The 70858-nt window shown below is 40.6% G+C and overlaps 7 protein-coding genes across 7 annotated transcripts in view; 2 read left to right on the top strand and 5 right to left on the bottom strand.

Moving 5' to 3' along the window:
• Positions 1 to 367, top strand: part of LOC143029133 (electron transfer flavoprotein regulatory factor 1-like) — a 9193-nt gene extending 8826 nt beyond the window's left edge. The window contains exon 3 of the mRNA XM_076191578.1: positions 54 to 367. Within this exon, the coding sequence (XP_076047693.1) occupies positions 54 to 260 (207 nt within the window). The 3' untranslated portion in view covers positions 261 to 367. The remainder of the gene's footprint in view (positions 1 to 53) is intronic.
• Positions 368 to 945: 578 nt separating this feature from the next.
• Positions 946 to 15416, bottom strand: LOC143029132 (ubiquitin-like protein 7). Its single transcript, XM_076191577.1, has 8 exons — positions 15206 to 15416; positions 12486 to 12581; positions 10384 to 10493; positions 8543 to 8676; positions 7923 to 8061; positions 7617 to 7713; positions 5510 to 5673; positions 946 to 2074 (listed from the first exon to the last, which is right to left on the bottom strand). Exons 1-8 carry the CDS (start codon positions 15357 to 15359, stop codon positions 1850 to 1852), a joined length of 1119 nt encoding a protein of 372 aa, XP_076047692.1. The 5' UTR covers positions 15360 to 15416; the 3' UTR covers positions 946 to 1849.
• Positions 15417 to 33531: 18115 nt separating this feature from the next.
• On the top strand, positions 33532 to 52558 carry LOC143029129 (inositol monophosphatase 3). The gene is made up of 6 exons (XM_076191575.1): positions 33532 to 34052; positions 38513 to 38659; positions 42017 to 42185; positions 45919 to 46070; positions 46261 to 46381; positions 50311 to 52558. The coding sequence occupies exons 1-6, from the start codon at positions 33780 to 33782 to the stop codon at positions 50553 to 50555; spliced, it is 1107 nt and encodes a 368-aa protein (XP_076047690.1). The 5' UTR covers positions 33532 to 33779; the 3' UTR covers positions 50556 to 52558.
• Positions 52559 to 52726: 168 nt separating this feature from the next.
• On the bottom strand, positions 52727 to 58509 carry LOC143029131 (crustacean hyperglycemic hormone 6-like). Its single transcript, XM_076191576.1, has 4 exons — positions 58395 to 58509; positions 57893 to 57949; positions 57244 to 57404; positions 52727 to 56337 (listed from the first exon to the last, which is right to left on the bottom strand). Exons 1-4 carry the CDS (start codon positions 58407 to 58409, stop codon positions 56223 to 56225), a joined length of 348 nt encoding a protein of 115 aa, XP_076047691.1. The 5' UTR covers positions 58410 to 58509; the 3' UTR covers positions 52727 to 56222.
• A 1392-nt stretch (positions 58510 to 59901) lies between these two features.
• Positions 59902 to 61870, bottom strand: LOC143028739 (uncharacterized). The gene is made up of 3 exons (XM_076191109.1): positions 61586 to 61870; positions 60713 to 61230; positions 59902 to 60561 (listed from the first exon to the last, which is right to left on the bottom strand). Exons 1-3 carry the CDS (start codon positions 61868 to 61870, stop codon positions 59970 to 59972), a joined length of 1395 nt encoding a protein of 464 aa, XP_076047224.1. The 3' UTR covers positions 59902 to 59969.
• LOC143028990 (uncharacterized) lies at positions 61833 to 62883 on the bottom strand. The gene is made up of 2 exons (XM_076191335.1): positions 62130 to 62883; positions 61833 to 61996 (listed from the first exon to the last, which is right to left on the bottom strand). The coding sequence occupies exons 1-2, from the start codon at positions 62687 to 62689 to the stop codon at positions 61966 to 61968; spliced, it is 591 nt and encodes a 196-aa protein (XP_076047450.1). The 5' UTR covers positions 62690 to 62883; the 3' UTR covers positions 61833 to 61965.
• Positions 62884 to 65945: 3062 nt separating this feature from the next.
• On the bottom strand, positions 65946 to 68995 carry LOC143028989 (crustacean hyperglycemic hormone 6-like). Its single transcript, XM_076191334.1, has 4 exons — positions 68888 to 68995; positions 68385 to 68441; positions 67738 to 67898; positions 65946 to 66835 (listed from the first exon to the last, which is right to left on the bottom strand). The coding sequence occupies exons 1-4, from the start codon at positions 68900 to 68902 to the stop codon at positions 66721 to 66723; spliced, it is 348 nt and encodes a 115-aa protein (XP_076047449.1). The 5' UTR covers positions 68903 to 68995; the 3' UTR covers positions 65946 to 66720.
• Between the last annotated feature and the right edge of the window lie 1863 nt (positions 68996 to 70858).

Below are 70858 nucleotides of genomic sequence, written 5' to 3'. Positions count from 1 at the left end.
ATCTTCAGTACTTTCTTTGAAGAATCTATACCTCCTTATTTGATTTATTTCAGTTGCTGTACCTGGGCCGCGAGTATCCACTTGGCTACGATTACTTCCGGGAACGATTGAAAAGAGCTTTCCTTAAGAATCGTGATGCAACAGACCCAGAACAGATCTCCCAGATGGTTGCACGGGGAGAATTCGTCATCAAAGAGATTGAAGCATTATACATGTTAAGAAAATATAGAACATTAAAGAAGAGGTATTATGAAGATTAGATAACCATTGTAACCAAATTAGATTAAGCAGACATGTCAATACATAAATATCATTAAAACTTTTTACTTTAAGGAAATTAGGCTGTAAATTAAAGTTTATTTTGTGATTTTTTTTTTTATTAACCTTTCTTCTGTAGCTGCTGCATATAATATTCCTGAACAAGATGTTGAATGCTTTGTCATGTAAAAACTATATAAAAAATAAGGATAACTGTATTACAAATAATTAGAAGTTTAGCACACTGAAAACTGGCATTCCATCCTCAGCATTTGAATATTAAAATTGCACGGAACACTATCGAGACAGGCGAGAATGCAGGCTCACCTGTCCACCGCCCAGAAATGAGGCTGAACAGGATGAAACCTCAACCACTGAAGGATCACATGCACACAAGCACCACTAAAACATATTTCTAATACAATAAGAAATTATTCTAAATGACAGTTCAATGCAAGAATACCATCCACGTATTCCGTGTGTCATGATTAGTGCTTTGCTAAGAGAAAGGCATGTGGGATGAACCAAGGGAGTACCATTCTGATAACCTGGTTACCAAGAGGTCCTTGATTCTAACTATTTAACCTTAACATGGAGGGAGTGATGAAAGAAACAAGAGAAAAACTTAGAAGTAGTGGAGTGAAGCTGAAGAAAAATGAGGTGACAATGGATGATAAACAGAAGTAGTTTACAAGGTTTGTTGGAGGGAAAACTCTGACAGTTCATGTATCACTTTGAAAAGTAACCATGGTATCCAAAAATGGTCATGAGGCTGATTGAGAGTTGCTACATGGAGCAGGAAGAAAATTCCTTTACTGACAACTGGGAACTGCTACATTACTTTTGACCCAGCCCAAGGCTCGGGGGTGGGGGTGGGGATCATCCTCAAGGAGCAATATAAATGGATGAGGTGGATGCATGCCTTGGCTGGTTAACTCTCTTAAGGGGGAAGACTCCTTTTTGGTATATAGACAGGAACTGAAGGAGATTGTTCATGAGTTGTCAGAAGGTAAGAAAGTGCACATTGGTATACAGAAGATAAAAAGTATATAGGAAACGATAGCTGTGCCGGTTGTGTCTGGGAGTGATGTTTTCTCCTATACCTAGCCACTTTGCTATGAAGGTAACGGTGTATAAGTAGGGGTAGATATGTATATATATACATATGTGTGCTAATAAGAACATGGGTATGTGTGTTCACTTATGCAAAGTAGACCACTTGGAGAAAGAAACATCTTCAGTGCAAAAAGTGAAGATGTAATATACGAAAGCACTCTGCTTCATTAGTTTCTTTTTCCAAGTGGTCTACTTTGCATATATGTATGTATGTGTGTGTGAGTGTGTGCATTTATGGGTGTGTCATGTGTTTAGGGGAAGGGTATCATACCAAAATGGACATTCAAGACCTGGTAAGGAACAAAACTTCTTAGAAAACAAGATCCAGTAACATATTAACTATGTCATCTCCAATATTCATCTATCTTAAATCACAACAAAAACATCTTGAGAAAAGCAAAGAGTATTTATTATTCAATATGTAATCCTTTACACAAAAGGACTGCCCTTTTAATTTTAAATGTAAATGAGAGGCCTACATATTATCATCATCTGCCATCCATTGTGCAAAAATAAGATTGACTGCAGCCTGCACATCTCCGTTTGTTGCCTGCAGGGCCTGCTTACTCAGTTCCTCATCTGGGATGCCCATTTCTCGCATCAGTTGGAGGGATTCGTCCAAGTTTGGAATTGAAGCAGCCGTTGCTCCTGAGCCGCCACTTGCTTGTGAAGTTCCCATAAATGGTGTTGAACTGGCAGTCTGGAAATGAATAGTAATCCATTTATTATGAAACATCAAGATTAGTAAAAGAATTGTGGAAGGTAGAGGTGGACAGAGTGAGCAGGAAGGGGCAGCTGAGGATGAGAGGGATACTTACATATACCAAGGCTTTTTCCCCCTTACAAGTGAGGCAGCCAAAAAGGGAAAGGCATAAAAACATTTCCACCCATTCCATCCCTGAATACACTCCACACCCCTCCACCCTCCCTCTTATCTGAGCACCTCCTGGATGACGGGTCATCCCTGAACCTTGTCCACTGCCCTGGGTCAGAAGCAGTGTCGCAAGACACAGCACACATTCACACTTGTCCCCTTTTCCCTTGTAAAGAGGAACTATACAGGCACTCCTCCAGCAAACATTAAATAACCTCACCAGCCAGTCCACCATCACTGTACCTCCCTTTTTCAGACATTCTGCATGGCATCCATCCAGACCACGTGCCTTACCTGCTTTCATCATCTTAACAACTGCCTTCACCTCATCCTTCCTTATTTCTCCTCCATTCTCCTCACTCATCACTCTCATTTTCTTCACATTCCCCACTGCAGCTATCTTTCCCTCCCTATCCTCCTTCACATTTAGCAACTCCCTAAACTATTCTGCCCATCTTCCCCTTACTGCCTTCTCTTCCATTATCATCTCTCCATCTGCACCTTTGACCTTTTCTTCTCTACTTGATTCGCCTCCTCTTCCTCTCTTAATTTCTTTCCAAAACATCTTTTTATTACTTTCAAAATTTTCTGTCATACTCTTACCCCATTTCACATCTGCTCTCCTCTTTGCCTCCTTTACCTTTTGCTTTACTTCTCTTTTTTTTTTTGTACCTTTCATATGACTCCCTCGTCCTATTTTGTAACCAATCTGTGAAAGCTCGCTTCTTCTCTTCTACAACCTTCTTTGTTTCCTCATCCCACCATTCACTACCCTTTCTTCTATTTCCCCCTGTCCTTCTTGTTCCACACACCATCCTTGCACACTTTATGACTCCCTTCTTGAACCATCCCCATTCCTCCTCCACACCCAGCTCTACTCTATCCTTTACTCCCTCCCACTCCTCCTTCAGCTTCTTTCCGTACTCCTCCTCCTTTTCATTCAAAGAGTTCACTCTAAGAACCTCCCTACCTTTTGTCCCTTTCCTCTTTCTCCATCTATCCTCCACTCTCAACTTACCTTCCACCAAAAAATGATCTGATATTCCCCCACCCTCTCCCCTTAGCATATGTACATCCTTAACTCTTCCTATTTACCACTACATAATCCATTAGCGCTCTATCTACCACCCTTCCCTCCACCACCCTCTCCCATGTGTACTTATGCTTGACTTTATTCCGAAACACTGTATTTGCTATCATCAACTCTTTCTAGACACATTTCCACCATCAACTCTCCACTATGATTCTTTCCTGGAACTCCACATTTCCCAACCACTCCATCGATTGGACCATTTCCTACCCTAGCATTAACCACTTCAGTACGGGACTTAAATCTCGCAGGCAGCAGCCAATGCCAGCCGTACGACGTGTTGTAATAATACTCGCATCATAAAATATAGTCACCGCTTATATTGATCGTTCTCTCTTTCACCCGCAAATTTTGAAAACCACAGAGAATGGGATTCAGGGCACATTTGAAAGAATGTAAAAACACAGGGGCGACTACAATAAATATAATCAAGACGCCAATATGGCAGCGTCGCGAATCCACTTGCTCCCCATGACGCCTACGTAGGCGGCACCGTATGGAAGGGGTTAAGGTCTCCCAGTACTATTACATTGACATTTCTTCCTAAATCCTCTATACACTCATTTAAATCTATCCAAAAGGCCTCCCTTTCTTCTACACTCTTCTCACTGCCAGGCCCATATGCAATTACAAAGACCCACATCTCCTTTCCCAGTTTCACCTTCATCCACATTATTCTTGAGGAAAGCTCCTTCCACTCCACTACCCATTTACCTATCTCTTCACTTACTAGAATAGCCACCCCTTCCCTCCTTCGCCCTTTCTTCACTCCTGATAACCTCCCACTTACACTCACCCTTCCCCTTCAACTTAGTTTCACTCAAAGCCAACACATCCATCTTTCTTCTCACAAACATACTACCTATCTCTTCCCTTTTACTCTAATCTGTACCACATCCACGCACATTAAAAGACCCCAACCTTAGGGTGCTGGTCCGAAAACTCCCAGACCCTCTTATGCCTTTTTTTTTTTCGTTTAGGAATGTCCCCTGTGGGGCTACAAGGAGAAGGATGCCTAGTCCCAATCCCCGTCCCTTTCTTCTCGCCTCTTACGATCCAAGTGGGAATACTTGGTGGCAGTATTCTTTTCCCCCACCACAGAAAAAGAATACTCAGAGAAATGGTACAGGACAGTAACAAGGGGTTGGGGGACAGCATAACGGAGGGACAGTCGTAGTATAAAAGTGTCATCATTTCTCTATGAACAGAGTTTTCCTCTATCATAGACAAAATGATGTGTGGCTCTGGTCCATAGGGGTGCCCCATATAGACCCTAAAGTATCAACTGCATGCTACTTTGCCACAATAACAAGCAGCCAATACCCCAGATGGTATGAGGTAAAAGGGGCACTGAGAAATAGGGAGATGTCGGTTGAGGAAAGAAGAGAGAAGACAGAAGATAGGGGTGAGTGGAGAATGGTTGTATATGGATGACTGGAAGGGTGGTGAGGTAAACACCAATGTATATGGATGATGATTTGATTCATGGAAGAGAGTAGGCAATGGATGGGGGGGGAGGGTTAGGTAGTGGTTACATGAATTATATTTTGACAGCCCAAAGGGATTTCTGTCTTCTATTTTTCTGTATGAGGAGGGGGGTGGGTTGGCAATTAAATGAAGCAGCCTTGCTGTGGATGTGCTGTGTCTTGCTACATTGCTTCTGACCCAGGGCAATGGGTGAGATATAGGGATGGCCTGTCATCCAGGAGGAGCCATGAAAAGTGAGAGGGAGGAACAGTTGGTGAAATGGGTGGGGATGGAATTATGCCTTTTGACTTTGGCTACCTCCCTTATAAAGGGAAAAAAGGCAGTGGTATATGTACGTATGAAGCTTCAATTATTAAAGTGGCAGTTATGAATGTGGACTCCAGACAATACAGCCTAAAGGGAAGGGACGTGTGATGTGTTTGGCATGTATGTATATATATTTTTTTCTTCACCTTTTTAACCACAATTTTATTGTAGTTGACAAGATGAAAAATCTATGTACTGGGGACCATTCAGTATCTGAAAATGTATATATCTGTGTGTGTATATGTATATATATATATATGTATATATTATATATATGTATACGTATATATATATGTATACGTATATATATATGTATATATATATATATATATATATTAGACTTCATTTCTCAGATAACAAGTAACACGAAGCCTTACACGACTAGAAGCTGCAAGGGCATTTTGAAGAGCCTGGCTAAACATCTGGGCTGTGATGGGTCCTTCATCTGAAGCTGACGGGGCTGGAGGAGCTGATGTGGATGCAAGAGAGGTTCCGCTATTTCGACTAGTCCGACTGCTGCTACTGGTGCTGCTACCATTCCCTACAAAAATAAATATTCAATGTTATGCATCCAAATGCATCTCAGATGAGAGGGAGGGTGGGAGGGGTGTGGAGTGTATCTAGGGATGAAATGGGTGGGAGTGTTTTTATGCCTTTCCCTTTTTGGCTACCTCCCTTGGAAGGGGGAAAAAGCCTTGGTATATGTATGTATGTATGCATCCAAATGGCCTTTTTTGCATCTGGAAAACAAGGTACATTACCTTTGTGTATATTACACTAATTACATACTTAGGAGGGTTGTCATATATTGAAGCAATGGCCTTTGACTTTTGGTCCCTATTGTGGAAGTGCTCCATCTCACTGCTCAATAAGGAGGAACTGATGACAGGAGGTCCTGCAAGATGGATGTCACAGAGTCATCTCCCTGTTACCCATCTTCAAACCTTGTCAACTTCCTCAATTCCATTTAGAAGTGCATGACATTCAGTCACCAGACTGGGCCCAAGAGCTCTCTTTATCAACTTCATTTATTTTCTCCAACAGTTAACACAAGCATTAACACTACCCTGCATTGCTTCTTACCCGGAGTCGTGGAAGGGATAAAGGGATATCCCTTCATCCATGAGGAGCTAAGATGAGGGGGGGGGGGAGAATGGGTGGGAGTGGACATCTGCCTTTTGACTTGGCTATCTCCCTTACAAGGGGGAAAACACCATTGGTATACAGATATAGATACATACATACTTCTACAAAAGGCTTTTTTCCCCTTTACAAGGGAAGTAATCAAAGTTAAAAAGTATAATTCCAATCCCACCCATTTCATCCCCACCCACAGAAGATAGGGGTGAATGGAGAAAGGTTGTATTTGGACGATGGTTGTGATGCATGGAAAGGAGTGGGTGCCTCCCTGCTTCCCTCTCTTTTTTTCTGTACCTCTGAAGTGGTTCCCTAGCTCTGCTTTGTAACCAATCCTAAAAGGTTCACGTCTTTTCTTCCGTCACTGCTTTTACTTCTTTGTCCCTCCACTCACTACCTCTCCTTCAGTTTCCTCCCATCCTTGCATAATTCCTCCTTGACACATATCCATTCTTCCTCTTCTTTTGTATCATCCTCTCAGCTTTTCCTGGTATTCTTTCTCTTTTTCTTTCTACCTGGATTTGTTCACCTTCAACATTTCTCTAACTCACTCAATTTTCTTCCTCCACTTTTCTTCCACTCTCAATTTCCTTTCCACAGATCTAACAATTCCTTGCTCTCTCCCCTGAAAACATTGTCCAGAATTCTTCCAATCCTCCCTTCCAGTACCACTACATAGTCCATTAATGCTCTCTCAGCCACCCTTTCCCACATAAACTTGTCTCTCTTCTTACACAATGTGTTTACTATCATCAGCACATTTTCTAAACATCTTTACCATTTTCTCTGCATTACAATTCTTAAAAAAAAAAGAAAAAAAAAAAGAAAATATTTGGTTAATTTATGAATATGTGTATCACTGCATTTCTTTTGTGCTTTTAACCTGAGCAGTGTACCACAGGACAGGGATGATTCTTCATCCATGATGTGGTGAGAAGGGACACAGGATATGCGGGCTTTGGATGGGAGTACTGTATATTTTAATTTGGCCACCCTACCTTATACAGAGGAAAAGACCCTATGGTATATATTCCACTGTGCTAAATACTCTTTACATGTGTGACAATGTTAAAGAGTACCACTGGAAGACAAGAAGAGGCCAAGCTAGGTAATAGATTGAAGTGAAAGAAACTGAAGATGAGAAATGTGTGGAAGTGAATCGGGTTCAAACCATCTCAACACCTCTGATCAACCCTAACTGCCAGATCCTTTTCCACTCCTGCTCTCCATCTCCCCTCTACATTCCTCATTCTATGCATCCTTTTAATCCCTACCATACTTATTAAACACTTTAAACATCTATTTGAATATAAGAGGGGAACAGTGCACATTAAAATAAAGTCATACCAGCTGCAGAGGCCAGAGCAGCCGCAAGTTGTGCAGGTGTTATGGGAGGTAGGCTGCTATTACTGCCACTTGCTGAGCCTGCTTGCCATTCTCCTCCCTAAAAATAATTAAATAAGTAAATACACAAATTATAAATAAACAAATCATACATGTATGTATGAACATAAACAGCCCACGATGGGTACAGACTCCATCCTTTTAATTGCTTCTTAAAATAAGCAAGGAATACATGAATGAATTCTTTGTAAACTACAACTGTTGAACATCAAGACATACAGGCTTTAACAAGTTGCCAAATTCACTCACTTCTTCCATCTGTTCATCATCTGACAAGGCATCCATAGAGTAGGACACATGGTGAGAGCGTTGTGAGGATCCGTGACTGGACAATAAGCCACACACATGGTGGATCACCTGAGCTACTGCCGGATGCTCTTCAACAACCCTGAAAATATATCAATAATAATGATAATTGGAGAGGATGGGAGAGTACAAAAGATAGGAGTAATTGGAGAGTGGTTATGAGGGATGAAAATTTGTCACGACCCAAAAGAGATGTTCTTCTTGCTTGCTTTTTATTCTATTTTATTTTTCTAGTGGATGGGGGTGGGGAGATTGACATATTATAAAGTGAAGGAATACATAAGCTGTGGTTGCTAGGCCCTGCAGTGAAAGCACCATGTAACTTCACTGCTTCCTACCCAAGCAGTGTGGCAGGAGTCAGGATGGCCCTTCAACCATGAAGTGCTATAATGGGGTGGGAACAAATGGGTTCTGGATCAGTATATGCCTTGACTCATTCACCACATATAAGGGGAAAAGGGCTTTTGGTATGTATACACACATATATTCAAGAAAATAAAACTTAATTTTACATCTTTTAAGCCAAAGTCTTTAATTCATCAAAACACTTTTCAGTTGCTTACTCGGACAAGTGGTCTGGATTAACAAGTCCCAAGACTAATTCAGGGTCTTGCATCAGAGCAAGAGCCATTGGATCACGTTGCACTTCAGGACAAGCTGCCATCACCTTTTCTACCATCTCAGGGGTTTTCAGCTTCTGTACATGATACAATTACTCCAAGTTAGTATTTAAAACATATGACAACAGTCATATGCACAAAATTCCTATAAACTTAAGTGCTATGAACTTATGAATAATCAACATCTAGTCTATCACTTAATCCACTGCATTGGATCTTTCTTGCAAACACCAATGTTCTTAAAAAAAATGAGAACAACCAATATCTAATCCATAATTCTCTTAGTCAAGTGATTTTGTTTAACACGTGAATGAAGGACAGTGTAGTATAATGTGTAGTAGTTCCATCTAGATCTATTAGTGTCTGTTTCTGAGCTCAAAGCAGTGACCAAGTACCAACCCCTCAGGGCCTCACCTCCTTGTAGAGGAGGGGATGATGCAACACCTTGCAACTGAGTGGCTTCAGGTAGTGGGGTGGATTCATCCACTGGTTTCCTGTCATCTCTCAGACAGCAGTTCAGCCTCTTGCATCCAATTCATGGTTGCACCTACTTAACCACCTTGTTACATCAAATAAGCACAACCAAATAAATGTAACAAAGAAACCACACAGACATCTACACCCTTCCAATTGCACCACACAATGCATCCATACAAACTCAGATCACAAAAAAGCACTTCAGTACCAACTGCTACCCTTCATACTCCATCAAACCTCTCCCTGATGTTAGCTCCATAGGGTGGTTCCTCCAAGGATAGACAAGAACTGCACTGGGACAACTATTTAGAACACCATCCAGCACCAAAACAGTGCCAACAAAGAATGGGCCTGGCCACAGAAACAAACTGCTCCAGATGCAATCATCACACAGAAAACAATGAACACATCTAACAGCCCCCCACCAAATCAAAAGCACAATATTTCTTCCTTGAATCAGTTATGGGTCAATCTGGTAGTTGTTGATAATTACCCAAGAGATGTAGGTCTCCAAGAAAGATCTAGTGCAGTGCAGCGTTTCTCAACCAGGGTTCCACAAAACCTTTTCAAAAGGTTATTGTAATAATGTAATATAGACATAATCCTATCTAACCTATTATTACAATGAAAATAAAATGAGAAAGATATGGTATAAGTGTCTTTTTTTGTGCAGGAGTTCCTTGAGACATGCAATTTATTTTAAAAGTTAAGCATGGGTAAAAGGTTGAGAAACACTGATATAGAGCAAAAGACTGATTGATTAAATGGTGTCTGTTACCAAACTAATTCTGTGTTGGTACAGTTTCAGCACAAGACTGTTACCAAACTGAAGGTGCTGCCAGTTTAACTCTTGCTTGTCTTGAGCTATTTCTCTGTTGGGTATATTTCTGAAGAAGTATGGTGTTTGGCAGTCTATCAAGAAAATTTTGTTTTGTGATATGTGTGTACATGTTTCTATATGGAAGTGTTGTGGGCTATTATTGGTAACCTGTTGTGAATGTTTGGGTAGAATGTTGGTGGAGTTGCTTTCATGTTGCATTTGGTGGGCAGTGCTTGTATGATGTGATGTAAGGGTGGGTTGAAGGGCTCTTGCATAGAATCATGTACCTCTCGTTTTCATCTGCTACTCTATGCAGGGATTTTTGCTTCTGAATGCCGATGTTCTACAAATGTTTAGTGCACCCAGTTTTCATTCTCAATCCTTCTGACTTGTTTGTATGTCATCTTTTATTTCTTAATCACATTAACTTAGATCAAGCATAGTCCTCCATTGGCTATACACATGCTAGAAACATAGTTACACTAACCTGAATCAATGGTCTGAATTGTGCATTACCCACAAGAGTGCGAAGAGACAAAAGAAGCTGCTGCACTTCACTAATTCCTACTGGTACTGGGACAGGAGTAGTTTGGTTTCCTATAATAATGGAAAAATAAATAAGTACAGGGTTCCATATATTACAAGATAAAAACTTCAACTGATCTGCAATAAAAAATTACACAAAAATAATAAATTTGTGCAAGATTTCCCAATCATACTAATACTGTGCCTTCTCACATGAAAGTGAGAATTCAAACATCTTCAACAGAATAACACAGGAAAAAAAGAACATGGAGGAAAAAAAATAAAAAATAATTGGGAAGGGAAGTACAAGGGGAGGCCATTTCCACACATTTGTAGGTATTAGAAAAAGAGAGAGAGAGAGAGAGAGAGAGAGAGAGAGAGAGAGAGAGAGAGAGAGAGAGAGAGAGAGAGAGAGAGAGAGAGAGAGAGAGAGAGAGAGAGAGAGAGAGAGAGAGAGAGAGAGAGAGAAGAGAGAGAGAAGAGAGAGAGAAGAGAGAGAGAAGAGAGAAGAGAGAGAAGAGAAAAGAGAAGAGAAAAGAGAAGAGAAAAGAGAAGAGAAAAGAGAGAGAAGAGAAAAGAGAGGGGAAAGAAGAAGAGAGAGAAGAGAGAGAAGAGAGAGAAGAGAGAAAAAAGAGGAGAGAAAAAAGAGAGGAGAGAAAAAAGAGAGAAAGAGGAGGGAGAGGAGAGAGAAGAGAGAGAGAAGAGAGAGGGAGAAGAGAGAGAGAAGAGAGAGAGAGAGAGAAGAGAGAGAGAGAGAGAAGAGAGAGAGAAGAGAGAGAGAGAGAGAGAGAGAGAGAGAGAGAGAGAGAGAGAGAGAGAGAGAGAGAGAGAGAGAGAGAGAGAGAGAGAGAGAGAGAGAGAGAGAGAGAGAGAGAGAGAGAGAGAGAGAGAGAGAGAGAGAGAGAGAGAGAGTGTGTGTGTGTTTTTAGGGGGAGGTAGTTGTTGTTTGTGGATGACTGTCTCCTTGTAGCTGAGTTAATTGATAGATTGAGCCACTTAGCAGTTTGAAAGGAATGTACATACATAACAAATAACTTCCCCCCCTCTTATAAGTGGTGTGGCCATGTCAATGTATTTACCCAGCACACATCCATCTAAAACCATTGTATTGCCCACTTCCATCTTAGTACCTCATGGATGAAGGGTCACCCAAGTCCCCTTCCACATTGCTTGAGTGAAAGGCATTGCAGTGAGATACAAAACTTCCATAGACCACAGCAGAGCCTGGCTTTATTTTATGGCAACCCACCTTTCATCTGCTTGAAAAATTTATGAAGCAGATAAGAACATCCCTTCTGGCCTTGTCATTTCTTTATCCACTTACAATCACTAATATATTTTGTAATCTCTTCCTTTCTCAACAGACATTCCTCTCACTAGCAACTCTGTAATTCCTTCCAGTTGTTTCAATACAGTAGCCATATGAAGAGGTAAAGTTCACAAGCATCCATAAGCTAAATACAAACTGAATAAAAATTGACCTACAATGGCCCTTCACCCTATTCATCCATCTCATTCTTGGTTTTTATCTCAAGTTCACTCCCTCCATTTCTGCTTTCTATATATATTTTTTAAATTACCTTTCCTCACTCATTCTGCCATATGCTTAAACCATCACAGCACTTTGATCTACCTAGCTGACAGCTCTCCCTCCACCTCTGCTCTATCTCATCCCCAAATTTTTCATTCTACCCACTTTCATAATGTTTACACCACTTCATCTCAAAGATGTTTAGGCTCTTCCTTTCAAAGTCCCTTATATCTCAAGGATTCCGTACAGTGCTGTGAGCACACTCACTTCCCCATTCTCTTTGCATTCATCCCAAATACTTATTTTTCACAACAGCTTTCTTCTTGCCTCTTTTACTCTACAATTTACCTCCACCTCATTACCACAAAATTAATGCTTTCCCCTTCTTCTAGGCTCTTACCTTTTAAATTCACCTTACTACTGCATCTGAATTTAAGTCAACCATGGAAGTCTATAGTTTCAATGCTTACAACTACAGATATTGTTCTTGTTGCATCATAATCATTTAATACATAAACATGAAAATACTTCACCTTTTTTAGGCAGACAATGAATAACAGCTCCTGATGTAATGCCTGCATCCTGTAGAGATTCATTTCCTTTCAATCTCACACCACAGTGAATTAACTCTGAAAAGAAATACAAACTTAAACTCCTTTATATTAGCTTGTTCAACTCATTCTTCTAAACTGAGAATTTTAATGATTCTGTTAATTAATTTTTGTGGACAACCCTATTCTCTATAGACATTATTTTGGAATTAGGACCTGAATGCAGCTGTGCTATAATATGGGTATTTTAACATGAGCCTTTGGGCACAGCTGAATGGAACCCCAGGGGTCCACATTGTTGCCACATCACTCCATCACATAAGGTTATTTCCTAGGTTTAGATATTAGCCCCAAAAATAAACATTTCCCACTACTATACTCTCCAAAGACTTGTTCATTAAATCTATCATTTTCATAGCTCAATATTGCTCTTAATAGTTTCCAATGATTTCTTCTTAATACATATTTCCTTAAAAAAATATACCTTGGTTCTATTGCACAGTAAATCTCAAGAAGTGCACATCTAAACAAAATATCAATAGAAAATTTATTTTGTAAATTGTCATACATCAATGTAATATACATTTTTAGTAGTAAAAATCAATAAGAAAAAAGTTGCTAAAAGCAATACACTACCTACAACTTGGACATCGGCAAACTTTGAGATGCCATGTTTCTGTTTGTTGACAGATAAACTAAGGGAAGTCCAATAAATTGGTCTAGTATAACCTAACCTAACTTCTTATGGGGTATGTATCTAGCATCCCTACAGGTCATCAGACTAGACTAAACCAATTTATTAGACTTACATTAATTCGTCTCCAGCAACAAAAACAAACAGGGCATCTTGAAGCTTGCTAACATGCTAGTTGTAGCTAGTATATCACATTTGGCAACCTTTTTGTTGATTTCTGTCACTAAAAATGTATATTATGTTGATGTATTATAAATTACAAAATTAATATTTCATTTATTTATTGTGATTGTGCCAACAGCACTGTATGGGGCAGAAACATGGAACATAAGAGAAGAAAAGAGAAGGAGTTTGAATGTGTTTGAGATGAGGTGTCTGAGAAGTATGATGGGGGTTACTAGGCTGGATAGAGTGAGAAATAAGGAGGTGAGGAGAAGAACAGGGGTGGAAAGGGAGTTGGGAGATAGGGTTGATGAAAGAGTATTAGGATGGTTTGGACACATGGAAAGAATGAGTGATAAAAGACTAGTAAAAGAGGTATGGAGGGCAGATGTGGAGGGAATGAACATGAGGGGACGTCCTAGGATAAGATGGATGGATGGGGTGAAGGGGGCTTTGAGGAAGAGGGGAATGTCTGTTGAGGAAGGACGGGAGAGGACAGAAGACAGGGGTGAATGGAGAATGGTTGTACATGGATGATGTTGTGATACATGAGGTGGAATGGGGGGTGAGGTAGTATGTGTGAGCAAAATTTGACACAGCCCAAAGGGATTTCTCCCCGTATTCTCCTTTTATGCATGGGGGGATGGAGAGGGGGGGGTCGCCGATTTAATAAAGCGGCCTTGCTGTGGATGTGCTGTGTCTTGCGACACTTCTTCTGACCCAGGGCAGTGGACAAGGTGCAGGGATGACCCGTCATCTAGGAAGTGCTAAGATGAGAGGGAGGGTGGAGGGGTGTGGAGTGTATTCAGGGATGAAATGGGTGGGAATGATTTTATGCCTTTTCCTTTTTGGCTACCTCCCTTGTAAGGGGGAAAAAGCCTTGGTATATGTATGTTTATTGATATATCACTTAAGTGTGCACTTCTGGAGTGCACATTCCAGTATCACACAAATATATTTTTCACTCCTTTTTTACATTTGAAAGATCTATTTTTTCTATGGAAAGGTTATGTTAGGTTAAGTAGCATTAGGTTATGTTAGGAGCTATTAGACAGCATAAGTTTCATGTTAAATATTTGTGACTGTGTGATTCTGGAATTTAATCTAAACCTCATAAAATCAATATATATATATATATATACATATATATATATATATATACATATATATATATATATACACACCTGGAATTATTATCACCCTAAGCTCTACATTTATTAATGTTTTCAAGTCAATATTGAATATAGCATATAGGGTGTTTTCCAAATTTCAACTTAATTTTTTTGAAGATTACATGTATGATTGTACTCCAATTAGTATTTTGAATATGTTCAAGACATTAATCGAAATAACTTGTGTTTTGCCATAAACTAAAATATAAACCTCTGGGATTTGTGGTAATTTTGTGTTGAGGTTAAATCATCAATTACATAGAAAAAATATTTCTCAAGACTCAAGAGAAAGTAACAATAAGTTTAATTTTTTCATGCATCCTAGGCCTATGAAATATAAGAAAAGTATATATTTCTGGAATATAAGACAATATAGAAAGTTCATTTTCCCAGGGTTTTGTCTTTTTTATTTAATATCCAATTTCTATACTTTGTTGTTTGTGTTTGCATCATACTTCATGATTATGTGATCTTAGTAGGGCTATTGAATCCTATTCCTTGCAAATCTACCATTATGTAACTCGAATATGGTCTATTTAAGTTATTACACCCATTCTGCCGTTACATAAAATATTCTGTCGATTCTTTTTCACTGTTAGTGTTACCTAACCATACCTTAACCTTTACATTACTTTTGCCTGGCACTGAATTTTTCTTTCAATTAAATGACTTACCAATTTTTTCAGGGGCTGTATTTGTCCGTTTACTTGCTTCCTGACGTATCATTTCTACTTTATCTGAGAGATTAATATCTTTAAGAACCACACGCTCAACTTTCTTAGAAGATATACGTAACCCCAGTGTTACAGTCGCCATTATTATAGACATAGTCACTTTCCAACTTCTGTTGTAAACAAACAAACAATGACTGAGGACAATTTAGAGCGCAAAAAATGCCGTAGCTAGTCCGACTGCGGCTAGGGTCTCCTCGGACGCTGATGTGTCAACAGTATGACTGAGAATATATTACTGCAGTTCCGTTTACTATAATATATTTATATGTATAACGTTTATTAGAGCTTTTGAGCGTTTATCGAATATATATTCCTATGAATATATGTATCACGAATAAAATAAAATTACATATTTGGAAATAGAAGGATTCTGGAAGCCATACAAAAATTATATTATTCCTATTATAATTTTGAAAGTAATGGAAAGAAATTAAGAGAGGAAGAGGAGGCGAATCAAGTAGAGAAGAAAAGGTAAAAGGTGCAGATGGAGAGATGATAATGGAAGAGAAGGCAGTAAGGGGAAGATGGGCAGAATATTTTAGGGAGTTGCTAAATGTGAAGGAGGATAGGGAGGGAAAGATTGTTGCAGTGGGAAATGCTAAGAAAATGACCGTGATGAGTGAGGAAAACGGAGGAGATATAAGGAAGGATGAGGTGAAGGTAGTTGTTAAGATGATGAAAGCAGGTAAGGCACCTGGTCTGGATAGATGTCATGCAGAATGTCTAAAAAAAAAAGGAGGTACAGTGATGGTGGACTGGATGGTGAGGTTATCTATGTTTGCTGGAGAGAGGGTAGAGTCCCGGAGGACTGGAGGAGTGCCTGTATAGTTCCACTTTACAAGGGAAAAGGGGACAAGTGTGAGTGTAGTAGTTTCAGAAGGATTACCTTGTTAAGTGTAGTTGGGAAGGCTTATGGGAGGATCTTGATTGAGAGGATTAGGAGAGGAACAGAGGGAGTAATTGGTGAGGAACAGTGTGGATTTAGGACGGGTAGAGGTTGTGTGGATCAGATTTTTGTGGTAAGACAGATATGTGAGAAAGCTATAGGAAAGGGAAAGGATGTTTTTTGGGCTTTTATGGATCTGGAAAAGGCTTACGACAGGGTAGACAGGAAGGCACTGTGGGAGGTTTTGCGGATATACGGGATAGGAGGAAAGCTTCTAGGAACTGTCAAGAGTTTTTACGAGAGTAGTAGAGCATGTCTCAAGATAAGAAATGAAGAGAGTGAGTGGTTCGAGGTAAAGGTGGGACTTCGCCAGGGATGCATTATGTCGCCCTGGCTGTTCAACTTGTACATAGATGGGGTGAATGCAAGGGTGGTGGGTCAGGGATTGGAGATGGTTAAAGAAAATGGAGAAAAGTGGGAGGTGAGCCAGCTGTTGTTTGCGGACGACACTGCGCTTGTAGCAGGATCGGAGGAGGGATTGAGAAAGTTGGTGACAGAGTTTGGGAGAGTGTGTGAAAGAAGAAAGATGAAGATAAATGTGGGTAAAAGTAAGGTGATGAGATGTACAAGGGGTGAAAGTGGCAGCAGACTGGAGGTGAGCATTAAGGGAGAGCGACTGGAGGAAGTGGATAGTTTTAGATACTTGGGTGGAAATGTGGCAGGAAAAGATGGAGGTAGAATGTAGATTGAGAGAAGCGAGTGAATGCCTTGGTGGATTAAAAAGTGTAATGAGGAATAGACATTTGGGAATGGATGATAAGAGGAGACTGTATGAAGGAGTGACTGTGCCAACAGCACTGTATGGGGCAGAAACATGGAACACAAGAGAGGAAGAAAGAAGGAGTTTGAATGTGTTTGAGATGAGGTGTCTTAGAAGAATGATGGGGGATACTAGGCTAGATAGAGTGAGAAATGAGGAGGTGAGGAGGAGAACGGGGGTGGAAAGGGAGTTGGGAGATAGGGTTGATGAAAGAGTATTAGGATGGTTTGAACACATGGAAAGAATGAGTGAAGAAAGACTAGTAAAAGAGGTATGGAAGGCAGATGTGGAGGGAATGAACATGAGGGGACGTTCTAGGATGAGATGGATGGATGGGATGAAGGGGCTTTGGGGAAGAGGGAAATGTCTGTTGAGGAAGGACGGGAGAGGACAGAAGACAGGGTTGTATATGGAGGATGTTGTGATGCATGAGGTGGAATGGGTGGGGGGATGGGGGGTGAGGTAGTATGTGTGAGCAAAATTTGACACAGTCCGAAGGGATTTCTCCCCGTCTTCCCCTTTTATGGAAAGGGGGACGGAGAGGGGGGGTCGCCGATTTAATGAAGCGGCCTTGCTGTGGATGTGCTGTGACTTGCGACACTGCCTCTGACCCAGGGCAGTGGACAAGGTGCAGATATGACCCGTCATCCAGGAGGTGCTAAGATAAGAGGGAGGGTGAAGTGGTGTGGAGTGTATTTAGAGATGGAATGGGTGGGAATGATTTTATGCCTTTTCCTTTTTGGCTACCTCCCTTGAAAGGGGGAAAAAGCTTTGGTATATGTATGTATCATTATGTGTATATGTATACAATGACGGAACGAAGGATCTTGCCCTTGTTGCCCAGCCAATACTTTTCCTGGGAATATTATATATATTTTATTATTCATTTACCTCCGGACCAGTAAGAAAGTCATGGATCACCTCAATCAGCCTACCCGCTTTCACAAGATAGGTTTTTGTGGAAGAGTGGAAAAATATGTGTGAAATTTGAATTATATTTAAAAGGGGGTTATTGCAAGTGATCGCGTTTGGGGATACTTTATTGAGTTTTATTTCGCGCCTCATGCGAGGTGATTTAAATAGAATTTTCAAAAACGCTCCATGGCTTCGTTGATATAAACACAACTCTGTATCTCTTTCATTTAGTCAAGATGTAATATACGAAAGTACTTTCTGTCTACAAGTTTCTCTTATGTGGTTATTTTGCATTTTCGTATCACGTTGATGTGATTGCTTACACACACACACACACTAACAAGCACGATAGCCAGAATTTGTGAGAAAATTATCAAGAATAGATGGGTAAAACACCTGGAAGAAAATAATATAATAAACCCAAGACAATTTGGGTTCAGAGAAGGAAGATCATGTACCACACATTGAATATGTTTTTACTCAAGACTAATAGACATAGTTCAAGAAAGGGATGGGTGGGCTGATTGCGCTTTCCTGGACTTACAAAAAGCTTTCGACAAGGTGCCACAAAAAAAGAAAAAAAAATGGAACATAAAGGAGGGATACAAGAACCTACTAAAATGGATGGAGGACTTCCTGATTGGTGGAAAGATGAGAGTAGTACTCAAAGAAAAATATTCAGGTTGGAAGGAGGTGATCAGTGGAGTTCCTCAAGGCTCCAATAATGTTTGCTATTTATGTGAATGACATGGATGATGATGTGCAATGTTACATGAGCTTCTTTACAGACGACGCTGAATTGTTAAGGAAAGTAAAACCCGAAACGGATTGCGAATCACCACAGGAAGACATAAATAAGGTATGGAACTGGAGTAAAAAATGGGAAGTGGACTTCAATATAAAGAAGTGTAGCATAATGGAGTTTGGAAAGAAGTAAAAATAGAATATCAGGACAATGTAAAATTGGAATTAAGGAGGTAAAGAAAGTCGGATCTGAAAAAGATTTGGGAGTAATTATCTCAAACGACTTGTCCTATGATAAACAAATAAACAAAATTGTCGGAGAATCCTATAACTTGTTAAGGTCAATAAAAGTGGCATTTACATATTTGGACGAAGAAATTATTAAAATATATTAGTCACACTGATAAGGCTTAGACTAGAATATGCGGCGACATTGTGGTCACTCAGTACCAAAAAGAATACAAAGAAAATAGAAAGAATCCAGAGAACAGCCACAAAAATTGCGCCTGCACTTTCAAACTTCCATATGAAGAGAGACTGGCTAAATTGGAGTTACCGACTCTGGAGCAAAGAAGAGAGAGAGGCGACCTACTGACATCTATAAAATCTTGAAGGGCACAGATATACTGGGACAAGAGAAACATATGAGGACATGGAAAGAAACTAAAAAAAAAAACCATAGTTATAGAAGAGATCTGAAGAAGAACAGTTTTCAACATAGAATGGTGGACACTTGGAACAAACTGGACGAAAAAATAGTGTGTGCAAAAACCATTCATGAATTTAAGAGCAAAATAGACACTGCGAGATACAACCCTTAAAATACAACTAGGTATACACACACATACACACACACACACACACACACACACACACACACACACACACACACACACACACACACACACACACACACACACAGATATATATATATATATATATATATATATATATATATATATATGTGTGTGTGTGTGTGTGTGTTCGTAAAGAACTGGAGCCTAGGAGCCATGTTATCGGAAATTTTTTCAAACACTGGACTCAGAGTAACAGAATTTACTATCGACGTTTCGAACCCTGTCCGGGGTTCGTCTTCAGGGTTATACAATGTCAATTAAAGGAATCAATTAAATAGTGTACCGGTGTTCCCTGGGACAGGTCCCACCAGATTGAACAGAGGTGCAGGTTGATAGAATTTCACACTAGTAAAACTCCCCGACATGGAGAAAAGATTACAAAAATAAATCTAAGAGGCAAGAACATGCTGGTACTAAAATCCAAAAAGCTAATGATGACAGAATGTCACACCAGACAAAATCCCCTATCCCAAGCCGCCTGCCATCACTCCTACGATCCTTCCTGTCATTCGCTCCTCTGTAGCTACAATGCAAATCATAACACACACACACACAAAAACAAAACTAAATCATGTTCTTAATTACATGTAGAAATTAAAGCAGCGGGCACGAGACAGGCGGCAACAAGAAGAGTTACTTTACCATACGTGAGAGGGGTTTCTGAGGTGGCTGCAAGATTATTGAGGAAGCACGGGATAGAGGTAGCCCACAAGCCAGCCAACACGCTGAATGGGGCTTTGACGAAGGTGAAAGACACGGAACTGGAAGAGAACAAGAGTTGTGTATGACATTGGTTGCGGCAATTGTAGTATTCGTTACATAGGAGAGACGGGTAAGAAACTATCGACGAGAACTAAGGAGCATCAGCGTGCGGTAAACCGAAAAGATGGCAGTTCGGCGATCTACAGGCACTGTCAGGAGGAGCAGCACGAGATGGATTGGGGCAATGTTGGTGTGAAATATAGAAACAACAAGGAGAGAGATTATTTTTGGAAGCTTTGGCGAGTGATAGCAACAGCGTAAACAGATGCATAAATTTAAATCCGATTTATAAGGGAGCGAAGGACAGGCAGGACAGAAGGAGCAGCGATCGGCGACTTGTGTAATGCTTTTATGTCGGGACTGTGATATTTAGTATTTGTTCTTTTGCTCTTTTTATTTCGGTGATTCCATTTTATGACACCTTTTACAAACTTTGTAATTAATTTATTTTACGTCATTCAGAATTGGTTTCTTTTGTTTTATTGTTTTGATTTGTATCGTAGCTATAGAGTGATATTTGGTTCTTATTGTTCTTTTTGTTCCTTCTTTTTTGTTTCGGTGGACACTTTATACAAACTATGTAATTAATTTCTTTATGTCATTCAGAATTAGTTTTGTTTTGTTTTATTGTTTTGATTTGTATCGTAGCTATAGAGTGCAGTGTTATTTTGTCGGGTTTGTGATATTTGGTTCATTATGTTCTTTTGTTCTTTTATTTCGGTGGTTCCATGTTTATGCAAACCTTGTAATTAATTTCTACATGTAATTCAGAACATGATTTAGTTTTGTTTTTGTTATGATTTGCATTGTAGCTACAGAGGAGCGAATGACAGGAAGGACCGTAGGAGTGATGGCAGGCGGCTTAGAATAGAGGATTTTGCCTGGTGTGAGATTCTGTCATCATTAGCTTTTTGGATTTTAGTACCAGCATGTTCTTGCCTCTTATATTTATTTTTGTAATCCTTTCTCCATGTCGGGGAGTTTTACTAGTGTGAAATTCTATTAACCTGCACCTCTGTTCAATCTGGTGGGACCTGTCCCAGGGAACACCGGTACACTATTTAATTGATTCCTTTAGCTGACATTGTATAACCCTGAAGACGAACCCCGGACAGGGTTCGAAACGTCGGTAGTACTGTTACTCGTCCAGTGTTTGAAGTTTTCTGACAATATATATATATATATATATATATATATATATATATATATATATATATATATATATATATATATATATATATATATGCTAATAAGAACACGGGTACGTGTGTTCACTTATGCAAAGTAGACCACTTTGGAAAACAGAAACTAACGAAGCAGAGTGCTTTCGTATATTACATCTTCAGTGCAACAAGTGTTGCACTGAAGATGCAATATACGAAAGCGCTCTGCTTCGTTAGTTTCTTTTTTCCAAGTGCTCTACGTTGCATATATATATATATATATATATATGTATATATATATATATATATATATATATATATATATATATATATATATATATATATATATACATATATATATGTGTGAGTGTGTGTGTGTGTGTGTGTGTGTGTGTGTGTGTGTGTACTCGTTATACACTGTATATACATTACGTATGTGTGTGTATACGTGTGTATATGTATACTTTGCACATATGTGTTTATAGGACAGATTTGGCAAATGTAACGATAATCTAATAAGATTTTTTCGAGCAATATATTATCGGATGTTGGCTTCTATTTGCATTGGACCAGTCAACTTGTATACTTATTTCTGCATTCCGACAATGTCCATTGATTCTTTTGTCCGATTTTTTTTTTCATTACATGTTCCTCTTCCTGTATCGTCATCTTTACATAATTGTTCTCTATATTGAGGTCACCTCTGCCTCAGTTGTCTGCAAAATTGCCTCAGTTGTCTGCAAAATATGTAGTTCTTCATAGGATTTGTACAAGCATTTAAACTTTCATTTTTAATATTACCGAACTTAAAAAAATATGAATTACGGGATCATCGATATATATATATATATATATATATATATATATATATATATATATATATATATATACTGTATATATATATATATATGTGTGTGTGTGTGTGTGTGTGTGTGTGTGTGTGTGTGTGTGTGTGTGTGTGTGTGTGTGTGTGTGTGTGTGTGTGTGTGTATGTATATATATGTGTATATATATAATATATATATGTGTGTGTATATATGTATATATATATATATATATATGTATATATATATATATATATGATAGTAATAATTTTGAGTATCGGCTCAGAATCTCCTAATTTATTGAAATTCCGTGCGTCTAATTATAAATGACATGGTGTGGCCCTAGTATTTACCAGAAAATGTCAGTTCATATATCTTATCTCCTCGGACTGAGCGGAATAAAGTTGCCTTGTGTCGACTAAAAAAATACTCTGGATTTGCATCTGATACGAATCTGCGAAAACTGCCAACTGTGCTCCCGATATATATATTTGTTTTAACCACGATTTGATTTTCTGGTGTACTTTGTAAATTTCCTTCTGGCCCAAAATAAGCGATTGTATACAGGTTGGGAGTGGTGGTAGGAATTAAACTCGAATGCATTCAAACCTTCGCACCCGTCTTACTTATATTTCAAATTTATAATAATGTATTACTATTATTATTATCATTATTATTATCATTATTATTATTATTATTATTATTGTTATCATTATTATTATTATTATTATTATTATTATTATTATTATTATTATTATTATTATTATTATTATTATTATTATTATTATTATTATTATTATATTATTATTATTATTATTATTATTATTATTATTATTATTATTATTATTATTATTATTATTATTATTATTATTATTATTATTATTATTATTATTATTATTATTATTATTATCATTATTATTATAATTTATATTATAATTTTATCTATTTATTCATTTAGCATTGTTATAATTTTTTTCGTATCCGACCTAGTTCTGGACCAAAAGGTCTCCTGTTGGCATGCTCCTCCTTAAATACTTTGTAAATTTTACGGTTTCGTAGGTACAATCTCTCCTTTATACAACCTTTACTTTCATCCCCAAATACCTACTTCTCGTAATTTTTTTCCTTCCACTGAGAAGGCCACTTTCTCCCTCCACTCAATGATTCACTCCTACACCCACTCCTCTACTCACTGCCACACGGAACTTCAAGTGTTAGAATATCTTCCTAGTCTAATTAGACAAATTTCCATCGACTCATCAAGTCGGATCTCGAGGTTTTTACCGATGCCAGAAACAGGTGTGGAATGGTCACTTTCTGAAACAGGTGTGTGGACAGATGTATCCTCTGTGTACACCTGTTCATCACTTGTATAGGTTTGGGGGGATGGGGGGGGGTTCATGTCCCTGAGATGGCAGCTCTCTTTCTGCAGCTGCCTTTCCTGCCCAATTACCCCCCGATACACTCTCCTCTACACCTTCATCCTTATCACTTCTCATCACGTGGGAATTCCGCTACAGTCTTCTTCCATGTACCCTCTTGCGGTAACTTACCAACTTTTGTGCTCCCTATTATTGTTCTGTCCTTGGCCTCATCAGTTCTTGTCCCTCCGTACATCCACCTAAGCATTTCCATCTTCATATCCAACTCCTGCTCTTTCTTCACTGATCGTGTCTCCGCTACATCCACCATTGCTGTTCTTACTACCGTCGTGTATACCTAGATTTGTAAAAGGTATTTGCCAAAGTGCCGCAATAAAGACTGAAACTAATGTTGGAAACCGTAGGAGGTCTTTGAGGGAACACACTGATTTTTTTTTAAGTCATAGACGTATGAAAACAACAGTGGGAGATGGAAAATCGAACTAGAGAGGATTGACTAGTGGGGTACCACAGGGCTCAGTACTGGTACCAACGGTGCTCCTGTTCTATATAAATGATGTGGTGTATGGAATAGATAGTTATGCAAACGTATTCGGAGATAATGCCAAAATTACGAAGGAAGTGAAAAACGAAGAGGATTACAAACTGCTAAAGAAAGACCAAATAAGATTAGTGAATCGAGCCAGGGATGAAAAATTAATATCATTACAACGAAATGTAAAGCCTCGTAACTATATAGGCCAGAGTGAAAAAAGATCAACGAGAGGACATTAAATAGGAAATGAGTTGATAACAAAAGCAAAGGAGGAAAAGGACTCGGGAATCTTCTATCTATATACCCTTATAAGGGAGGTAGTTAAGTCAAAGGCACGTACCTATTCCCACTCATTCCACTCTCTTCCACCCCCCCTCCACCCCTCCCATCTCAGCTCCCTATGGATGACGGATCATCCCTGCATCCACCAACTGCCCTTGGTCAAATTCAATGCAGCAAGACATAGTACATCCACAGCAAGGCGACTTTACTTAATCGGTGACCACCCCTTCTCCGTCCCCTCATGCAGAAAAAGAGAGGGCGGGGAGAAATCCCTTCAGGCTGCGTCAAGATATCATTCAAACATAAGCAACCCCTATCCACCCCCATCCCTCCCTTCCTTACATGATAATATCATCCATATACATTCTCCACTCATCCCTATCTCCTGCCTTGCTCAACGCTCCCCAGTTCATCCTCGGTCGTCCCCTCAAGTTCACTTCCTCCACCTCTGCCTTCCACACCTCTTTTACTAATATATCGCCAGAAAGTTATATATAGCAAATGGCAGGCGATATTTATGATTTGTCGAAAAATACATAAGTGGCATCCCACGACATAGGGGAGGACGAAGAAAATCGTTATAGATCTTATTCGTCTCAGACTGTAATATGCAGCGGTTGTGTGTCGCCATACCTAAGGAAGATATAAGCAAAATTGAGAGAGAGAGTAAAGGGCGTCAACCAAGACGATCCCAAGTCTAAATAGCAAGACATGGAAAGGGTGAGAAAAAATAGATTTTCCCACATTGGAAAAGCGGAGAGGGAGAAAAGTGACATTGTAATTATATCTAGATCAGAGAAAATTAAAAAAAAAAAAAAAATTGCTGATATGTGATGAAAATACGAGAGTTCACAGAAAAAATTAAAAAGCAAATTTGTTTGATTTTTCTTTTAGGAAATATAGCTTTCTACATAGGTGCTGTAATGACTGCCATTTATTTTGTATTATTTGTTTATTTGTTTGCTATTATTTGTCTGTTTATTATCATTTGCTTCATTTTCATATATCATTAGTTACCTATTAATTCATTATTATTTACCATTTCCTTGTTTACTATTTAACTATACCTATACATTTATTCTATTTATCATTATTTATGTTAATATGATTTTTATTCGTTTATTTTTATTTATCTATCATTATTATAATTTTTCCGCATCCGACCTATGCATTTATTCTATTTATTATTATTTATATCATTATAATTTTTATTCATTTATTTGTATTTATCTATTATATTATTATTTTTTCCGCATCCGACCTACGTAGTTATTGACCAAAGTTCTCCTGTCGGCATGCTCCGCCTTTCTAATCCTTTGTAGAGATTCATGGCATGAATTCAATGGAGATATAATTCAGGATAACAATGATTTAATGCAAAGTTTAATGTCAAGTTTAATACGAAGTGGAGGCAAAGAGAGGGAATGAGCACATCTCCAACCCCGTATTATACAAACAGGCAAATACAACTAAACACACACACACACACACACACACACACACAAACACACACACACACACACATATACACATGTGAGAAAGTGCGTTATCAGTTCTCAGTATGTCGTCTAGGTGTTTATGACGCACAGTATTCCTGACAGATGTTCATTTCCCTTCTAACAACCTTTGCCCGCAGTGTGATGGGGAGTTTACGATAGGGATTTACTATGCTACTAATCTGGATTAAAAAAAAAAAAAAAAAAAAACTTTGGATCTGTCGCGCAGTCAGACATGATACAGTTAGTTGTCCTTAGTTACCGAGACCAAACCCGCTTTTTCATCACTTTACCGTAAGGTATTTCTCCACTCTGTTCACTGTTCAAAATTAGGAAATCTTCGACGTTTGGAGTGAAGAAATCCCAAAGCCTAGCAAATCCCAGACAAAAGAATAAGTTATTAAAAAACCTGGTGTATTTTTAAAAGGCATTTTCTTTCCGCATGCTGTATAATTTAGAATTTCATAGTTTCGAAATAGAACTAGCAGTAAATATCCTTAAATATATTTGTATCTGGAAATAGTACCACCTCCTACCGCGTTCTCTCTCTCTTTACCTTGTTCGCTATGTCACGGTCATCCTTCACATTTTTGTCTATCTACTCTCATCCTTCATTTCCTTCTCTCCAGATCGTCGTTTTCTATGGCATTTCCTCCTGCCTCGAGCGGACCAAACGAATTCCCTTCCCCGCTTCCTCCTCCTCCTCCTCCCGCCTCATCCACCAACTTATTTCATAACCACACTTGGCTTCCACGGATCCACCAGCATCGACAGTTGAGAGTTCGATTGAGTATAAACGACTTCGGTTACAATATTATACCCTTCTCTAAGAACATTTCAACAGTATGTCTAACATTCGTATGTTCTTACAATCTCTTAGTTCTCCATTTAGCTTTGCTACATGATGACGGGGAGATAATTTGATATTTGGAAATGTGAAAAATACATATAAGCAAAGTCATATTGTAGTTATTCAGTGGAGGTTGGAGGTAGGATGTCGGAGTAAAAATAGGCCAGTGTGATTACCCCTTTGACCGATAAAATCTTCCCCGGTTCAACTGATCCACAACAACAACCATTATTCTCTTGTTGCTAGTTCAAAATGTCCTTTGAGTATATGAATAAGAAAATCATTTCTTTCGACCATTTCTTGAATCATTCTATATTCCAAGAGCCTTTTCCCACTTATGAGGGAAGTAGCCAAATCAGAGGCACGTACCTATTCCCAACCATTCCACTCCCATCCACCACTCTCTCCCCCCTCTCATCTTAGCTCCTCGTGGATGAGGGGTCATCCCTGTATCCCGCCCACTGCCCAGGATAAGAAACAATGTAGCAAGACACAGCACATCCACAGCAAGACCGCTTCACTTAATTGGCGACCCCTCCCCACCCCACCCACCCCGCTCTCCATCCCCTCATACAGAAAGAGAATACGGGGAGAAATCCCTTCGGGCTGCGTCAAAATATCAGTAACACACAAGCAGCCCCCACCTCACCCCTCCCTTCCTTGCATAACCGGATCATCTAATACACAGTCATTCTCCACTCATCCTTAACTCCTGCCTTTTCCTTTCTTTGCTCAAATATTTGTCTGAATAAATCTAGTGCTTATTGGCCTTTACTGTCCGTTTCTATATTTCTGATAACCCGTGCTAATTTTCTTTCTCGAAAAATGCACTCTTTAAGTCACTGTGTCATCTGTATTTGCAGAACTGCTCGGTCAACTGACCAAAGTACCTGTGACTTTTACATCTTTGCCACGGCCCAACCTGGTGAGTTAACTATGCAAAGAACACAATACAATACCGCCGCATTTGCATAGCAACGTCGTGATGTCACTCGTACATAAAGAGGAATCATAGTAAATCTTAACTGAATACCTACAGAAGCTAATTAATACTATTTTCCTACGAATCCAGTGTTTCTTTATTTGTCACTATTTCAGTTCGTCTTAATATAGAACACGCTAATGATTGAAGACCTGGAAATCAAATAAATTATTTCCGAGCAATTGCTAAATCGTCATGACTTCCAAAATACGAGTATTTGTGCTTCCAGCATCATGTAAACATACACTGCCTACATACATACTGTGCATACATAGGTATATATATACATATATATATATATATATATATATATATATATATATATATATATCTATATCTATATATATACATATATATATATATATATATATATATATACATATATTTAGATATATATATATATACATATATATATATATATATATATATATATATATATATATATATATATATATAAACACACATATCCGAGAGCTGACACCATGACGTGGTGGATAGGCTTGAGAATATTTATGACTACAAAAGCTATGTCGATAGAGAGAAAATCTTTGCAGGGTCACCCATATCGAACAGGTTGATTGAATTGCTTTATTTGATATATATATATATATATATATATATATATATATATCTATATATATATATATATATATATATATATATATATATATATATACACACACACACGTGTGGAACTGCAATCATTTGTGCTTTTAAAACTTCATCACGTTTGTCTGCCATACCTGGAGAAAATTGCAATACAGTGTATCTGGATCTCTTCCGCCTCCAACACTGTGTCGGCCATTGACCGAACCCATACAAAGATATCCGAAACCCGATCCCCAATTTAGTGGCGGCAACGGTGTACGAAGCTTTCCAGCGTTCGAATTATACAGCTACCGGTTATAATTATTATTTTTTTTATCTGCCCTGGAAGTTCGAACACGCTGAGCCAAAAGTGTCGACTTCAGTGTCTCCTGGTGTGAGCCACTCAACCTTCCTCTTACACAATGCTCATCGACGATTATCGTAAGACCAAACAACACCTTTGCCCTATGTGTTCGGACTTCTAGTGGAAGTAGAAGCCACTGGTGGGCGTTGGAATCGAACGCAGATCCGCGTCGCGCGAAGCTGAATGTGAATCGTCAGGTACTGCCCGAGACTGCGCATCAGCTAGAACTCTGTGCAGACCGATTCCAGGGGAATTCATTCAGAGCAGCTGCTTTGGTTCGCCATTTCGCCATCCTTTATACGGATTTTTTCTCAGCCAAAGACAAATGAATCCTGTGGGAGTAAACGCATACTCCGTGCACACCGAAAGGATGAGGGTTTAGAAGAGAGAGAGAGAGAGGGAGTTGAAAGGTCAACGGACTTCGACAGCGGCTGATCGTGCAGCAACGGAACCTCAAGGTCACTCGACCGTACCGAGTCCTAGCATCACAGACGATGGTGTCCTCTTCATCCTCCTTGCTCCTCATATTCCTTCAACCGAATAATTCAGTTCATTTATTCTCTCTCTCCTTCTCTTCACTCGTTTTCTTCCTCTCTTCATCCATTTTCTTACTCTCATCCTTTCTCTTCATCCACTCTCTCTTCCCAGTGTTTTAGACTCCCTCGATCATCATCATTCCCAATTCTTTCACTTCCTCTCTCTTGCCTCCACTTCCTGTCTGTCTTCCATCACTTGACTGCCTCCTCTCCCTGTCTCGTTTCTCCTCTCGTATTTCTCACATTTTCTTTCAATCCCCCAGTCTTATTTTGCTCTTCGTTTTCTTTTCAAGTTTCCCTTGCTATCGTTTCCTGTTTCCCCTTCATTTCTCTTCTTGCGTCTCTCTTCCTTCCATCTCTCATTTTCTCACCACTACTCTTAACTTCCTTTTTCTCTCGGCCCTGTGTTACCTCTTACTCTGTCTCTCTTTGTTTGATTCCCTTTCTATTTTGTTTTATTTCCCACTTTCTCTTCTCTTCGTCTCTGCCAAGGAAACGTGCCGCATGCCCATATGGACAGGGTTGACGATTACGAACTACTTTGTTAAATATATTTTGTTTGCTACCTGATCGTGCCAGCGATACCCAACGATTCTCCGATGATTAGGTTAGGTTAAACATCGAAACATCTCTTCAAGTCATCATTCAATGTCCGTGTCTCACAGCCGTACGGCAAGACAGAGAACAAAAATGACTTGAAGATTCAGATCGTAGTTCTTTTGCATGAATAACGACAACGCCATATACTCCGATTGAGAGTGTCCATAACACTATGGGCAATAGCAATCCTTTGAAGGAATTCCTGGCATAACCCACCGCTGTTATGCACTTGCACTATCAAGGTATATGAAGGTTTCCAAGACTTCGGTGTCCTCGCCAAATGCATGGACAGATTGAACTTTGTCATCCAGTAGGCCCCGAACGCCTAGACCTGAGTCTTGGTCTAAGAGACTGGAGTCCAAGCGGCCTCGCCTCCCTGTGTACTGACTCAAGGGCTGAGACCGGGAAATATGTCAATAGTTGCAAAGAAAGAAAGAAAAATAGCTAATTTGTTGGATGAGAAAGGTAGAGTTGTCTTTGGAGACCAGGCAAATGTGATAAACAGAGGGTATACAAGGAAGACTTTTCTCCAGAATCAGTGATAAACCCTTTGGTAGTCCGTTCACAGGTCACAATTTCTGTGACCCAAGAAAAAGTACTGACGATACCCAGATCTCTCAAAATAGGTAAATCACCACGACCAGACCAAATCCGCCCAAGAATACTCCCAGGAACTGCCTGATGTCATCGCAACCCAGCTTACAATTTTGTAAGAGCTTGGCAACAGAAACACCACAGGACCACAATGGGAATAAGCTTACATGCTTTTTTGTATTATCCTCGGCATTTGTAACTGTTATTTCGAACTATGTGTTTTTTTTCTTTATCTGCACTTTATGTATATTGATTCAATGCCAAATAAAATTACTTACTAATGGAAAATGTCATCAGTAGCACCTATTTCTAAGAGAGGCAGTAGATCAGATCCAGGAAACGACAAGCCAGTGTCTGAGCCAGGTGAAATGACTTCATTTGTTAACAGTCGGTGTTGTTAGAGCCAGGTGAAGTGACAAGCTGGAGTTGGTAAAGAGTCCTTGTGTAGTTGCTGTAAATTTGAACCTAACACAGGCATTTGTCTGGCACTTTCACATGTAATCATCCTTAACATTGGCATTTTCCGTCCATTTCATCTTATCATCACAAGTAGCACAATTCCTTATTTCTATTATTACTATTACTATTACTATATCATCATTATTATTGTTTTGTTGTTGTTATTATCATCATCATTATTATTATTATTATTATTATTATTATTATTATTATTACTATTATTATCATTATTATTATTATTATTATTATTATTATTATTATTATTATTATTATTATTATTATTATTATTATTATTATTATTATTATTATTATTATCATTATTATTATTATTATTATTATTATTATTATTATTATTATTATTATTATTATTATTATTATTATTATTATTATTATTATTATTATTATTATTATTATTATTATTATTATCACCATCAACATCATCATCGACTTATCAGGGTAGTGTTCAACATCATAGATAATATGAGCAGCGGAAGAAACGTTGATCTGGTCTACCTAGACTTCGCTAAAGCATTTGATAAGGTAGACCACGGGTGCTGGTACACAAAGTGAAAAATATGAACATCAGTTGAAAACTGGGACTATGGCTCCATGAATTCCTAAGGACGGAAAGCGGAAAGTAATAGCGGATGGAGCCTAGTCAAAAAGCTCAATGGTAATTAGTGGAGTACTGCAGGGCTCTGTGCTTGGCCCACTGCTCTCCCTGGTCATGATAAGTGACATAGACCAGAGGGGGTAGAACATCTCAAGTGTCCTCGTACGCGGATGATTCGAGAGATTACAACCAGAAAGGATTCCGAATGATTACAAAAAGATCTGGAGGCAGTATACATGTGGTCAGGTGGAAACAACATGGTGTTCAACAACAAGAAATTTGACCTGATAAGATATGGGTTAAACGAAAGTGTAAAAGAGTACCGATACACAGCGGGTGCTGAGGAAATAAAATCGAAGGAAACACTAAGAGATCTGAGGGTGTGGATGAGTGATGACTGTAGCTTCAAATCGTACATAACCCACACCACTAGTGCTGCTCTTAAATTGAGTGGATGGATTCTCCGGACCTCTAAGACCAGGAAGCCTGACCACTTGCTACCCCCATGGAAAGATTTGGTAGTGTCAAAGCTGGAATATGTGTGTCAGTTATGGTCTCCACACAAAATCAAAGATATCCAAGAACTTAAACAGGTCCAGAAGGTATTCACGGGGGCTCTGAACTACTGGGAGAAACTGAAAATCCTCAAGCTCTATTTACTGCAGAGACGCAGAGAGCTCTATATAGAGATCTACATCTGGAAAGTCCTGGAGGTCACATCACCAAACCCATCACAAAACGAGGGAGATGGTATCAAAGGGAAACACCACCTCAGGTTTGGCAGGACCTGCGAAAGAAGGTCCACAAGCAGCTGCTCCCTGAGACTGAAGACGATCCAGGCGAAAAGCTTCTTCTGTGATGGGTCTAGAATCTTCAACTGTCTCCCAAGAGAGATAGGGACCTGGAGGAAGTCAGTACGGACGATTTCAAGAAGATACTAGACAAATTCCTAGAAAACACCCCCAGATAAGCCTCCTACCCCGCATGGCCCAACCTCACAAGGAGCAGCAACAAACACGATTGCAGGTCAGCTCCAGTACGTGAGCCTCGGCCATGGTGCTGACACCTGAACTTACCTACAAGGCCTTTGAGCCAGATTTGCTCGTGAGGTGTTGGGCGCTTGTTGTGGTTCTGTAAAATCAAATGAAGACTTTCTTACCCAGCTTTACTCATTTGAAGACCCAGGGAAGTCTAGGGGGGATTCTTCTTTTATTTACTAATATGAAAACTATTTACTCTGTTGTTTCATTTGGACCTCCCAAAGTCCATTTACGACCTACGCACAGCCTACATGCTCTTGAGGAAGGTATTCATTAGTCTCGTGTTTCTCTGCTTTTATAAATTTATCTCACATACTCCAAACTTCCCATCACATAATTAACATGGTCTTTCCTCCCCCCTTTAGCATTAAAATCGCCGACTACCAACGTGTTTTAATTTGATAAGTGATTAATTCATAACCTTTTTGTGTTATCCTCGGCAATTTACATTTATTATTTCGAACTATGTGTTCTTGTCATTATTTGCACTTCATGTACATTGATTATTGCCAAATAAAGTCTATCTATCTATCTATCTATCTATCTACCTGTCTAACGTCATTGCCATAACTGATTTCACCGGCCATGGCGAGGATGGAAGTTGTGGCAGTATAATCTTACATCTTACCACACAGCTTCTGGTGAGATCATCTATTGTGGCATTTCATTTAATAAATTCAGTGGAACCCGATATATCAATTGACGCCCAGTGGTCCATGTCATCACTCCATAAGTATGTAGTTTCCCTGTTTGCCACGAACGACGTGTCAGTAAGCCCTGAGAGTGTGTCTCTGTGGACTGGTCTTTGTCTCGTTTTTCATACAATACCTGCTTAACATGTGTGACCCTGGACACGTTTTCATTTCTTAACCGATATAGTTCTCGTAGTCACTACGATAATCAGATTTTTTCACCATTGTTGCAGAATAATAATTAAAAGTTATGGTGATCGAGCACAACATCAGTAATCGATGACAGTTTGATAATCGAGTGCAGAAACAGCAGAAGTCATCATCCGTCAAGACTTTAGGTTTGTGACCTCACCAGTGTGTATGTGCAAGTGTTCCTTGTACAGGTGCTGAGACAGGTGTGTGCTAATTGAAAATGAAGGTGTGACACGTTTGACTAAAATTTAGGGCGGGAGGCTGTAATGACAGTAGTAGACTTTCATAAAGTGAGTGCAGTTGTCAGGTTTTTGCTGATAACTTGAACAAGATATTAAATGACACAATCGCCAACCAAAACTACTGTATACATATTTGATGACGGCAAAGCAAGAGAAAAATTTCACATCATGAATCTTGGGGGTGCAGTTCGTGTTAACAAATTTGGAGTAGGAATCATCTTGAGCTGTTTCCTACTCCTGGTCATCCTGTACAACAGAAAAACCCAGTCGTCCTATGATGAAAATTCTTTGGTTGACGATGAAGGAACTGTTAGTCTAAAAGATCTGCTCAACGCTGCTATAAATGCAGCAGAAAGAGGAGGAGAACAGGTAAGAACTATTATCTAAAGAAGTTGTGTAGTTTGCAATACCATTGATATAATGAATTTATACCCAATTGACCCCTATAACCTGTCCACAACTTGAATACATACATTCAACATTGCCATTGGTAATGAAGAAGGTTAAAATTCCAGAAGTACGCAAGCATGGATGTTTACCATGGAACTTGTGTTGGCTAATAGCTCATAACCTAACATAACATAACATTCCATAGAAAAAAAATAGATCGCTATTTTTTCAAAAGTGCACACCTATGCGATATAGCAATAGAAAATTAAATATTAATTTTGTAAATTATAATACATCACTGTAATACATTTTTCTTGGTGAAAATCAATAACAGAAAAGTTGCTAAAAGTAAATAGGCCTACACTAATGACCGAAGCTGCAATCATAGGATTGAGATGCCATGTTGTCTGCCCAGTCCCACTAAAAACAAATAGGAGTCGGAACTGAGTCCTGGAATAAGCCCTTAATACTACTGTCAGTACATTGCACTGTACATACTTTTAAAACAGTGGTATGGAGCTAAGATTTATGCATTTCTTAAAGCTATACAACTGCTGTGCCCCACAAAGTCCAATCAGATACCAAAACCAGCCATCAACGTCCTTGACAACGATAATGATGACAACCCTGATGACCTAGAATTACAGGTATCACATTACTAAATGCAAGGTAGGTTAGGTTAGAATAGACAAATTTATCATACTTTAATCTCTTCAACCACCACATCTATCAAAACCAAGATAGAGTCTCAAGCAGCCCCCATGGCTCCAATCACAAGAGTATTGCTTTTATCAACCTTTTCTGTTACTGGTTTCCACCAAGAAAAATGTATATTACATAGATGTATTATAATTTACAAAATTTATATTTAATTTTCTAATGCTATATCTGAAAATTTACCAATAGATCTTTTAGATGCAAAAAAAAAAGAAAGTGAAAAATGTGTTTGTGTGTTACTGGAACAGAACCAGAAAAAGTTTGGGTAGACTAAGGTTAAAGTATCGCATTGGAAACAATGTGCCACTTGTAGTTACTTTTAATGCAGAGAATCAGCCACAACATTACACTATTTTGGGGTGTAGAATCAACTTGGCACATTAATAATAATAGTAAATTTATTTGGCAATTAATCAATATACATGAAGTGCAGATAATGAAAAGAACACATAGTTCGAAATTGCTAAGCATAACACTTTGCCAATTTGGCCCATCTACTCGACCAAGTCAGCCCACCACGCTTAGGTTAGAGTAGACAAACTTATCATACTTTAATTTCTTCGACCTCTACATCAAGCAAAACAAAAAGGGTGTCTCAAGCAGCCGATGGGCCAAGTTGGCGATGGGCTGAACTGGCCAGCAAGCCATTTTAGAGTGGCTTTCTTCCTTCCAGCAGATGGTGCTTTGTAACACTTCAGAAACTAAGAAATGCATGACCTATACTGACCTGAGACAGCAAACCTAATTTGTTCTAAGCTAACCACATACCCAAACAATTTTATAAAAGTCTCTGAATCCTTTTATGAAACAAAAGGGAGATTGTGTTGCATATTCTCCACCAGAAGCATTGGCTAGCATATTTCCATTCGTAGCTGGTTTGGTTCCTTGACAGAGCAGCCGTCAATAGGTCAACAGCTTTATGTTAAGAACAGGATTAAAAACATATGTAACTCACCATTAGTAGTGATCATTAGATACCCTAGAGGAGTAATTAGACCTTGTCTCAGGGGGTCATCAGAGTTTGTATTTACCTAGTTGTATTTTGCGGGAAGGGGAGCTATGCTTGTGGTGTCCCACCTTTGTATCTCGCAGTGTCTAGTTTGCTTTTAAACTCATGAATGGTTTTTGTGCATACTATTTCATTATCCAGTTTGTTCCAAATATCCAATACTCTATATGGAAAACTGTTTTTCTTCAGTTCTCTTCTATAGCTATGTTTCTTGATTTTCTTTCTATGTCCTCTTGTGTTTCTCTTGTCCCAGTTTAGTAAGTCCTCTCTATCAAGTATCTCTGTGCCATTCATGATTCTGTAGATGGTCAGTAGGTCACCTCTCTCTCTTCTTTGCTCCAGTGTCGGTAACTCCAATTTAGCCAATCTCTCCTCATATGATAGGTTTGCAAGTGCAGGTGCCATTTTTGTTGCTGCTCTCTAGATTCTTTCTATTTTCTTCTCATTATTCTTTTTGGTACTGGGTGACCACAATGTCACCGCATACTCTAGTCTAGGCCTTATCAATGTAACCAATATTTTTTTTATCATGTCTTCGTCCAAGTATGCAAATGCCACTTTTATTGATCTTAGCAAGTTGTAAGTCTCCGCGACAATTTTGTTAATCTGTCTATCATAGGACAAGTCGTTTGTGATAATTACCCCCAAATCATTTTCGGATCTTACCTTCTTTACTTCCTTGCTTCCAATTGTATATTTTCCTGATATTCTGTTTTTGCTTTTTCCAAACTCCATTATGCTACACTCTTTAGTATTAAAGTCCACTTCCCATTTCTGACTCCAATTCCATATCTTATTCAGGTCTTTCTGCAGTGCTTCACAGTCCTTATCAGTTTCTACTTTCCTTAACAGTTTGGCGTCGTCTGCAAAGAAGCTCGTTTAACAATTCACATTCTTGTCCATGTCATTCACATAAATAGCAAACATTATTGGTGCCAATACAGATCCTCGCGGTACTCCACTGATCACCTCTATCCAAACTGAATGTTTTTCTCTGAGCACTACTCTCATCTTTCTACCCGTCAGGAAGTCCTCCATCCATTTTAGTAGGTTCCCTTGTATTCCTCCTATGTGTTCCAGTTTTTTTTTTAGTAATTTTCTGTGTGGTACTTTGTCAAAGGCTTTTTGCAAGTCTAGGAATGCACAATCGGCCCATCCATTTCTTTCTTGCATTATGTCTATTAGTCTTGAGTAGAAGCATATTAAGTTTGTGGTGCACGATCTTCCTTGTTTTGTTTTTTTCCATTCAATACAGTATTAAAAAGTCTTTGGCCAGTCTAGTGTTAAACATTTTGATATTTGAGTCTTCCACCAGGCCCTTTCCCAGCCTATTCTATATCTTGGTTACTCTTGCTGGGAAGAAGGATCTTCTAGTTCCTGGCTGGTGCTGAATCTGAATCTTGCTCTAGTGTCACCAGGTGACTTTGCTTATGGACGGTTTGAGCATTGTGTTGACATGTTGTACACATGGTCTAATAGCCTGAACTTGGTCTAATCCTCTAATAGTTTTGTATGCCTGAATGATGTCTGCTATTTGTCTTTGAAATTCTAGAGTGGGTTGTTCCAGTTGTTCAAATCTCAGAATAGGATAGGGATGGAATTTTATGCACAAATCTTGTTTCCCTTTTCTAAACCTATTCCAAGCCATCTTTATCTCTGCTGGAAAGTGTGTTGTTAACTTGTAGAAATAATTTTTGTAAATGGATGCCACAAAGGCTTGTTGCTTTTACAATTAATCAGGAGTAAACTCGAAATAACTAACTCCCAAAGTGTTCTTCCAGCCTTTTTAGCTCTGGTAAAGTCATCCAGAGAGGGTAGAGGGGAGTGGAGTACATAGGGGATGGAATGGGTGGGAGTGGTTTCTATGACCTTTTATTTTTTTGGCTACCTCCCTTGTAAGGGGAAAAAAACTTTGGTATATATAGATGTATATATATATATATATTGTATATATATATAAATATATATATATATATATATATATATATATATATATTTATACACACACACTTCAACGAACGGACAGCAACAGTGTAGGACATGATGCATATAACACCAACACTCTCTTTAATAATAGTTTAGATATACACACACACAGTGTGTGTCTGAGAAAAATAATTGACATAGAATTTGTATCTTTTTTACCATTGCTTTGTATCAAAATGTCCATAGAAGAAATTTGTCAAATTTTTGTAAGATGAATCCATTTCTCAGGACACAAAAAATAAGGCAAGATATCACTACCAGTAATGTATTCGTGTAAAAAAGTATTAATTTGGTTATTATTGCCACTCATTAAGAACAATGTCAGATGGCAGCACATCATTTGAGGCCCAAGAAAGTAGCATAAATCTTTGAGTATCCTTGGGAATTTGGTACAGTTTCTCATGACTGTAGTAGGAAGGAGTGGAAGGGATGAGAGGGGAATGAATTTTGTTAGTATGTTTCTTGTGCCTTAGGTTTTACACATTATAGGAAGTGGTGTGTAGGTTAACAAAGATACACCACAATCACGTATGGTGTAACCCATTTGTTTATTTACTTTGTCTATCCATAATGGGTAGATTTAATAGTTGATGCATACACATTTATTAGATGAGGGTGGTTGATATAAATTGGATATATACATTTCATACAGTATTAGTTTACAAAACTAAGGTACTTATAACAGACTAAGAGTTAGCTGAAGTCTAAAGACCACATGATATTTCAGGTCAAAGCCGCACGAGAAGAAGCCGATTTGAACATCAAGAGTAAAGGTAAAACCAAAGAAGGTGTCAATGATCCTCTTACAGATGGAGACATGAAGTCTCATTTCGCCATGTTCTATTCCCTCAAGAAATCCTTGCCAGAAGCAGAGGTGAGTGATAATGATTGGTGTATCAAAATAAACACCAAGTGAGATCGGAGCCTTTATTAGTATGACATTTCGCTTGTTACAACTTTTTCAAATACTGATAAAGGGTCCGTTGTCATGTGGTGTTTATTTCAGTAGACTTGTCGGCAACTGCCACTTTCATACAGATAATGATTAGTGTCATGAAGGAAGCCCAGTATTTGGTTTTAAGGTATGATAGCCATTATCATTTATGTCAAGAGTTTTGGTCTTTAGAGTAGCTGTTATGAGATTATTATACTGCCTTTTATTTTGAAATACTGATTGGTGATATGCTATGTTTCAAATTCAGGAAACCATAATTACTCTGAAAGGTGTTTCTTGGACTTCTACATAGTGTTGTGTGTGATCCTTTTCTCTTCAGAGTCAAGGGTTATTTTGTAATATTAGTATCTATCTCTTCTATCTATATACAAAGGGCATCTTCCGTCCTTATAAGTGAGGTAGCCGGGAAAGGTATGCCTACCTCCACTCATTCCACTCCCGTCCACTACCCATTCGTTTCCCTTTCATCTTCGTTCCTCATGAATGAAGGACCATTCCTGTCTCTTGCCCACTGACCAGATCAGAAGCAATGCAGCAAGACACAGCACATCCACAGCAGGGCCAGCCACTTCATTTGCACAACAATCCTCCCTCTTCATCCCTTCATGCATGAAATAGAGAAGATGAGCAGAAATCCTTTTGAGCTGGATCAAATTATTATCCATACACAACCATTCTTCACTCACACCTAACCTCCCTTCCCTGCTCAACAGACTTTTGCTCTTGTTCAAAGCTCCTTTCACCCCATCCAGCCATTTATTTCTTTTTTGGTAGGTCCCGCATATTAACTCCATCTAACTCTGCTCTCCATTTTTTTTTTCTCTTGTTTATTCTTTCCATGTGCTCAACCATCTCAATAATCTTTCATCAGCCATATCTACCAGCTCCCTTTCTACTGCCCTCTTCTAATTATTAGTACATGTGGTAGAATGGAATTCCAGCTCCATGAGGATCTAAGAGGAGTGGGAAACAAATGGACAATGGATGGGAGTGGAATGGGTGGGGGTGGGTGGGTGCAAGTCTTGACTTGTTACCTACCTTATAAGGGGAAAGAGACCATTGGTATATAGATGGAATGGAATTATATATATGTATGTACATGTAAATGCCTTGGGAGATTAAAAAGTGTAATGAGAAATAGACATTTGGGAATAGATGCTAAGAGGAGATTGGATGAAAGAAAGATTGTGCTGACAGCACTGTATGGGGTAGAAACTTGGAACATAAGAGAGGAAGAGCTGAAATGTGTTTGAGATGAAATACCTGAGAAGTATGGTAGGGATTACTAGGCTGGATAGAGTGAGAATTGAGATGAGGAGAACAGGGGATGAAAGGGAGTTGGGAGATAGGGTTGATGAAAGAGTATTGGGATAGTTTGGACACATGGAAAGAATGAGTGAAGAAAGATTAGTAAAAGAGGTGTTAAAGGCAGAGGTAGAAGGAGTGAGCATGAGGGGACAACCAAGGATGAGATGGATGGATGGATGGATGGGGTAAAAGGGACATTGGGAAGGGGAGTGTCTGCTGAGGGAGGACAGGAGAAGGCAGAAGATAGGGTTGAGTGGAAAATTGTATATGGATGATGCTGTGATGCATGAGGGGGAGTGGGTGGGGGATGGGGTGAGGGAGCATGTGTGAAAAATAAATTGACGCAACCCAAAGGGATTTCTTCCCATCTTCTCCATTTCTGCATGAGGGGACGGAGAGGGGTTTGCCGATATAATGAAGCAGCTTTGCTGATGTGCTGTGTCTTGCAACAATGCTTCTGACTCAGGGCAATGGGTGGGATGCAGGGATGACCCATCATCCATGAGGAGCCAGGATAAGAGGGAGGGAGGGAGGTGGATGGGAGTGGAGTATGTAGGGATGGAGTGGGTGGGAGTGGATCTTATGCCTTTGTTTTTTGGCTACCTCCCTTGTAAGGGGGAAAAACTTTTGGTATATGTATGTATGTGATGCATGGAAGGGAGTGGGTGGGGGGTGGGAGGTGAGAGAGTGTGTGTGAATGATATTTTGATGCAGCCTGAAGGAATTTCTCCCTGTCTCTTTTTCTGCATGAGGGGATGGAGAGGGGCAGTCACCGATTAAATGAAGTGGCCTTGCTGTGGATGTGCTGTGTCTTGCTACAGTATATTGCTTCTTACCCAGGGCAGTGGGTAAGATGCAGGGATGACCCATCATCCAGGAGGAGCCCAAAAAAAAGAAATGGGAGGGAGGGGTGGTGAATGGGAGTGGAGTATGTGGGGATGAAATGGGTGGGAGTGGATTATGCCTTTGACTTTGGCTACCTCCCTTGTAAGGGGGAAAAAGCCATTGGTATATGTATGTTACTGGTATTGTTATTATTATTATTAGAGGGAAAAAGCTCTTGGTATATAGATAATCTTTATTATCATTACTATTATTTATTAGTATTGCAGATATATAGGATAGGAGGAAAGCTGTAGGGCAGTCAAGAGTTTTTACAAGGGTAGTAGAGCCTGTGTTAGAATTAGAAATTGAGAGAGTGAGTGGTTTGAAGTAAAGGTGGGACTTTACCAGGGATGTGTTATGTCGTCATGGCTGTTCAATTTATGTATGGATGGGGTGGTATGAGAGGTAAATGCAATGGTAATGGGCTGGGGATTAAAGATAGTTAAAGAGAATGGAAAAAAATGGGAGATAAGCCAGTCGTTGTTTGCTGATGACACTGTGCTTGTAGCAGAATCAGAGGAGGGATTAAGGAAATTAGTGACTCAGTTTGGGAAAGTGTACGAGGATGGAAGGGAAAAGACAAAATATAGGTGAGTGGAGAATAGTTATCTATGGGTGATGCAGTGATGAATGGATGGGAGTGGGTGGGAGATGGGGGTTGAGGGAGTATGTGTGAATGATATTTTGAAACAGCCCAAAGGGATTTCTCCCTATCGTCTCTTTTTCTGCATGAGGGGACAGAGGAGTGTCACCGATTAAATGAAGTTGTCTTGCTGTGGATGTGATGTGCCTTGCTACATTGCTTTTGACCCAAGGCATCGGGTGAGATACAGGGATGACCCATCATTCAGGAAGAGCCAAGAAAAGAGGGAGGGAGGAGTGGTGAATGGGAATGGAGTATGTGGAGATGAAATGGAAGGGAGTGGATTTATGCCTTTGACTTTAGCTACCTACCTTGTAAGGGGGAAAAAGCCCTTGGTATATGTATGTATGTATTATTATTAATAAAAAAAATAGGAATATGACAAAGAAATTAGAAATTTTAAGAGCAACTCCATTTGTAATGAATCTCTCTGTCTGCAGATTATATCGGAAGAACATGATACAGGTGAAGTGGATTCTACGAACATAATTTCAGCAAGTGGCATGAGGGACAAATCAGTTGAAGAAGTTGTTAAGCAAGATGAAAGGGTACAGTTATCTGATATTCAAGTGTGGATTGATCCTCTGGATGCCACAAAGGAGTATACTGGTAAGTTGTTGTTGTTTTTCTGTCATTTATTTCTGAGGCGGGGATAACTAACCCAGTACTCACAGACCCCTAGTTCTCAACCCACATCCCCTTATCTGCCTGAAGTCCTTACCATGTACATACATACATATGCCAAGGCTTTTTCCCCCATACAAGGGAGGTAGCCAAAAAGGAAAAGGCATAAAATCATTCCCACCCATTCCATCCCTGAATACACTCCACACCCCTCCACCCTCCCTCTTAACTTAGCACCTCCTGGGTCAGAAGTAGTGTCACAAGACACAGCACATCCACAGCAAGGCCGCTTCATTAAATTGGCAACCCCCCCTCTCCGTCCCCCCATTGCATAGAAGGAGAGACGGGGAGAAATCCCTTTGGGCTGCGTCAAATTTTGCTCACACATACTACCTCACCCCCCATCCCCCCACCCATTCCACCTCATGCATCACAACATCCTCCATATACAACCATTCTCCATTCACCCCTGTCTTCTGTCCTCTCCTCACCAGACATTCCCCTCTTCCCCAAAGCCCCCTTCACCCCATCCATCCACCTCATCCTAGGAGGTCCCCTCATGTTCATTTCCTCCACATCTGCCTTCCATACCTCTTTTACTAGTCTTTCTTCACTCATTCTTTCCATGTGTCCAAACCATACTAATACTCTTTCATCAACCCTATCTCCCAACTCCCTTTCTGCCCCTGTTCTCCTCCTCACCTCCTCATTTCTCACTCTATCTAGCCTAGTAACCCCCATCATACTTCTCAGACACCTCATCTCAAACACATTCAAACTCCTTCTCTCTTCCTCTCTTATGTTCCATGTTTCTGCCCCATACAGTGCTGTTGGCACAATCACTCCTTCATACAGTCTCCTCATAGCATCCATTCCTAAATGGCTATTCCTCATTACACTTTTTAATCCACCAAGGCATTTACTCGCTTCTCTCAATCTACATTCTACCTCCACCTTCACTCCACCTTTTCCTGCCACATTTGCACCCAAGTATCTAAAACTATCCACATCCTCCAGTCGCTCTCCCTTAATGCTCACTTCCAGTCTACTGCCACTTTCACCCCTTGTACATCTCATCACCTTACTTTTACCCACATTTATCTTTAGCTTTCTTCTATCACATACTCTCCCAAACTCTGTCACCAACTTCCTCAATCCCTCCTCTGATCCTGCCACAAGCGCAGTGTTGTCAGCAAACAACAGCTGGCTCACCTCCCACTTTTCTCCATTTTCTTTAACCATCTCCAATCCCTGACCCACTACCCTTGCATTTACCTCTCGCACTACCCCATCCATGTATAAGTTGAACAGCCAGGGCAAAATAACGCATCCTTGACGAAGTCCCACCTTTACCTTGAACCACTCACTCTCTCCATTTCTAATCCTGACACATGCTCTACTACTCTCATAAAAACTCTTGACAGTTCCCAGAAGCTTTCCTCCTATCCCATATATCTGCATAACCTCCCACAGTGCCTTACTGTCTACCCTATCATAAGCTTTTTCCAGATTTATAAAAGCCCAAAAAAATCCTTCCCCTTTCCTATAGCTTTCTCACATATCTGTCTTACCACAAAGATCTGATCTACACAACCTCTTCCTGTCCTAAATCCACACTGTTCCTCACCAATTACTCCCTCTGTTCCTCTCCTAATCCTCTCAATCAAGATCCTCCCATAAGCCTTCCCAACTACACTTAACAAGCTAATCCCTCTGAAACTACTACATTCACACTTGTCCCCTTTTCCCTCGTAAAGGCACTCCTCCAGTCCTCCGGGACTCTACCCTCTCTCCAGCAAACATTAAATAACCTCACCAGCCAGTCCACCATCACTGTACGTCCTTTTTTTAGACATTCTGCATGGCATCCATCCAGACCAGGTGCCTTACCTGCTTTCATCATCTTAACAACTGCCTTCACTTCATCCTTCCTTATTTCTCCTCCATTTTCCTCACTCATCACGGTCATTTTCTTAGTACTTCCCACTGCAGCTACCTTTCCCTCCCTATCCTCCTTCACATTTAGCAACTCCCTAAAATAATCTGACCATTTTCCCCTTACTACTGTATCTCCCAGTATCATCTCTCCATCTGTACCTTTTACCTTTTCTTCTCTACTTGATTTGCCTCCTCTTCCTTTCAATTTCTTTCCAAAACATCTTTTTATTACTTTCAAAATTTTCTGTCATACTCTTACCCCACTTCACATCTGCTCTCCTCTGCCTCCTTTACCTTTTGCTTTACTTCTTTTAACCATGTAACTACATCTATTGTCCAGAACCAGGAGATTGGATCTTCCAGTCATATAGAAGAGAAATGAATCCTTTTGTTTCTACAGCCAAGTGCTTTTGAGCCTGGGCAATGTTGCCACGTTTAAGGGAAGCCATACATCAGTGTGCTCTAGTCTTGAAAGGATCAAAATAAATGGAGAGAAACATTAAACTCTTTCTATTGCATGTGATGAGAATATTACAGAGGCATTCTCTTTGTGTGCAAGCAGTCCATAGTTACACAGATTTTAGCTTCAGTTTATCTCTCAATTATATTCCACACAAGAATGGTAAATCTAAATGTAATAATTATATCAAGTCTATGAGGAATTTATGTGAATCCACAACAATCATTATTCTTGTACTGTGGGTGGCTAGTATTCATTATGAATACTGTCATTCCCTACCAGGTGAAACAGTCTTGTGATAAGCTGGTTTTGCTAATGGGGTGTTTGCATTGATGAAGCAAAGTGGGGGAGGAAGGCTACCATGAGCAGTTTACAAAGGATTACAAAGGCGGGGCATGCCGACTGGAGACCTTTTGGTCCATATCTAGGTCGGATGAAAAAAAATCGTACATACATATATACATATACCAAGGCTTTTTCCCCCTTACAAGGGAGGTAGCCAAAAAAGGAAAAGGCGCTGAATGGCCTACCGGCTCCGGCGCTTGGCCTTCGAGCCAAAAATTTCATAAATCAATCAAAAAGGAAAAGGCATAAAATCATTCCCACCCATTCCATCCCTGAATACACTCCACACCCCTCCACCCTCCCTCTTATCTTAGCACCTCCTGGATGATGGGTCATCCCTGCACCTTGTCCACTGCCCTGGGTCAGAAGCAGTGTCGCAAGACACAGCACATCCACAGCAAGGCCGCTTCATTAAATCGGTGACCCCCCCTCTCCGTCCTCCCATGCATAAAAGGAGAAGATGGGGAGAAATCCCTTTGGGCTGTGTCAAATTTTGCTCACACATACTACCTCACCCCCCATCCCCCCACCCATTCCACCTCATGCATCACAACATCATCCATATACAACCATTCTCCATTCACCCCTGTCTTCTGTCCTCTCCCGTCCTTCCTCAACAGACATTCCCCTCTTCACCAAAGCCCCCCTTCACCCCATCCATCCACCTCATCCTAGGACGTCCCCTCATGTTCATTTCCTCCACATCTGCCTTCCATACCTCTTTTACTAGTCTTTCTTCACTCATTCTTTCCATGTGTCCAAACCATCCTAATACTCTTTCATCAACCCTAAAAAAAATGATAATAATAATAAATGAATAAATAAAAACTATAATAACGTGGGGTCCTTTACCAGGGGGCAGCGATTCATTGTCATAGAACCTATAGCACTGGATAATACATTATGAAAGATCTTGTTTGTTTCATTGTATGATGGATAGATGAATATACAGTGGTTCATGATTTTGCATTTCAGAAAACTTACTCCAATATGTAACAACAATGGTGTGTGTGGCAGTACGTGGCTACCCAACAATAGGAGTGATCCACAAGCCCTTTGAGAAACTAACGGTGTGGGGACTGGTGGGCAAAGGAGTGTCACCTTCACTCAGTGTTGTCTCCAAAAGGGTATGTGATTCTCAGCCTCATCTTATTTATTTTTTTTTTCTCTCTCTCTCTCTCTCTCTCTCTCTTTTTTCTCTTTTCTTTCTTTTTTCAACTTGGCCACCCTCTTTATAATGGAGAAAAGTTCTTCAGTGTAAGTAGTATCATGATATTAGAAATTTCTATTGATATATATATTTACTCTATATTACAGGAAGGCCCAGCTAATGATGTTGCTGACATCATTGTCTCGCTTTCACATTCTGGAAGTGTAGAGGAGGTTGCCAAGGCTGCATTTGGAGGGAAAACTAATATCATCAAAGCTGGTGGGGCAGGTGAGTCGGAATCTAGAATTCTGGATGGAGTTGTGAGTAGTCAGAACAGCAGAGTGAGGGATCTAGTCCCCGTACGCCATCCCATTTAGTCATCTTCGATGACGTGCATGGAATTATGGTGGCGTGGTGAGGTAAACACCAAAAACCATTGGAGTTTTATTACATACATATACCAAAGGCTTTTTCCCCTTTATACGGGGGGGGGTAGCAAAAAAGAAAAAGGCATAGAAATCACTCCTACTCATTTCATTTCCCATATATTCCGCTCCCCTCCACCCTCCTCCCTCCCTCCTATCTTGACACCTCCTGGATGATGGGTCAGAAGTAGTGTCGCAAGACACAGCACATCCACAGCAAGGCCGCCTCATAAATTCGGCGACCCCCCCTCTCCGTCCCCTCATGCAGGAAAGGAGAAGACGGGGAGAAATCCCTTCGGGCTGCATCAAATTTTTTCTCATACATACTTCCTCACCCCCCATCCCCCACCCACTCCCCCTCATGCATCACAGCCTCATCTATACACAACTCTTCTCCATTCACCCATATCTTCTGCCCTCTCCCGTCCTTCCTCTACAGACATTCCTCTCTTTTGTAAAGCCCCTTTCACCCCTGTGATGGGGCAAAAGAATACTGCTACCAAGTATTTCCACTTGAGTCATAAAAGGCGACAAAAAAGGGACAGGGGATGGGATTAGGAGTCCTGCTACCTGTAGCCCCAATAGGGGACATTCCTAAAAAAGAAAGTAAAGGAGTCTTATTACTAACCTTTTATTACTGAAGAAGTCCTTCCAGGATGAAACGTCAGTAATAAAACTCCAATGGTTTTTGGCATTTACCTCACCACCCTTCCAGTCATTATGGTGGCCCCATTCCCATTCCTGCCCCCATCTTACATGAATTTGAAGCAAGTTATGGTAGTGCGAGAGTAAGAGACGGGAACCTTTTGACTTGGCTACCTCCTTGGTAAGGGGCAAAAAGCCCTTGGTATATTGATAGAAGAGACAGGACCTCATGAGCATTTCCCTTCAGGAAATTAACCACAGCCAATACTTTAGCCCTTAAGTCATTCATTGAAGAAATTTTATGGAGTGCTACAGAATAACTTTGGGATGTTCTTTGTTTTGTTTAGCGGTTCCATTCAGGATATTGTCTGTTTCCAGGCAAATTCCAAATTGGTATTGTTTCAGTGCCGGGTGGTGACTTGAATGTAGGCATGTCAGTGCAATTCTTACTTGTCTTAGAAGTGATTTCTCTATAGGATTGATACCTAGGGAAGTTAGATGAATTATAAACTGAGGCAGCGGTTCTTAACTTGGGGTACCCATACCCCCAAGGGCTAAGAAACCTGGGGGTACGAGACATGATAGCCAGTGCATGGTACTGCATATTTACAATGAGAAAGCAAAGCAAGGTTTGTATCATTAATCCTTTTCCTACATTTGCATTGTATTTATGAAGCGGCCTTGCTGTGGATGTGCTGTGTCTTGCGACACTGCTTCTGACCCAGGGCAGTGGACAAGATGCAGGGATGACCCATCATCCAGGAGGTGCCAAGATATGAGGGAGGGAGGAGGTTGGAGGGGAGTGGAATATATAGGAAATGGAATGGGTGGGAGTGGTTTCTATGCCTTTTTCTTTTTTGCTACCCCCCCCATGTAAGGGGGAAAAAGCCTTTGGTATATGTATGTATGTATGCATTGTATTTGTGTTGGATGGGAGTATGAGAAATTTTTCTGAGATATCAAGGGATACTAAGGGCACTGAAAAAGGTTAAAGAACCACTAGACTCGGGCAATCCATGATGTTGTATTTATTTTGTGAATACTGTTGGAGTTGTTTCTCTGTCACTAGCTTACAGTAGTAGTTGGGAACAGTCATCGATTTTCAGCTCTCCCTTATGTGAAAAGATGAAGGAAATACAGTCCAGAGACCAATTGTCAGCCCCTCTGGGTTGCACCTCCAGATGGAGGCGAGGATGTTGGGAGACTTTGAATACAAGGCGAGGATGTTGGGAGACTTTGAAATTGAAATTGAGCAATAGGGTGATGATTCTCTCAGGTGCCAATGTTGCAAGACCACCACTTGTAGTTAACCATTATTGAAATGATATGGTTTAACATCACAAACTCCCCCTAATGAAGAGACTATGACATTGCCCCTTGCAGAAGACTTTGTAGCATGGAATTTAATGAATCATGCCCTTGGTTCAACATCCCCAATGGCAGGGTTCGAACTGAGCATTGGCGGTGTTAGAATTGGAAATGGAGAGATCAAGTGGTTTGAGGTAAAGGTGGGACTGCAATAGGGACATGTCATATTACCATGGCTGTTCAGTGTATATAGATGGTATGGTGCAGGAGGTAAAGGCAAGGGTAATGGGCAGGAGACTGGAAATGGTTAAAGAAAATGGAGAAAAGTGGAAGGTGAGCCAATTGTTGTTTGCTGATGATACTGCTCTTGTCACAGGGTCAGAGGAGGGATTAATGGAGAAAGTTGAATGTAAATGTGGGTAAAAGTAAGGTGATGAGATGTACAAGGGAAGAGGATGGCAGCAAGTTGGAAGTATTAAGGGAGAGAGGCTGGAGGAAGTGGATAGTTTTAGATATTTGGGGTCGCATGTGGCAGGAAAGGGAGGAGTGATGGTGAAGGTAGATTGCATACTGAGAAAAACAAGTGAATGCTTTGGGGTATTAAAAAGTGTCATGAGAAATAGGCATTTGGGAATAGATGCAAAGAACAGACTGTATGAAAGGGTGATTATGCCGACAGCACTGAATGGGCAGAGACATGGAATTTAAGAAAGCAGAGGGGAAAAGTTTGAATATGTTTGAGATGATGGTAAGGGTTACAAGGTTGGATATGTAGGGGTTACAAGGTTGGATAGAGTGAGAAACAAGGAGGTGAGAAGGAGAGCAGAGGTGGAAAAGGAGATGGCAGATAGGGCTGATGAAAAAGTATTGGGATGGTGTGGACACATTGAAAGAATGAGTGAAGACAGATTATTAAATGAGGTGTGAAAGGTAGAGGTGGGGGGGATGAACTCAAGGAGACAGCCGAGGATTATATGGATGGATGAGGTGAAAAGAGCATTGAGTGAGATGAGGATGTGTATTGAGGAAGGAAGGGAGACAGCGGGAGATAGGGGTGAGTGGAGAATGGCAATGTGTAGAGGAATCTGTGATGCAAGGAAGGGAAGGGGTGGGGGATGGAAGGATAGTGAGTTGTTATGAATGAATATTTTGATGCAGCCTGAAGGGATTTCTCCCAATCTTCTCTTTTTCTGCATGAGGGGATGGAGATGGGGGATTGCCTATTAAATGAGGCAGCCTTTCTATGGTTGTGCTGTTTTTTGCGAGATGCAGGGATGACCTGTTATCTATGAGGAGCTAAGATGAGAGGGAATAAAGGGTGATGGTTGGGAGTGGGTACTTGCCTTTTGATTTGGCTACCTCCCTCATAAGGGGGGAAAAGCTCTTGGTTTAGAGATAGACAGATAGAAAAAGAAAATATGTTGCATTACTCAAGAGTCATCTGTACATATAACAATTGTTGCCTCAAATTCCAGTGACTGGCATTGGTCCTTGGGCCTACGCATAAATCTTTCTGGGTAGAAACCCATGGATTCTTGTTTTAGTGTGGAGCCGTATGCCACCAGCTTTTAATGATAGTAGGAAGAGAGCTGTTGCTGGTTGTCACCTTCCATCATGTGAAAAGGTGGAAGAATTATAATTGAAGTTAATAGAGTACAAGATGAAGGTGGTGACAAGTTTTAAAGATGTGCAGAAGGGAGATAAATCTCTATGATGTCTGTTTTGCAGGACTGCCACTTGTAGATACCCTTTACTTGTTAGAGATTAGGTAAGCATTAAAGTTCTTGATTGTTATTTCCTCATTTTCTTTTAACATATCTTTTTCTTTTTTCATTTTAGGGTACAAGACTCTTGAAGTCATCAAAGGAGATGCAGATGCTTATGTCCATGTGACTTTAATCAAGAAGTGGGATTTGTGTGCTGGTAATGCCATCCTGAATGCTTTAAATGGTAACATGACAACACTAGATGGAAACCCCATTGACTATAGTTCTAGAAAAGCGTACAAAAATGAGGGGGGACTCTTGGCAACACTTTATAATCATAAAGTTTACCTAGAGAAGATGAAAGGAGTGAAAAACTAGAAAACAAATCCATGGTGTGAAAAATCCCCAATTCTTGGGAGCATCTTTGAAATGACAGTTTGACCTCTTAACATCCAGCCACAACTTTTGCAAGTGCATCAAATCAGTGAAATAAGCTGTCCAAAATCATCTCAATGTGTTCTGAAATGCTTGACCACCACTTTAGCTTTACAAAGCAATGTGAAATAGTCTAAATACGTATATTGATGCAACAAAATCTGTTTCCCCTATGCAACCCTGTGATGCTTCGACTCTGCCATCCCCCATAGAAGAGGGAAAAGGCTTTTTCGGCATGTATGAAACCACCAGACAGTTTAATGATATATAACATTGTTTGGTATAAACCACAACAAAATTGGTGAAGTTCATCATCAGGTGAAGGAGGTTAACATGGGGAAAAACATTTGCTACAAAACATGGCATCACTCACAAATCTGTGGGCATTGATTGATTGATTTATTGTTTATGTTTCCGCAATGTGGGCATGGAAAAATTGACCACATTTTCTGCAAAATCTCTACAATTATTTTTAAAAGTGAAGACAAGAAATTGACCACCACAATGGTTTGTTTTTATATATATTACCAGTTCCCCTGTCAAGTGTGTGCAGTAAACATTAATTTGTCGTTTTAGTGAAAGAATGAGACAGGAACTAATGACAGGTACCTGCACAAGGTGATCCTGCAAAAGGGATGTCAGAGAGGGTGACTTTCCTACCACCCATCTTCAAACCTCATCATCTTCACCTGATACTCAGTCATCAGACTGGGGCCAGGATCTCCCTTTATCAACTTCATCTGGATTTCCTCCACCTTTACACATGAGGAGAGCTGACAGCTGGCAACTGCTTCCCTCCTACTACTTTCAGCCAGTGAGGTATAGTTCCACGCTAATACAGTGCAGACTGGTCCGAGGTTTCTTATCAGAGAGGTGTTTGGGAGGGCCCAAGGACCATTGCCACCTGCTGTGGGACTGTAGATTTCCAGTCTGTGAAACTTGAGGTAACAATTGAATATATGTGAGATATTAAAGGTTGAAACCTCAATTTATGGTTATGTAGAGAGTTGTATTATTATTGTTTTTATATATGTATATATATGTGTGTATATATATATATATATATATATATATATATATATTTTTTTATGTGTTTGTATGTGTATGTATATTTTTTCCTTTCTTTTTTCTTTTCTTTTTCTTTCTTTCATTATTTTCAAGTGATATGTTGTACTCTAAATTACTTCAAGGGAGTAAAAATGAGGACACAAGGAAATTATGTTTCTTGCTGTTTTTATTTTCTTTTGCCAATGTTTGCCTTATGTACCTATTTATTTTATGTTATTTAATTGTATTGTGAATATGTTTTTCAAGGAATGATATTGAAAGGGATATTTAGATATTTTTATGGGTATGGGAGATGGTTAGGGTTGATTTTTTTTTATTATTAATATTATTATTTAATAATGTAGACGTTTTTATTGCACAAGCATAACGTGTTGCCTACTAGAGTTCTCAATCTTGACTTGCTTCTTGAATTCCATTATATGATATATATCATCACTTCAGTATTTGTAATTTAGATGACAATCAGAAAAGCCATTGTAAAGTAAACTAATTTTAGATTGATATGCAATGGACTTTAGCACAGATAAGACAATCTGACCTTATCTTTGTCATTGTGGAAGATGACATTGTTGACATTTGGTTAAGATGTCTTGTTCAGAATGATATTTCACAAGTGATACGAGTTTGTGTGTGAAATTGCAGTTTTTATGTACTTGTACTGCATTGATACTAGGCAGTTCTGGAAGGGTCGAGGATGCAACGGACACCAGGATGCTATTACTCTTGGGCAGCCCTCTTTGTTCTTGCCTTTGAGTGATCTTCTGTGTTTATGTACAAAGAGTAATTAATCAATTGCCTTGACTTCTCTCCCTAAAATTGTTAGTGTTGCAGGTGATTGTGCCAATTGTTTAAAGAAATAAATCTAGATATCATATTAAGCAATTATGACTTTCTTCCAGAAATGTTGAAATTCTTTATATTATTTTTATTATCAATAAAACCTTCTAGGACTTACTTTGTATTCCTTATGAAATCTATTTAAGAACTACATATGCATGGATGCAGGGATGACCTATCATCCAGGAGGTGACCTCCCTCTTATCTTGGCACCTCCTGGATGACAGGTCATCCCTGCATCTTGTCCTTTGACCCAGGGCAGTGGACAAGATGTAGGGATGACCCATCATCCAGGAGGTACCAAGATAAGAGGGAGGGAAGTGGTTTTTATGTATTTGTTTTTTGGCTACCTCCCTTGTAAGGAAAAAAAAAGCCTTTGGTATATGTATGTACATATGAATGGGTTTTAATTGTGTACAAAGTGGATGTGGGTTTTGTCTTAGCCACCTCCCATATAAGTGGGAGAGCCTTTGGTATATACAGATATTTTGGTCACCTATTTCGATTGGACCACCATCTCACCCACAGGCTGCCAGGCCTCCTGTAAATTCCACTTAGACACTGCTCAGGCACCAGAGGTGTAAATGTGAAATATTGGAGAAAAGGCTTAACTTTGGATGGTCACACAGTGCACTGCGAGGTAGACACAAGGATCCTGGGCCCAAAGGCATGTGCATGGCAACCATACAAAGGTGAGCCTTTTCTCCAATTTTTCACATTTCCACCTCTGGCACCCACACTGTTGGCCTGAGCAGTGTCCGAATGGAATCCACAGGAGCCCTGACACCCCTTGACCTGTAGGTGGTCCAATTGGAGCCGGTGACCAAAATAACCCCAAAACGAAAAAATCCCAAAATTGGCAGATCACTGATTTGGCCCAAACTTACCCTAGAGGGAGAGAGTCAGCCACAGTGCAGCACAAGGTAGACAGGAAGAGCCTGGACCCAAGGACATGTGCATGGTGACCATCCAAATTTGGGGCTTTCCTCTGATTTTTCATATTTCCACCTCTGGCACCCATATTGTTGGTCTGATCAGTGTCCACAAGGGGCTAAGATGAGAGGGTAACGAGGGTGGTAGATGGGAGTTGAATAGGTGCATGCCTTTGACTTGGTTACCTCCCTTTTATAAAGGGGAAGAACCCCTTGGTGTATAGATATACCAAAACCAAAAGGCCTTTTCCCTCTAATAAGGAGGGTGGCTCAGTCAAGGCATACATCCACCCATCACCCATCCCATAGCCATCATCACACCCACACCCACCTTCCTTTGTTGTCCCCTCTATCTTGTCCAGCCAGATCTTGATAGCTCTGGCTGGCAAAGTAAGTGCCATACTGGTATTGCAGCATTTGAGGATAGGCGCATAGAGATATACCAACAACACCGACATACTAGCCACAATGCTCGTCAAAACCAGCCACCTCCTGGCAATGATTTTATATGTCCAAACTGTCAAAAACAATGCAACTCACGCATTGGTCTTATTAGTCACAGAAGGCACAAACACAACAACTAAACTGTACTCCTGATCACTGCAGAAGACAAAGAAATGAGATTCGTCGACACGACGGCTCAGTCCATCTTTACCCATTCTTGTACCCCACCACCTCCCACTGCTCGGGTCGCATTTCCTGACTTCCACTTGTCAATACCTGTTTCAATTTATGTACATTTCCAACTTGTGTTATATCTTCCCCTAAGCTATTACAGGAATTTATGCATCTATATGGGAAACTATTTTTCACATCTTTCAGGTAAGTGGCCTTTTTGAGTTTGTGAACAAGAGCTCTTAATGCCCTCATTTCCCATACCATGGGATCTCTGTTGTCTTTGTCCATCCCCTCTAGTCATGACTCCTCCTTCTCTTCAATCCTTAGATGTTGGCAAGTGTAGTTCTTCCAGCCTCTTATCATACAATTTACCTAAACAACTTCTCTCAATCTTGCTTATATCTTTCATTTTGTGTAAAGATCCAACCACTTCTGCATACTCCACTCTAGAATGAATTAATAGTCTCTATGATTTTCTTCATCTCTTCATCCATATATTGAAAGACCACCTTTTTATTTCTCAGCAGATTATATGTCTCTCCCACAATCTTACTGATATGTTTGTCAAGTGACAGGTCATCCTATATCCACATTCCTAAATCCTTCTTCAGATTCATCTTTGTAAATTACAAAGATGAATCAGGAGTGGTTTTAACTGTAATCTCTTTGAGCCAATACATATTTCCAATACTTGACATTTTGTGGCTCTGAAATTCATCTTCCACTCTTGGCTCCAGTTATATAGTGTTTAAATCTTTTTGCAATACCCTACAGTCCTCTTCACCTCTCACCCTTCCTTCCATTTTCGCATCACTTACAAACACGATAACATAGCTTGTTATACCTTGTCATGTCATTTATGTAGACAAGGAATATTACCGAAGTTAGTAGTGATTCTTGTGGAGTCTTTTGCAATTTGTCCCCATGACTTTGTGATGCTATCCTGTTCCAAAACCGATCTTCTATCAAATTTGTCTGCTCCCAACTTTGACCTGCACACTTCAGTTACATCACTGTTTTATCTTCTTTCTCTTAAGAGTTACATTACTAAGACGTTTAATTTCTCCTTGTATGGTTTATCTGTTAGGCTGAGGATCAATTTAGTTGTTCCTTGGTCTTTTTTATATCATTTGTATTGTGTGGTTACCATGTCACTGCAACATTTTGTAATCTGAGGCAGATAAGAATGTCTTTTTTGTGTGTGTGTTTGTCTGCTTGTACACCAAGGTCTCTTAATGCAACACTTGCCAACTGCCACTTGTGCAGATGTTTGGGCTCAGGACCCACTATGGCCAATTGCCATAGTGGGTTTATGTCCTGGGTGTATTTGTATAGATTGCAAAATTTCACAGGTAAAAACAAAAGAATGTGATAATGCTTGCAGAAATTTATTCTTTCCTTCTCATAACTGGTCAGTGTACATCACATGGATATGTAGTAAATGAGTCCCATAGCACAGATAGTGGAGAAATCAGTCATATGTTTCATTGGAAGTGGTGATGGTGGTGGTGGTTTTGAGGGTAGATTGAGATACCCAGAAATATGTTAGCAGAGCCCTCACATGGGGTGGGGGTTGGGGGGCATATACCCTGGGGCAGCAATTCTAGTCTGGACATGCCGCCCACAAGGCTGACAAAATAATTATGATAACAAAATAAAAAAGGTCAGAGCCCTGAATATTTTACCGTAATGTACAAATTTTATGTTAGAATCAACAGAATATGAAATATTTTCCCTTTATTCTTTCCACAATAAGGACATTAAATACAATTATAATTTTTTATTTTTATTATTATTATTATTATTTCTGAAGCCAATAGCTATAACAGACAGTAAGGGATGGCGGAAATGGAAAGTGGTGATTGGGGGATGGCAGCCATCACTGAGAACTTTGCCCTGGGTCGGCACTTAGGCATGTAAGGGCTCAGTGCTAGTGACTCGTGTTTTATCATAATAAAAGAAAATGTATATGTAGATACATGGGAAATTTGCAGGAAAGTAATAACCAGAATTAAATTTGAGTGCATAAGATGCGCTCATGAAAAATAATCTGTGACATAATTTGCATACTCTGCAGTCAGTATGTGTTGAAATTTGTTATCAAAATGTCAAATTACACTTGAAGATGGTATCGAAAGGCAAAGTCTGGACATTGCTAGAAGGACTCACCGCTGACAAGGGCGACCTTACTGTTGAGCTCCTCCTGACGGTACTCCTGCATGAGGAAACTGACACACTTGGGGAAGAGCTCATTGCGGAAACAGTTGGCTCTGGTGGCAGTAGGTGGTTGTGGTGCACAAGGAGGACAGTAGGACAGGGAAGAAAAGGTAAGAACATTAGGAGAGTGAGGGGGGAGGAGTGGAGTGATAGTAAGAGGGGTTCAAGTGAGAGTAGAATGGACCAGAGGGGAGAACGGGATGAGGTGGATTGGAAAAGAATGTGAGTGGGGTTGGGAAGAGAGGATGGGGGGAATGCAAGACGAAGTAGATTAGGGTGGAAAGAGGCCGAGTAAGACCAGGAGGTGAAATGGGGTGGTATGGAAGAGGAGGGGAAAAGAAGTTGTTGGAAAGGAATGGGGTGCAAGAGGTCAAGGGATGTGGGAGAAAGAAAACATCATTATTATTTTTGTGACAATTCAAAGTAACTCTATAAATTTTTGCATTTGAGACTGCATGCTTTCATGAGAGATTTCGGAACAAATTCATCTTGAGAAAATCCGAAAACTACATCTGACCTTTACTTTATAAGATTCACATCAATGGGAATAAAATATTTGCATTTCATTGTTGATTATATCAGTAGTTCTGTTTTTGGAGATTAGCTTTGAAAGAATGTTGTGTGATTATTCTATAGGTCAATGAAATCCCTCAAGTACTGACTTCCCACACTTCCATGTGAGGGTTTGGTGGGAAAACATTGTTGTGAGTGTAGTACTCGTACTTGAGTGCGTTTTGGAAGGACCGAGACTGGCCTGACTCCATAGGAGTTATAATGAAATTCTTGAAGTACTGACCTCCACACACTAATGCAGTCGACTCCACGTGAGGGTTCAGATGTTGTTATTATTGTTGATTGTGTTTAGGAAGGACATAGATGCCAGCTAAGCAAATGTCCTTCCTCTCAGTGCCAACCCTCCCTCCCTCCGTCCCTCCCTCGTGACGCCACGAATGTCTCACCTGCATCCGAGAAAGACGGTAGCGTTCCTGGCGAGGTTGTAGCAGTCGTCGCAGATCCGCGTCAGGACCGCGTACTCGCCCTTGTCAAACTCTCCGCCGCATTTCAGCGACAGGAACTCCCTCATGGTGTTTGTCCGAACTTTGATGATGCCGCCACGGCACTGTTCCGGATGGGTCAGGGAGGGGAGATCGTAGTCAGTTCACGGCACGAAAAAGACAACAACAAGGCCTCGCCACAAAAATCGATAAACAAATAAATGAATAAAATAGATCGATGGGTAAATAGGAGATATGGAATCAATTTGTAAGTTGGTTAAATTAGTAATTCGAATGTATGACCGGAGAATGTCTCCTTTCGAGTGGCCTGCTAGAAATTAAGCGAAAAAATGCACTTAGAAAAAGATGCATTAAGCATGAATACTTCTTTCTTCTACAATCCTTCTTACAGCGGTAGGTACACTAACAGCAGAATAACCATTCGTGTAGTGTATCAATTTCGTTCATTTTGTTAACCAATTCCATTTTTTCCCTTTGTTTCCTGTGGAGTAAAAGGAGAAATCCTGCTCGACCGAGGAACAACCACCTCGATCATCTGACGTTTGTCTGCCCAGCTGAAGGACCACCTTGGTTGGAGGTGACACTTGCTCACCTGATGTGCCAGTAGAAGCCCGAGGAGGAGGATGAAGGCCAGGGGGCGTCCGTGAGTCTGAAGGTGAGGAATGTCAAACATTAGGAACACTCATGGTGGGTGTCTATAAAACGAGCTATCAACACAAGCAGATTCATCTCCAAAACACTAAAAGAGAGCGCTCAAAAGGAACTCGAGAATCATGGACTCCACGTAGGAGGAGGAGGAGGACTTGCACGATACTCTGATGGAGCTGCCAGAAGACTCGTTTCGTCTCTGACAAGAGTTCCTGAGGTAATCGAACGTAAATCTCTGCTGGCACCGAGTCACGGTCTGGCTACCAGGAGCGGACTTGGCGAGTTCGCTGGATTTCCACGGTCAGACCAATTTGTGCCCCGGGCTCCCGTCCCCCCGGCCTGGCGTTAGTTAGCGGGAAAGAAGTCCTCTGGCCTCCTACTCGTGCATGCATCCAGTTCGCCACATCCCTGAATGGGCGATGCACCGTCGCTCTCTCTCTCTTTACCTGACTGGCAACCATTCCTGTGCGAGGGAACACTTCGACCGAAGTGAGATGGAGTGGGAAACTGTCCTACGGGTAGGCCCTCTCCAAAATGGTCAAGACTGAAGAAAACTGGTGAAAGGACACCTCGGTCCGTTCCTTATATACGCAGACCTGGAGTCCTCCTGAGGAGGAGGAGAAGCCTCTGGATCTCTTGCGCTTGTGCAAGAACGTCATCAAGGACAATTAACCTGCGGGGAGCTTCCGATTGTTCTACATGTAAACTCGGGACCATAATGTCCAGCTTACTGAGTTTGCTACTCACATACCAAAAGGCCTGACAACTACGCGCGCGCGCGTGTGTGTGTGTGTGAGAGAGAGAGAGACGTAAGGAGAATAATGCATGATTTAATGTCTGCAAACAAACAAATAGGTACAGAAAAAATAATGAATCAATAAATAATAAAAAAATATTTATTATAAATAAATAGATAAACTGGTAAATTGGTAAATAGATAAATAAATAGACAGATATATAAACTGACAAAGAAATAGACTAGATAATTTAATCGAGTGATGCAGAGGACATTCTTGGCCCACAGTAACTAATAAGGGTTCCTCCTTCTGCAGGAGACGTCGCCGAGCCAGCTGATTTGCGTCGTCGTCCTCCTATCGTGCCAGGAGAGGACATTTCGTTGCCAATAACCCTCGCTCCTACCCTTGGCGCCAATGTCGCACCAGTGAGATCGAAGCATAGAGGTGCTAAAGGAGACTTCGAATGAGGGCGGTTAGAGATGAGAGGAAATGGTAGAAATTTAAAATCATCTGCGCTCTTTTTTCGAGAGAGAGAAGTCTTCATGAATAAGAGAAGGTTGCGTTACTGTGGTCCGTTGGGGTGTCTAAAGCCCCATACGAGGCTCATCAGGTAAGAAAATGATCTTGTATCAGGCAAACGAGGCAGTGACATTGTTGACTCATTTGGTTAAGATGTCTTGTTCAGAATGATATTTCACAAGTGATACGAGTTTGTGTGAAATTGCAGTTTTTATGTACTTGTACTGCATTGATACTAGGCAGAGGTGGGTGCGCGAACCTTTTTTTGGGGTTCCGAATCCGAACCCGAATCTTCGCCGGTTTTGGGTTCCGAACCTCCGAATAGCGAACCCGATTTTCAAAATTTCGGTGCGAACATTTATTCCGAACATTTGTCCGCGAACCTCCGAATCTTTAAAAAATAGCAAAGCGAACCTTAATTCCGATACCTTCCGAACATTTCCAAACCTAAATTTGACTCATTCCGAATCTCCGAATCTAAATTTAAAGCTTTCCGATTAAAAAAAGTGTTTTTTAAGATATCTACATTATTTATTAAACAAATTATTACTAGAAAAACAAATTATTAATACAAGACAGTAAAAAACTATAGTTTAAGTTTACCCTGTGAGCGCAGCGAAGAGTCGTCTCCTCGACTGGTCTGCGTAATATGCTTAAGTATGCTTAATTAAGTAAGTAAAAGTTCACAAGACAAAACAGTAAAAACATTTAAAACAAAAATTCACAACACTTCAGTCTTCACTCTTCACTCTTCACAGATTCACTCTAACTTGTCGGCCCTCTCTCTCTCTCCCTCTTAACCAACTTCAAGTTTCCCTTCATGAAGGTCAGGTTCTCAAAGTTCAGATTGGTCAGAGAGGCTCGCTTTGGCCTCAAAATGTCCGAGCCGAAGCTGAAGAGTCGTTCAGCTGAGGCAGACGAGGGCAGGGGAGTGTTATACTTGATGAAACAGTTCACCCAGTGCTGCCTGTGCTCCTTGGGGAAGTTTGCCGGGGAGATCTTCATGATGCTTGTGCCGAGAATGGCGCCCCAAGTGTCTACTTCCTTGCCGACCTCCTCCTCCAGGTTGGCCACCACCACAGGCTCCTCCTCGTCCTCAAGAAGGAAGGCAAACTCGTCGTGCTCGCTGGTGTGGCTGGCCACAGACTGTGGCCTGGAGGTGGGCTGGCTGGAGGCGGAGGCCACATCCCCCTCCTTGGACCTGATTTGGGCCACAAGGTTCGACACCATCTTGTCCTTCACCAGGTTGTACAAGTCAGGATTTGTCCTGCATATGTACTTGACCATCTTTAGACGGAACCTGGGGTGGAAGGCAGTCGCAAGGAGCTTCTCCTGGTCCTCAAATATGTGTTGAAACCTGAAAAGATTAAGATATGAGTTAATTTAATTATTGATTCATGATTATTATTTTTTTTTCAATTACTATAAAATATTATATTATTTTATTATTTATATAATTATATTATATTATTATTATTATATTATATTAATATATTAAAAATATCTACCTTTCAGTGAAGCCCTTTTTGTCTCTGCCATGGTGCTCCTGTGTCCCCAGGAGGTAGGTGACGAGGGGCTTGGCATGCTTGATGCTGTTGTCGTCCCTAAGCAGGTTCAAGTCCCTCTGGAGCACCATCAAGTTGGGAAGGAAGTTCCCCATGTAGGCATGCTGGTCTGACTGCATTTTATCCAAAGCATTGGCAACTGGGGCCATAACTTTGACGTACTCGGTGATGACATCGTTGTCCTCGTCAACAAAGGCGGGGATCGGGTTGGGGCGCATGCTGGTACAGAGATCATTGATCTTTTTACGGGTGTCCAGGTCCTGTAGCAGGCCAGAAAGCATCTTATAGCTGTCATAGCTGGAGTTCCACCTCGTCGCGCCAGGGACTTTAAGTTTTTTGCCAATAGCATCCTTTATCTCGTTGGCTGCGACAGTTCGGCGGCCCTGGGTATTCCACAAAGACTGTGCCTTGGCAGCCGACCTTCTGAAGATATTCCTGCCACCATGGTTCCATTGTGGGACCTGAAAAAAGAACATTTATTATTTAATATTTTATTACAATTCACAAATTAAAAAATGATAAATAATGATTTACATCTTTTTAGTTTTTACCAAAAGAACAATAAATTATCTAATATTTATAAATTATTAATTTATTAAATTTAAGAAAATAAAATTATTATACAGACGCCAGGAGGTTCAGAGTGTGTGCACCACACCTCTGGTATTTAGGCAGGCTAACCTCGGCTTCGTCAGCCTGGTCCAGGGCCTCCTCCATAGATATGACCTGAAGCTCGTCAGGCAGCTCTTCGTCAGCCTTGTCCTCGCCAGGTTGTATGACGACGTCCTCTTATGCAAAGTTGACAAATGCACTTACATAGTTTGTGCCGTTGTCTGTGGTCGTGCAGAGAATCTTGCTGCTGAGGCTGAAGTCCTCATGCAGCTTGCTCAAGGACCTCGCCAAGTACTCGGCTGTCTGGCTCTCCTTCACCTCCTTCATGCCCAAGACTGCAGTCGTCCTCTCTAGGGTGGCCTTGTCCAACCACGAGACTGTGGAGCCTATGAAGGCCCGGTTGTGGCTCGACCAGCTGTCGGCAGTGGTGGCCAGGTAGTCCTGCTTGGACATGATCTGGGTGAGCTCATTTTTGGCCCTGGCGCTCATATGCTTGATGTCGTCGCCAAGCTTTTTCCTGGACGGCAGCTTGAACTGAGGGTTCAGGTAGTTGAGGAAGGCCCTGAGCGCCTCTGACTCTGTTGTTATGGTGGGCAGCATGTCGCGGATAATCCACTGAAACATAAAAAAGATGTGTGAGTATTTGAAGTTAAATTTTTGTTATGAATTATTTTTATTTATTAAAGTTAATTAATTTATTAAATTATTCTCATACTAAAACAGTAGAACTTTTAAAAGTAAAACTTACCTCATAAAACAGGTCAAGGCCTTCTGCTGGTCAAACCTCTCAGCCATAGCCTCCTCAATACAGCCCTGCCTGAGGCTTTTGGCATCCCGACCACCACCAGAAGCAGAGCGGCCACGTTTGCTGCTGCCATCTAAGGCTGCTTTTAAGGCAGGACTATCTAAAGGGTGCTTGGTGGCATAATGCTTCTTTAAGTTGCTGTTGGTGTCATTCTGAAGCTTCAGCCTCGCAGTGCAATTTTTCTTGGCGCAGAGGGCAAACCCGGCGTCCCTGCCGACACCACACTTGAAGAAGGGCTTGAGAATGTCCCAGTCTCTGTAGAGGTCCCTTTCCCTCCTGGAACCGTGACCTCCCTCGGCTTGCTCGGCCTCGGTGTCGGCAATGTCCATGTCCTCGGCTCGACTTGTGCCAGGCATCAGCTCCGGACTCGAAAACTCTGGCAGTTGGATATCGCTGGCGTCAGATTCACTCTCAGCGAGGCCGCTTGGGTTCGTGGACCTTGGTGTGTCAGACTGAGCACTTGGGTTTCTCGACCTCGGTGTGGATGTCACGTACTTATCCATTGTCAGCGGTGAGTGTGATGTGAGTAGAGTAGTCTAGCCTCCTTGGGTGTCCTCTCCAGAGTGTTGTCAGTGCAACGGTTGAAGAATGTCCAGAATTCTGAATTCCTAGGAAAGACCGCCCAAACTTACCCTAAAGGGAGAGAGTCAGCCACAGTGCAGCACAAGGTAGACAGGAAGAGCCTGGACCCAAGGACATGTGCATGGTGACCATCCAAATTTGGGGCTTTCCTCTGATTTTTCATATTTCCAACTCTGGCGCCCATACTGTTGGTCTGATCAGTGTCCACAAGGGGCTAAGATGAGAGGGTAACGAGGGTGGTAGATGGGAGTTGATTAGGTGCATGCCTTTGACTTGGTTACCTCCCTTTTATAAAGGGGAAGAACCCCTTGGTGTATAGAGATACCAAAACCAAAAGGCCTTTTCCCTCCAATAATGAGGGTGACTCAGTCAAGGCATACATCCACCCATCACCCATCCCATACCCATCATCACACCCACATCCACCTTCCTTTGTTGTCCCCTCTATCTTGTCCAGCCAGATCTTGATAGCTCTGGCTGGCAAAGTAAGTGCCATACTGGTATTGCAGCATTTGAGGATAGGCGCATAGAGATATACCAACAACACCGACATACTAGCCACAATGCTCGTCAAAACCAGCCACCTCCTGGCAATGATTTTATATGTCCAAACTATCAAAAACAATGCAACTCACGCATTGGTCTTATTAGTCACAGAAGGCACAAACACAACAACTAAACTGTACTCCTGATCACTGCAGAAGACAAAGAAATGAGATTCGTCGACACGACGGCTCAGTCCATCTTTACCCATTCTTGTACCCCACCACCTCCCACTGCTCGGGTCGCATTTCCTGACTTCCACTTATCAATACCTCTTATCATCGCCGTCTCCGAAGGTGGAGGGGCATGAGGTACAGAGGGATGGGAAACAATCATAACGCACACGTCAATCTTCTTTATTGTTGCCCTTCGGTCTTGATCTTATACAGACGGTGTGGTTTCTGCAAATTGTGTCACATTGTGATTTGCATTCATAATTAATCTCTCAAATCAATGCAATGATTAAGCACACTATTCGTCAATAACAATCATTGAACTCAACTTCATGATTCCTACCATGATTTTGTTACCCGCCTCCACAACATTCATCATTACATATCTTCGTGATCCTTTGATATTCTGAGAAACCAAATCTATTACTAATTAACATGACTTATCCACTAACTCTTACATATTATTTCAAACAGTGACATTACATAAAAATAACAATTTACTCTTTCAATGCTTACCAATAATGACTGCCATGGCACTTACGGAGATGTCAACTTAACGACTACACACAGAAAGGACATTTATGATTACGATCCTAACGAGGAAAATGCGCACTATTTTTGTGGCGGAGGAATACATCTAAGGGATCGTAAATAAATATACGAGTTATGTTCCACTCAACATTCTCCTTTTTTCTAGAGTTTCTTTAATCTTATTTTATTTTATTATATATATAATGGATCGTTACAGTACATCAATTTCGACAATAACATTTTCCATTTTATTTTACATACATTGTAACTATATACGTAACAACACGGGCTTGTGGTTGCCATTAAGTTTAATTATTTCTCGCACATGTCATCGATATCTTCTCACATATATTTTCATATTACACCTAGACATTGTGCAATCTATACTCAATATACATCAAATGTCACAAGCCGTGATTCGTAATTAATTTTAGTACATATCATAATTTGTCAATACACTCGAACATTATACAATTGGTACTTGACACAGATCAAATGTCACAAGCCGTGATTCGTCATTAACCTTAATACATATCATAATTCACCTGCATAATATCATACATCAAGATATTCTTATACATAGTGCAATCGGCACTCACACCTCTGTTTCAATTTATGTACATTTCCAACTTGTGTTATATCTTCCCCTAAGCTATTACAGGAATTTATGCATCTATATGGGAAACTATTTTTCACATCTTTCAGGTAGGTGGCCTTTTTGAGTTTGTGAACAAGAGCTCTTGATGCCCTCATTTCCCATACCATGGGATCTCTGTTGTCTTTGTCCATCCCCTCTAGTCATGACTCCTCTTTCTCTTCAATCCTTAGATGTTGGCAAGTCTAGTTCTTCCAGCCTCTTATCATACAATTTACCTAAACAACTTCTCTCAATCTTGCTTATATCTTTCATTTTGTGTAAAGATCCAACCACTACTGCATACTCCAGTCTAGAATGAATTAAGAGTCTCTATGATTTTCTTCATCTCTTCATCCATATATTGAAAGACCACCTTTTTATTTCTCAGCAGATTATATGTCTCTCCCACAATCTTACTGATATGTTTGTCAAGTGACAGGTCATCCTATATCCACATTCCTAGATCCTTCTTCTAATTCATCTTTGTAAATTACAAAGATGAATCAGGAGTGGTTTTAACTGTAATCTCTGATCTAGTACATATTTCCAATACTTGTCATTTTGTGGCTCTGAAATTCATCTTCCACTCTTGGCTCCAGGTATATAGTGTCTAAATATTTTTGTAACACCCTACAGTCCTCTTCACCTCTCACCCTTCCTGCTATTTTTGCATCACTTACAAACATGATAACATAGCTTGTTATACCTTGTCATGTCATTTATGTAGAAAAGGAATATTACTGAAGCTAGTAGTGATTCTTGTGGAGTCTTTTGCAATTTGTTCCCATGACTTTGTGATGCTATCCTGTTCCAAAACAGGTCTTCTATCAATTTTGTCTGCTCCCAACTTTGACCTGCACACTTCAATTACATCACTGTTTTATCTTCTTTCTCTTAACAGTTACATTACTAAGACGTTTAATTTCTCCTTGTATGGTTTATCTGTTAGGCTGAGGATCAATTGAGTTGTTCCTTGGTCTTTTTTATATCATTTGTATTGTGTGGTTACCATGTCACTGCAACATTTTGTAATCTGAGGCAGATAAGAATGTCTTTTTTGTGTGTGTGTTTGTCTATTTGTACACCAAGGTCTCTTAATGCAACACTTGCCAACTGCCACTTGTGCAGATGTTTGGGCTCAGGACCCACTATGGCCAATTGCCATAGTGGGTTTATGTCCTGGGACCAAAACGTCTGCACAAGTGGCAGTTGGCAAGTGTTGCATTAAGAGACCTTCTGGGTGTATTGGTATAGATTGCAATATTTCACAGGTAAAAACAAAAGAACGTGATAATGCTTGCAGAAATTTATTCTTTCCTTCTCATCACTGGTCAGTGTACATCACATGGATATGTAGTAAATGAGTCCCACAGCACAGATAGTGGATAAATCACAGTCATATGTTTCATTGGAAGTGGTGATGGTGGTGGTGGTTTTGAGGGTAGATTGAGATACCCAGAAATATGTTAGCAGAGCCCTCACATGGGGTGGGGGTTGGGGGGCATATACCCTGGGGCAGCAATTCTAGTCTGGACATGCCGCCCACAAGGCTGACAAAATAATTATGATAACAAAATAAAAAAGGTCAAAGCCCTGAATATTTTACCGTAATGTACGAATTTTATGTTAGAATCAACAGAATATGAAATATTTTCCCTTTATTCTTTCCACAATAAGGACATTAAATACAATTTTCATTACTTTTTTATTATTATTATTACTCAAGCCAATAGCTATAACAGGCAGTAAGGGATGGCGGAAAAGGAAAGTGGTGATTGGGGGACGGCAGGCATCACTGAGAACTTTGCCCTGGGGCGGCACTTAGGCATGTAAGGGCTCAGTGCTAGTGACTCGTGTTTTATCATAATAAAAGAAAATGTATATGTAGATACATGGGAAATTTGCAGGAAAGTAATAACCAGAATTAAGATTGAGTGCATAAGATGCGCTCATGAAAAATAATCTGTGACATAATTTGCATACTCTGCAGTCAGTATTTGTTGAAATTTGTTATCAAAATGTCAAATTACACTTGAAGATGGTATCGAAAGCCAAAGTCTGGACATTGCTAGAAGGACTCGCCGCTGACAAGGGCGACCTTACTGTTGAGCTCCTCCTGACGGTACTCCTGCATGAGGAAACTGACACACTTGGGGAAGAGCTCATTGCGGAAACAGTTGGCCCTGGTGGCAGTAGGTGGTTGTGGTGCACAAGGAGGACAGTAGGACAGGGAAAAAAAGGTGAAAACATTAGGAGAGAGGGTGGGGGGAGTGGAGTGATAGTAGGAGGGGTTCAAGTGAGAGTAGAATGGACCAGAGGGGAGAACGGGATGAGGTAGATTGGAAAAGAATGTGAGTGGGGTTGGGAAGAGAGGATGGGGGGAATGCAAGACGAAGTAGATTAGGGTGGAAAGAGGCCGAGTAAGACCAGGAGGTGAAATGGGGCAGTACGGAAGAGGAGGGGAACAGAATTGTTGGAAAGGAATGGGGTGCAAGAGGTCAAGGGATGTGGGAGAAAGAAAACAGCATTATTATTTATGTGGCAATTCAAAGTAACTCTATAAATTTTTGCATTTGAGACTGCATGCTTTCATGAGAGATTTCGGAACAAATTCATCTTGAGAAAATCCGAAAACTACATCTGACCTTTACTTTATAAGATTCACATCAATGGGAATAAAATATTTGTATTTCATTGTTGATTATATCAGTAGTTCTGTTTTTGGAGATTAGCTTTGAAAGAATGTTGTGTGATTATTCTATAGGTCAATGAAATCCCTCAAGTACTGACTTCCCACACTTCCATGTGAGGGTTTGGTGGGAAAACATTGTTGTGAGTGTAGTACTTGAGTGCGTTTTGGAAGGACCGAGACTGGCCTGACTCCATAGGAGTTTTAATGAAATTCTTGAAGTACTGACCTCCACACACTAATGCAGTCGACTCCACGTGAGGGTTCAGATGTTGTTATTATTGTTGATTGTGTTTAGGAAGGACATAGATGCCAGCTAACCAAATGTCCTTCCTCTCAGTGCCAACCCTCCCTCCCTCCCTCCGTCCCTCCCTCGTGACGCCACGAATGTCTCACCTGCATCCGAGAAAGACGGTAGCGTTCCTGGCGAGGTTGTAGCAGTCGTCGCAGATCCGCGTCAGGACCGCGTACTCGCCCTTGTCAAACTCTCCGCCGCATTTCAGCGACAGGAACTCCCTCATGGTGTTTGTCCGAACTTTGATGATGCCGCCACGGCACTGTTCCGGATGGGTCAGGGAGGGGAGATCGTAGTCAGTTCACGGCACGAAAAAGACAACAACAAGGCCTCGCCACAAAAATCGATAAACAAATAAATGGATAAAATAGATCGATGGGTAAATAGGAGATATGGAATCAATTTGTAAGTTGGTTAAATTAATAATTCGAATGTATGACCGGAGAATGTCTCCTTTCGAGTGGCCTGCTAGAAATGAAGCGAAAAAAAATGCACTAAGAAAAAGATGCATTAAGCATGAATACTTCTTCTACAATCCTTGTTATAGCGCAAGGTACACTAACAGCAGAATAACCATTCGTGTAGTTTATCAATTTCGTTCATTTTGTTAACCAATTCCATTTTTTCCCTTTGTTTCCTGTGGAGTAAAAGGAGAAATCCTGCTTGACCGAGGAACAAGCACCTCGATCATCTGACGTTTGTCTGCCCAGCTGAAGGACCACCTTGGTTGGAGGTGACACTTGCTCACCTGATGTGCCAGTAGAAGCCCGAAGAGGAGGATGAAGGCCAGGGGGCGTCCGTGAGTCTGAAGGTGAGGAATGTCAAACATTAGGAACACTCATGGTAGGTGTCTATAAAACGAGCTATCAACACAAGCAGATTTATTTCCAAAACACTAAAAGAAAGCGCTCAAAAGGAACTCGAGAATCATGGACTCTACGTAGGAGGAGGAGGAGGACTTGTACGATACTCTGATGGAGCTGCCAGAAGACTCGTTTCGTCTCTGACAAGAGTTCCTGAGGTAATCGAACGTAAATCTCTGCTGGCACCGAGTCACGGTCTGGCTGCCTGGAGCGGACTTGGCGAGTTCGCTGGATTTCCACGGTCAGACCAAATTTGTGCCCCGGGCTCCCGTTCCCCTGGCCTGGCGTTAGTTAGCGGGAAAGAAGTCCTCTGGCCTCCTACTCGTGCATGCATCCAGTTCGCCACATCCCTGAATGGGCGATGCACCGTCGCTCTCTCTCTCTTTACCTGACTGGCAACCATTCCTGTGCGAGGGAACACTTCGACCGAAGTGAGATGGAGTGGGAAACTGTCCTACGGGTAGACCCTCTCCAAAATGGTTAAGACTGAAGAAAACTGGTGAAAGGACACCTCGGTCCGTTCCTTATATACGCAGACCTGGAGTCATCCTGAGGAGGAGGAGAAGCCTCTGGATCTCTTGCGCTTGTGCAAGAATGTCATCAAGAACAATTAACCCGCGGGGAGCTTCCGATTGTTCCACATGTAAACTTGGGACCATAATGTCCAGCTTACTAAGTTTGCTACTCACATACCAAAAGAACTGACAACTACGTGTGTGGGTGTGAGAGAGAGAGAGACGTAAGGAGAATAATGCATGATTTAATGTCTGCAAACAAACAAATAGGTACAGAAAAAATAATGAATCAATAAATAACAAATTTATTTATTATAAATAAATAGATAAACTGGTAAATTGATAAATAGATAGATGAATAAATAGACAGATATATAAACATACAAAGAAATAGACTAGATAATTTAGTCGAGTGATGCAGAGGACATTCTTGGGCCACAGTAACTAATAAGGGTTCCTCGTTCTCCTGCAGGAGACGTCGCCGAGCCAGCTGACTTGCGCCCTCCTCCTCCTCGGAATCCTCCTCCTATCGTGCCAGGAGAGGACATTTCGTTGCCAATAACCCTCGCTCCTATCCTTGGCGCCAATGTCGCACCAGTGAGATCGAAACATAGAGGTGCTAAAGGAGAGACTTCGAATGAGGGCGGTTAGAGATGAGAGGAAATGGTAGAAATTTAAAGTCATCTGCGCTCTTTTTTCGAGAGAGAGAAGTCTTCATGAATAAGAGAAGGTTGCGTGACTGTGGTCCGTAGGGGTATCTCAAAAGCCCCATACGAGGCTCATCAGGTAAGAAAGTGATATTGTATCAGGCAAACGAGGCAGTGGCCCCACTGGTTTTGACCGAAGCCCAGTGCAGGGGTTCAATGCACCTGTCATGCTCTCGTAAGCATTGCAGTTTTACTCAGGTTCTGAAAAAAATGCTCAATGAGTCTTTTGCAGCGCAAAGTGGTGCTGGGGGGCTTGCCTTGGCTGAATAAAATTGTGTGGTGGCAGCCAAAACAAATGTGTTAGTCGGCAGTATTGGTGGAAGAGGCTGATTTTTGTTGTCATTAAGAGGTACTCGGATGTGAATTCCATTTCGCTTATTTCAACGTTGCGACTGACTTCGATTAAAGTCATCTCCAGCGGCAAACGTTTGTCCAAGGCTTTGACACTATGGTTTCCTTGACTTTTCCGAGCATCCCCCCTCCCCCTCAAGACCTCAAACTACATTATTTCCGACGTCGAACTGACTGCTTCAAGTACCGAACTCGTAGATTAGCAGTCTCCACGCGAAGTGCCAGCCTCTCTCTCTCTCTGTATTTCTCCACTACGAGACATTAACCCATCATCTACATGTTGCTGTCTTGCCGACTACCAGAAGATTCCCCTACCAGAAGTTATCAAGTATGAGTCACTCCTCAAGCAATTCATTTGTTCCCGAGACTTGAAGATCGGAACAAACGACTTTCCGTTGGTGCGACCTCTAGCAACCAGAATCGAGACTCATCCACACCATAATCAAGACTAATTTTCGACCACCTGTTCTTACATGCTGTATACAAGCGCACAACTAGCTACCCTAACTAGTAACTGTTTAAGCATCCATTTACTGTATAACTCATGTAACTATATACATTTAGATTTTCATATAGCTTCATGTATATTACTATTGTTTGGTTATTACATGTCCAATTGCGTTGTTTATGTTTATTTTACTATTGCAAATAATAATTTTAAGGATTTTTTTTTTTTAATTATTCTGCCTAAACTCTGTCACTCGTCCGTCCGATGTGCGCACGCCCTTTTTTTTTTTTTTTTTTTTTTTTATCCATGTCGCGACCAGTCTGGCACATAGGTGGGTC

Source organism: Oratosquilla oratoria, chromosome 10 (assembly GCF_046742065.1).
Source record: "Oratosquilla oratoria isolate Oo_2021 chromosome 10, ASM4674206v1, whole genome shotgun sequence".
NCBI classification, from domain to species: domain Eukaryota; kingdom Metazoa; phylum Arthropoda; class Malacostraca; order Stomatopoda; family Squillidae; genus Oratosquilla; species Oratosquilla oratoria.
This window is presented reverse-complemented; position numbering and strand designations above follow the sequence as displayed.

What these genes read in the sequence shown, in the direction of transcription:
- LOC143029129 (XM_076191575.1), top strand. Translation starts at nt 33,780, where the DNA reads ATGACACAATCGCCAACCAAAACTACTGTATACATATTTGATGACGGC. An exon ending in TGCCACAAAGGAGTATACTG is followed by an intron (nt 42,186 to 45,918) that starts GTAAGTTGTTGT and finishes TTTGCATTTCAG; the next exon opens with AAAACTTACTCCAATATGTA. An exon ending in CATCAAAGCTGGTGGGGCAG is followed by an intron (nt 46,382 to 50,310) that starts GTGAGTCGGAAT and finishes TTTTCATTTTAG; the next exon opens with GGTACAAGACTCTTGAAGTC.
- LOC143028990 (XM_076191335.1), bottom strand. Translation starts at nt 62,689, where the DNA reads ATGGATAAGTACGTGACATCCACACCGAGGTCGAGAAACCCAAGTGCT. An exon ending in GCCTTGACCTGTTTTATGAG is followed by an intron (nt 61,997 to 62,129) that starts GTAAGTTTTACT and finishes TTTATGTTTCAG; the next exon opens with TGGATTATCCGCGACATGCT.
- LOC143029131 (XM_076191576.1), bottom strand. An exon ending in GGCTTCTACTGGCACATCAG is followed by an intron (nt 57,405 to 57,892) that starts GTGAGCAAGTGT and finishes CATCCGGAACAG; the next exon opens with TGCCGTGGCGGCATCATCAA. An exon ending in ACCGTCTTTCTCGGATGCAG is followed by an intron (nt 56,338 to 57,243) that starts GTGAGACATTCG and finishes TACTGCCACCAG; the next exon opens with AGCCAACTGTTTCCGCAATG.
- LOC143028739 (XM_076191109.1), bottom strand. Translation starts at nt 61,870, where the DNA reads ATGAGCGCCAGGGCCAAAAATGAGCTCACCCAGATCATGTCCAAGCAG. An exon ending in CAGACAACGGCACAAACTAT is followed by an intron (nt 61,231 to 61,585) that starts GTAAGTGCATTT and finishes TTCTTTTTTCAG; the next exon opens with GTCCCACAATGGAACCATGG. An exon ending in AAAAAGGGCTTCACTGAAAG is followed by an intron (nt 60,562 to 60,712) that starts GTAGATATTTTT and finishes TAATCTTTTCAG; the next exon opens with GTTTCAACACATATTTGAGG.
- LOC143028989 (XM_076191334.1), bottom strand. An exon ending in GGCTTCTACTGGCACATCAG is followed by an intron (nt 67,899 to 68,384) that starts GTGAGCAAGTGT and finishes CATCCGGAACAG; the next exon opens with TGCCGTGGCGGCATCATCAA. An exon ending in ACCGTCTTTCTCGGATGCAG is followed by an intron (nt 66,836 to 67,737) that starts GTGAGACATTCG and finishes TACTGCCACCAG; the next exon opens with GGCCAACTGTTTCCGCAATG.
- LOC143029132 (XM_076191577.1), bottom strand. Translation starts at nt 15,359, where the DNA reads ATGTCTATAATAATGGCGACTGTAACACTGGGGTTACGTATATCTTCT. An exon ending in TCATTGTCTGCCTAAAAAAG is followed by an intron (nt 10,494 to 12,485) that starts GTGAAGTATTTT and finishes CCATTATTATAG; the next exon opens with GAAACCAAACTACTCCTGTC. An exon ending in CCCTTGCAGCTTCTAGTCGT is followed by an intron (nt 2,075 to 5,509) that starts GTAAGGCTTCGT and finishes ATTCATTTCCAG; the next exon opens with ACTGCCAGTTCAACACCATT.